General features: G+C 30.9%; 4 protein-coding genes across 6 annotated transcripts; 3 read left to right on the plus strand and 1 right to left on the minus strand.

Annotated features, from left to right (window-relative positions):
• The first annotated feature begins 4,538 nt into the window (after positions 1 to 4,538).
• LOC115715322 (E3 ubiquitin-protein ligase RKP) lies at positions 4,539 to 13,880 on the plus strand. Of its 2 annotated transcripts, none has more exons than XM_030644177.2 (11): positions 4,539 to 4,796; positions 5,282 to 6,939; positions 8,381 to 9,202; positions 9,757 to 9,917; positions 10,137 to 10,275; positions 10,803 to 10,886; positions 11,011 to 11,292; positions 11,403 to 11,534; positions 11,841 to 12,040; positions 12,506 to 12,710; positions 13,106 to 13,880. In XM_030644177.2, exons 2-11 carry the CDS (start codon positions 5,440 to 5,442, stop codon positions 13,406 to 13,408), a joined length of 3,828 nt encoding a protein of 1,275 aa, XP_030500037.2. In that variant the 5' UTR covers positions 4,539 to 4,796; positions 5,282 to 5,439; the 3' UTR covers positions 13,409 to 13,880. The 2 variants fall into 2 exon arrangements, with proteins under 2 accessions (XP_030500037.2, XP_030500038.2); XM_030644178.2 differs by having other exon boundaries at positions 4,550 to 4,891.
• Positions 13,881 to 22,108: 8,228 nt separating this feature from the next.
• LOC115715041 (uncharacterized) lies at positions 22,109 to 23,786 on the plus strand. Of its 2 annotated transcripts, none has more exons than XM_030643829.2 (5): positions 22,109 to 22,549; positions 22,722 to 22,772; positions 22,975 to 23,108; positions 23,205 to 23,296; positions 23,425 to 23,786. In XM_030643829.2, the coding sequence occupies exons 1-5, from the start codon at positions 22,259 to 22,261 to the stop codon at positions 23,610 to 23,612; spliced, it is 756 nt and encodes a 251-aa protein (XP_030499689.2). In that variant the 5' UTR covers positions 22,109 to 22,258; the 3' UTR covers positions 23,613 to 23,786. The 2 variants fall into 2 exon arrangements, with proteins under 2 accessions (XP_030499689.2, XP_030499690.2); XM_030643830.2 differs by having other exon boundaries at positions 23,436 to 23,786.
• A 6,869-nt stretch (positions 23,787 to 30,655) lies between these two features.
• On the minus strand, positions 30,656 to 31,221 carry LOC133036927 (uncharacterized). Its single transcript, XM_061113706.1, has 2 exons — positions 31,139 to 31,221; positions 30,656 to 31,001 (listed from the first exon to the last, which is right to left on the minus strand). The coding sequence occupies exons 1-2, from the start codon at positions 31,219 to 31,221 to the stop codon at positions 30,656 to 30,658; spliced, it is 429 nt and encodes a 142-aa protein (XP_060969689.1).
• A 37,956-nt stretch (positions 31,222 to 69,177) lies between these two features.
• Positions 69,178 to 70,364, plus strand: LOC115712342 (uncharacterized). Its single transcript, XM_030640616.2, has 2 exons — positions 69,178 to 69,805; positions 69,934 to 70,364. The coding sequence occupies exons 1-2, from the start codon at positions 69,539 to 69,541 to the stop codon at positions 70,039 to 70,041; spliced, it is 375 nt and encodes a 124-aa protein (XP_030496476.2). The 5' UTR covers positions 69,178 to 69,538; the 3' UTR covers positions 70,042 to 70,364.
• Positions 70,365 to 72,089: the final 1,725 nt, after the last annotated feature.

Below are 72,089 nucleotides of genomic sequence, written 5' to 3' on the forward strand. Positions count from 1 at the left end.
ACAACAAAATTTTATTCTGAACTATGACTAAATGTGCATGTAATGTAACAATGTGAGCTACGTTCAAATTTAATTTGTCATTAGGATCGGAACCAAATAATATTTTTAAAATTAAAACATGTATAAAGAAAATATACTATATCATGTGGTTCTTTATTACATGTCACACTAATTTTTATCATTTTTTTTGATCAAGAAGAAAAAAATTTCATTAATCACCAACGGAAGAAATCTGTACAAGAAAACAAGCAAGGGTCAAACCCCCAATCAAAATAAACTCTCTAGAAAGTTTCTCTCATGCCCCCTCAAACATCTATTTTTAACAACTTGTAATCTGTAAAATATAATTCTTTTTACATCATTTACAATATAGTTGACAAATTTAGAATGCCTATTAAAAATACAGTTTTTTCTATTAGTCCAAAGACTATACATTGTTGCGGCAAAAACAACATGAACTCTATACACTAAATTGGTATCCCATAACAAGAGCCAGCTCTTCCAACCTGTTGCAGAAGTCGGCCAAGCCTGATTACCAAGCCAAGAAAATATTTCCTTCACCACTCTGCTCGACAAAACACAATCAAAGAATAAATGGTTATGAGTCTTAGCTTCCATTTCACACACTGGGCACTCCAAAGAATTAAGAACAATATTAAATTGTATCATTTTGTTAAGCGTTAGAAGTTGAGAGTTAACCACTTGCTAAAGGATGAACTTGTGTTTAGGTAAGTTTAAAGAGCTCCAAACGGCTTTGTTGAAGAGGAATTGCTGCTGAGGTAATTGATTATTGTATAACTAATTAATTTTGAATTTGTTGCCTACCCTGCCTTTTGAATATCTTCTCTTGAAAACTTTTATCATTTTCAATACATACATTATAAATTTTTTTATTGACAAATATATGTTATTAAATTTTAGATGGCAAACTATCATGGTTCTTTATTTTGTTTTATACATGAATTAGTATAACTTTGCCTTCAAATCCTCCCTCCCAATGTAAAAAAATAAATATACATAAATTATATATATATATTTTTTAAGAACCTGTGAAAATTGAAACCAAACAAAACTATGTTACTCTTTGATCACATCCACGTACTTGTAACATCACTATCTTTTAGTACATCTATTGATCTATAAACTTGCCAAATTATGGTTCGCCTTATGTGTAAATCTTAAACCAAATGGTTAAAGAATAGAATAACATATGATCGCATTTATTAGTTGATTTGACCAAAAGACATTGAATTTTAATTTTGGCTCAAAATTAATCCAATGTGAAGAAGAAAAAGATATTTTTATACAAATGATATAAAATAAAAAGTAATGTATGCTTTTACAATTGAGGACATTACGTAGAATATGACATTTTTTCCTTAAATTTTATAGATATGGAAAAATTAGAGATTTACTTAACTTATGGTTTTTTTTACAATTTAAGTTAGTTGTATGGAAAAATATTTCCATATTTTTTAAGTTTTTATTAAATAAAGCCACATTTTCATTTTATTAACTTATGTTTAGAGATTTCTAATATTTTTCAAAACAAATCATTAATATATATATACATTTATATTATTTTTATATTATAATTATTTTATTTATTTTAACTCTACATAATCATTCTTTCTTAACTTAAATTTCTATTTTATTTTTTCTTTAAAAAATCTATTTATTAATATACGTAGAAGGTTTATTTTATTTTTAACTTAATTATTACAAAGTATTATTTTTATTTATTTGAATATAAATTAACATTTTGATATTATATTTTATAAAGGAATGCAATGATATTTTATTTAAATTCTCAAGTACCAAGTTACTTTAGAAAACAGGATAAAAGACAAAAAGACAAAAACAAAAAAACATGTTACTTTTGCATTAAAACCAGTCAAAATATAACACACTAAACCTAATTTAATATTTCAGGTTCCAGGTTACTTTAGCAAACATCAGGTTACTTTTGATTTGTCAATAGGTTACATGTGTAAGAAATATAACACATCAACCAAATTTAATATTTCAGGTATCGAATTATTTTAAAAAATATTGGGTTACTTTTTGATGTTGCGAATAGGTTACATATATGTAAAAAATGTAGCACATCAACAAAATTTCATATTTTAGGTATCAAATTACTCTAGAAAGCAAAATAAAAAACAAAAGATAAAAAATTATGTTACTAACAAAATTCAATATTCCAGGTACCAAGTTACTTTAGAAAATATCAGGTTACTTTTTGATGTTATTAATAGGTTACATGTGTAAAAAATATATAGAATAACAAGAAAATTTAATATTTCAAGTACCGAGTTACTTTCAAAAATATAATAAAAGACAAAAAGGAAAAAAAAAAATGTTATGTTTGCATTAAAATCAGTCAAAATGTAGCACACAACTAAATTCAATATTCTAGGTACCAGGTTACTTTAGAATCATCGAGTTACTTTTTGATGTTGTCAATAAGTTGCATGTGTAATGGTAGTGGAGTTAAAAAAATATTATGTTACTTTTTGATATTGCCAATAGACTACATGTGTAATGGTAGTGGTATTAAAAATATATCGGGTTACTTTGTGGTGTTGTCTCTAACATATGTTAATTTTTATGGCATATAAAAGTACTAGGTTACTATTTGTTATGCATGTAATTATTTAGGTTACTTTAATAATGTTAAAATAAGTAGGTTCATTTTATCATTATCTTTATTAATTGTTCCAGGTTACTTTTATAGTTACTTCTATAGTGTCCAAAAAGTATCAGGATAATTTTTTTTTTTTACTTTTTTTTACTACGCTTTTTTTTTTTGTTATTGCTTTTTTTAAGGTTCCAAATTAATTATATGGTGTTAAAAAGTATCACTTATATGACTATTAGGTTACTTTATTTTTTTATCTTTATATATTGAAAATTAACATTCTTTTTTTTTTTCCTTCATATTAATTAGGGTAAATAGCTAAATATATATATATGTTATTTCATTATGTGTGGCACTAGCAAACTTAAAATCCAAATTTAAAAAAAACAAAAAAAGTTAAGATCAATGACAAAACTTCATAAATATTTGTGTAGAATATTAAAAGTTATAAAAAAAAACTTTAGAAATTTGTTATTGGGTGTCAAACAAAAAATTAGACTATTACTCAATAAAAAATAATTTGATTGTTGCTAAAAATAAAAAAAAAAAATCTTGGCTTAAGCAAAACACTGGAAAAAATGAGGGTTCTAAAAAATGGGGGTTATCAACTTTCCAAATCATTAGTTGAGAGAGATTATATATACTAATTAGTTATTTCCATATTTTAAATTTTTTATTCATTTTTCCAGTTTTTATAAAATTTTTTTATTTCTCCATATATTTCTAAACCACTTACAAAAAAGCCATATTTATAAAATAAACCCTTTACAATTCATCGATAAAAAGTGTTTATTGATACATTATTTATCTATTTCAATATTTAAAATAATTTTTAATCTATTTTTTCATATATAATTTAAATAATTTATTATAGACGATCATAAAAAAAAATTATAGCAATTTTTTTTAAATGCCAAAATAGTTAGGAGTGCAGCGATAGATCTCTTTTAAAAGAATGCGATTATAACAATATTAATATATTAAATTTCATCATAACTTTGCAGTTAAACGTTTTTTGGCGAAAATAAGGGTAAATATCATTTTGGACCCTATGTTTTACAAAAGTTACCGACTGAACCCTGTATTTTGTTAAATGATAAAATAGACCATGTATTTTTCAAAATAGTAAAAATAAGACCATGCGCTTAATTTTTGACAATTTTTTTTTAATATAACCAACTTGAAAATAATTCCTTATACGAACAGATACAAAAAATATAAACAGTTTTATCATAGCACTTTTAGATCGGATTATAATTAAATTTTATTTTGACAAAAAATTAATTCAGCGTCCTCTTTGTACCATTTTAGAAAGTACAATATCTATTTTGTCATTTAACAAAACAAAAAATCTAATTAATAATTTTTGCAAAATACAAGTTTCAAAATAATATTTACCTCGAAAATAATAGTAAGATAAATGACTTAAGAAAAAAGTAATAAAAGGCAATTTCTCATATCTTATCAAATTTGGAGATTGGTGCATGGTTGACCAATGGAATGCTCTTTCCACCATTTTGGTGGAATGGCTATTCCATTTTAAAAAGGAAGGAATGACCATTCATTGTAACAAGAAAAAAAATTTAATTATTTTTTTATCAATTTTTTTTATGCATTTTAAATTTTATTCCATTTCATTCCTATTCTTATTCCCATTCCCATTCCCATTCCTATTCCTATTCCTATATTTTCATTCCTCCCAACCAAACGCCTCCTAAGTGTCTAAAGTTGAAACTTTGAGAAATCCATTCAAATTAGCCGAGGAATTAATAATAATTAAAAAGACAAAAAGAAAAGTGTGGCGTATTTTAGCAGGGGAATCCACGTCAGTAACAGGTAAATCCGATTGGAGAGTGACACGTGTCGGTCATAATCCGTTTTTAGGGTTGAGAGTCAGCGTGCGTGGGGTTGAAGCAGCTGCATCATCATTTGTTCCTGTGGTTCACTCGCTCCCTCCTTCCCTCTCTCTTCTCCTGTCCTTTCTGTCTCCTGAGACTCTGGGAGAGTTTGAAATTACGCATTTGCCCTTCCTTCCAATTCCTTCTCTATCGGTCGACGAAGTGGGGTTCAGAATTGTGATGTCAATTAATGGCGTTCTGCGAAACCCTAGCCGCCATTTGTAATTCCAGGAACAGGAAACCGCACCGAGAGACCCGTGAGTTCTTCATTCATTTATGTTTTTCTTTTTTAATTGCCTCGGCTTTCCTTTGAGCTTGCAGTATTAGAGTGCTGAAGATTTGTCGCTTTGAGGTGCTTTTTGATTTGTGTATTTCGCTTTCCATTTTTTAATTTCGTTCAATTTTATTATTGTTATTGTCAATATTTTTCGGGTGATCCGTGTTTGGTTCCTTGGAAAGTTGAGGAACAAGAATGGGACATAACAAATTTGAAAATTTCATATTAATTTTGCAGGGTGCTATACCATATATTTTAGTTATATGGTTGAGTTTCCCTCCCTTTATTACGAAAATTATTGGAAATTGTTCAGTTCAAGCTTTATCCCCGCTTTTATCTCCTTTTTCTTTCCCTCTCTCTCTCTCCAATACCGCTTTTTTTCTCAATGAAACTGAAGAGGCTTCTGGGGCTTGTTTCTGAAACTTATAGTTGTTTGTAATTTGTTTTGCAACTTTGAAATTTCAGGTTAGGATTATGGTAGTTTCTCAGAATTTTGGAGTTTTGTTCGAAATCAATAGCGTTGAGAGCAGGCTTGCAATTCTCTGGAAGCATATTGTAATTTAAGAATCTTGAGCTGGGTGATAGGGTTAGTATTTGGGGTTTAGTGTTTATCTCTTTCAGGAATGGCAGAAGACAGCCTCCGAATTGGTGGGCTTTCTTCTGGGTTGGCTGTGTTATTGAATGGTGAGGATAGTAAAGTGGGTTCATCAAAATCTTGGCTAGTTTCTAATTGTGATGATTTTGGCCATCAATCAGTTGAACGAACTCTTGAATACATATTTGGCATCCCTATCAAATCAATTGGTTCAATATCAGATCAAATCAACAGCAATCTAGTCCGTGATATTATAAAGAAGGAATGTTCTGATTTTTTTTCAGATTCAGGTGCTGTCCTCAGACATAGAGATGGAATTTGTGTTGTTGATAATGGTGGTGGACCCCACAAAATTGCTCTTGAAGAATCCAGTATTTGTGGTGATATCAGAATCATCAGACCACCTTTGCTTGTAGAGAGCTTAGCTATGTTCAGCAGTGTTAGGGCTAATGCTTGTCTATGGAAAGGGAAATGGATGTACGAAGTTATATTAGAAACCTCAGGTGTCCAGCAGTTAGGATGGGCAACTATTTCCTGCCCTTTCACTGACCATAATGGTGTAGGTGATGCTGTTGATTCTTATGCTTTTGATGGAAAAAGAGAAAAAAAATGGAGCAAAGAAGCTGAATCATATGGGCAGTCATGGTGTGCCGGTGATGTTATTGGGTGCTGCATAGATCTAGATCAGCATGAAATAACATTCTATAGAAATGGCATTTCTCTTGGTGTGGCTTTTCGTGGGATTCGTCAGATGGGACCAGGGTTTGGATATTATCCTGCAATTTCTCTTTCTCAAGGTGAAAGATGCGAATTAAATTTTGGTTCCCGCCCATTTAAGTACCCCGTTGAAGGATATCTCCCTTTAGAGCCACCTCCAACAGTCAATACTTGCGCTTTTCAGTTACTTTCTTGCTTATCAAGGCTGTTGGATATTGACTGTGTGGAGCGGGCTGGACATTCTTCTTTGGAGAAATTGAGGAGGCTGAAGAGGTTTGTTTCATTTGAAGATCTCTTTCTTCCTGTTACTCATGGGATATGTGAGGAACTCTTTGCCTTGCTTGAAGAAAATGGTCAGAGCATAGAATATATTGCTAGTGGTCCATTTCTGTCATTCATGATGGATGTGTTTGGAGTGCAAGCACCGCATGACTATTTAAGTCTTGATAGAATTCTTGATGTCTTCCTAGAATTTCATGGATCAACTCCATTGTTTGAACACATATTAAATGCCCTCTCCTGTGGGTGCAAAACAGCTAGATTGGTCCTGACAGATTGCCCTTGTTCGGGGTCATACCCCTATCTTGCATTGGCTTGTCACTTATTGAGGAGAGAACAGCTTATGGTTCTTTGGTGGAAATCAACAGATTTTGAATTTCTTTTTGAAGGTTTTCTTTCACGGAAGTGCCCAAACAAGCAAGACCTTGAGTCTATCATGCCATCTGTTTGGTGGCCTGGTTCATGTGAAGAAGTGTCATATGAAAGCAGCATGTTGTTGACGACTACAGCTTTATCTGAAGCCATTAGTAAGGTACATGCTCAGCTTTTTTTTTTTCTTCTTTTTAAGTGGCTCTGATAAACTGTTTTATAATAATCTTTATACTGAGATATTTATATAAATTTTTCTTCTATTATTCGCCATTGGATCAAAATAGTTTAATATTTCTAAAATTGATATTTATAGTTATTTTTTTGGTAATCATCAATGAAGTGCACCATATATATATAGGGTATTTTGGTATCTTCGCTACATAAAAAAGTTGCAACTCTAGTTTTCCATTTTTTATGTGAGGAAATATAATGTAGTTAACAGTGGACTTTTCACAAAATTTCAGAAACCTTTTACAAATTTTCTGAATTATTTAAATGATTCAAACAACTTATTGTACGGGTGTATAATTGCACGGGTTTTTGTATTGAAATATATATACACACGTGCAATAAGCTCTTTGAATCCTAATTTTGGCATCTTAAATTATCAATAGTTTTTCTAGCAAAAAAAGTTATCAATAGTTTTCTGAAAATTTATGAGAGCTCTCCTATAATTATATTATATACTGACATATAAAACAAATAGAAATACAATTTATCTATGCAATGAAATTACTAAAAGTACCTACATATACATATGGTGATTAAAAACCGTCACTATCCAACAAATTTTCATACATATATGCATATATATTATTTTTAACAGTATGTCCTAATTCTGAAAATGGATTAATAACTTAGCTTACTCTTTTGAATTTATGTTAAAGGATTGTTAGAGTACAAGATCTTAGCTATTCATTATCTAGAATTTGGGAGTATTGACGACATAGAAATGGGTGAAACACAAGGTTCTTTAATTGGTGAAGAATTATTCTGCCTTCATCTTATGTTGGTGGTCCAAGGGATATTCGTAAGTGGCATTGGTTCAAAGATTTGGAAAACCAGATTTATTTCGAACAAATACTTCTACATGCACATTTCTTACTTATTTCTAAAGTAGGTTCAAAGATTATATAGAATTTGGGCTTTACACTTGCATTCTTTTAAGCATAATGGAGTATGAATGAATTCTTAACTAGCTACTTGCTACAGTGCCACTTGTAAATCGATATTCTAAGTACTTAAATTATACACAAACAAAATAATGATTCGATAGGTTTCTTAAGTTTTCTGGTAAAATAATTTGATCTGTGCTTAGGACCTAATATCAAATGCCACTATTGTTGTGTTCTTGCAACTGCTTTAGGTTAAACTGCAAATCATTAGAGGGTCTCAATGTTAGTTTAGTAAATATTTTGTAGAAGAAACCTTTCTTTTAATAGAAATTTTCATTTTCAGTGTGTGACTGTGTGGGCAGAATAAGTTGGTAATATTCTCTTGATTGTATTTGTTAATGGCTTATCTGAATTAGAGATCCAGTTCTTGGAGTTTTGTATGCATACTAAACTGATGGCACGTTGTGTTGCTGCTGCTTCATACAGATTGAGGAGAAACATAGGGACCTTTGTCGCTTAGTGATACAGTTCATACCTCCTGTAATGCCTCCTCAGTTACCTGGTTCGGTGTTTAGGACATTTTTACAAAACCTCTTATTGAAGAACAGAGGGGCAGATCGCAATCTCCCACCTCCTGGAGTTTCTAGCAATTCTGTTCTGGTTTCTTTGTACACAGTTCTACTTCATTTTCTATCAGAAGGCTTTGGCATGGGGGACATCTGCAGCTGGCTGAAGAGGAGTGAAAATGGTTCTGATGTTGGTTTTCTTCATAGGGGTGGTGAGCGGAGTTTTCCAGTTGGCCTGTTCCTAAAAAATGATTCCCATCGAACAGACATTTCTAGGCTTGGTGGTTCTTTTAATCATTTATTGAAATTGCATCTTGTCAATGATGAAGATGATGAAGTAGTTCGGTGGGAAGAAGGCTGTATGGATGATGAAGAAACAAGAGTAACTCATTTAAGCAGGCAAAAACCATGTTGCTGCTCAAATTACGATGCTGATTTTGCTAGGAGCTTGAAGAACCCTATTAGATACATAAACAAAGGTTCTCGTTCTCACTGTGGCCCTATTTCAGAGAGATCTGCTCATGTTGCTGCAGAATGCAGTGCTGGAAGTTTAAACGATGAGATAGCAGACAAACCAAGCTCCAGTGATCAATCTGAATCTGAGTTTGGTTACCATTCTGTGCAGCAGTTGAGGTTTGTACCCAGGGAGAGTAACATGTCTTCAGCGACATTAAGAGAAGAAGAACTTCTTGATGTTTTGCTGTTGCTGTATCATATAGGTCTTGCACCCAACTTTAAGCAGGTGAGGAGCTGTAATGAAGTAGTATTTTCTTATTAGAAAGATTCAGTGCTGTTGACTATTTTTATTCTTCTTGCATGCAGGCTAACAGTTTTTTAAATGCTGAGTGTTCTGTTTGTTATGCTTTATATTTGTATTTTACTTCTATCTTTGCTTGATGTTGTTCTGCTATCCTTTGTGACGTGATCTTTTATTTTTTTCCCTCACAGTTAATAAATGTGTATTACATACATTTGACCTTATATTGTTAGCTGATAGGTAGGAGCTAATCTAAAACATTTGTGCTGGGTACAATCTGTATTAGTCATTATCTAGCTGTTCTCTGGCCCTTGTTTTATTTTATTTATTTATTTATTATTCTGATGTATAACTAGATTGTACGCCTCAGTCAGTATTCTTTACTTGCTTTCTCACCTTTCTTATTCAGCTCATAGGTAATACCCTTTTGTTTACTGTTTGGGACTCTTGATTATAATTTATGGGGGCTTCTTTCCTATTTCAGTCTGCAGGAATTGTATTTATAATATGCTTATGCACTTATGTATATCTTATTATAGGCTTCATATTACATGTCTCACCAATCACAATCAATATCCCTACTTGAAGAAGTGGATAAACAAATAAGAGAACGAGCATGTAGTGAACAACTTAAGCGTCTGAAAGAAGCTCGTAACAATTACCGGGAAGAAGTTATAGATTGCGTCAGACGTTGTGCATGGTAAGATGTTTGTCTTGAAGATATGTTACTCAAAATGTTTTACTTATATTTGTTTTATTCTTCGGAAAATCTTTAGTACATGTATATTTTTGTGCTTTTCCATAAATTCAGGGGTAGCACTTGCTCTTGTAATGCATGCCTTTCAGTTACCGCATCTCTTGTGGAGTATAGATTGAGTTTGTTCACAGTTGCTTATGTTGATCAATGTATGCCTTTCAGGTATCGCATCTCTCTGTTTTCTCGATGGAAGCAAAGAGGAATGTATGCAACATGCATCTGGACAGTCCAATTGCTTCTAATTCTTAGTAAAGTGGATTCACTGTTCTTATACATACCTGAATTTTATCTGGAATCTCTGGTAAATTTGATTCTTTGTAATCCTGTAAATCTTAGTTGGAGATGTCATATTACATATTTTATTTATAGATTTATAGATTATTCAATTTCTCCTTGCTATAAGAATTTTGATTTATTGTTTCATTCTATCTTTTGCCAGACAATAGTTGCATGCTTGACAGAAAATTTCTGGAAATGCTTTGAATATTTGTATTGATTAATGATTCTCCCTTTTAAGATAACAATTTTCTGCAAATTTAAGATATTTTTCCCTAGAGCTCTCTCTCTCTCTCATGTTTTCGGAAGTAATGCAAATTAATTACAGTTGGTTCGTTTACTTGCATAAAAAATTCAGTTTGTAAGGTTTTAGTAATTAGATGATGCCATATTTCTTCAGTCTAGTCTAAATGGTTGGTTCAGTTATGTTATTGTTTGTGAATATGTACTTAATTAGCATGTGGCAATGAACCATGAGTGATTTCGAGCCAATAAAGTGGTACATGATATATTTTGTTGTCCTCTTAATGACTGTCTACAATTTCTTTTTAGGTTGATTGTTTTCATGTGTTGCGTAAGAGTGATCCTCCATTTGTCCCATCATCAATTTTTATCAAGCAAGGGCTTGCCTCATTTGTAAGTATTGTCTATAATGAGATTCAAATTAATTGGCTGTCCTTTTTGTCCAGTAATTACTTTGTTACATTTTGATTTTATCAAGTGACGGAGATTCAAATTAATTGGCTGTCCTTTTTGTCAGGTTACTTTCGTAGTCACACACTTCAATGATCCTAGGATATCAAGTGCAGAACTAAGGGATCTTCTTCTTCAGTCTATCTCTGTATTGGTACAGTACAAGGAATATCTGGCAGTTTTTGAGAGCAACAAAGCAGCTACCCAAAGGATGCCGAAAGCATTGCTTTCTGCCTTTGACAACAGATCCTGGATCCCAGTAACAAACATTCTTCTGCGGTTGTGCAAGGGATCTGGCTTTTGTTCTTCAAAGCACGGAGAATCTTCGTTGTCATCTGTTATGTTTCAGGTAAATTTGGTCACTGTTGCTTCAGACCTTTATACTGTATTTTGCTGGTAATTTTCTGATTGTCAATCTTGTTGTTCTGTTTTGGTGGTTTGAACTTTTGATTCATAAAGAGGTTGTTGAGGGAAGCTTGCATAAATGATGAAGAGCTGTTTTCAGCATTTCTTAATCGCCTATTTAATATGCTCAGCTGGACAATGACTGAATTCTCAGTTTCAGTTCGAGAAATGCAAGAAAAATACCAGGTATCATTGTGATATTTTAGTGTTTTGAGTAGTATACCTTTTTTTTTTCTCTTGGTAATATTTATCTAACTAAGTGGTTTAAGGTATTTAATTGTTATTAAATGGGAAAGAAAATCTGCTCCTTGCTTTCCAAAATTTTATTATTATTGCAGCTTTTTGATGGAGGTTTCCTGTTTAAATTGTGTCGGATGATGAATTTTATTCTGTGTGGTATATGTTTTTTTAAATGCATATTTCTAAACCTGCTTTGTTATCTTTTTCTGCCATGAGATATTTCTGTGTAATTGCTGCCTATCATCTTTGCAGGTGTTAGACTTTCATCAAAAGAAATGCAGTTTCATATTTGACCTCTCGTGTAATCTTACAAGGGTTTTGGAATTCTGTTCCCATGAGATACCTCAAGCATTTCTGAGAGGAACTGACACGAACCTCCGGAGGTTAATAGAATTGATTGTCTTTATTCTAAACCACATAACTTGTGCAGCAGATGCTGAGTTTTTTGACTTGTACGTTCCATTCTAGCGATTCACTCTACTTTTATCTATTAAATTATGTTTTCTTTCTCTAGTTTATCTTTTGTTTTGTCTTAAAATTGCGTACATCCTAATATGAATCGGTAATTAGCCTTTGTGAGTCCAGCTGCATTTAAAGGTAGAGTCTAGAGATGGCTAGCTATTATGTCTAGTCCAATTTTTCTTTGGGATTATTAATTTCATTCGTTGTGGCATATATTCCCCTTTTCTTCCCTAAACCACCAAAACCAGGATAGTCTTTTTAATATTACTATTTGTCCTATTATTTTATTTTATTTTGAAGTTTCCACCTGTGGTTGAGTCATGGGGTTGGGCGGGTGGGTCTACGGTTCAAGTTTCATGTATATATTATTTATTATTAGTGTAACTTTAAAAAAGAAAGAATTTAGTGTCTACTATATTAGTTCTTTTACTTGCCTTTGCAACAAATTTTTGCAGGTCAGTTAGACGAAATGGTCAGTCTTTAGACAAAGTAAACAGAGGAATGATATTAGCACCTCTTGTTGGGATTATTTTAAACTTGTTGGATGCTAGTGAACATATGAAGTTTGCGGAAAACAACGATGTGGTGGCCATTTTCGCAAGTATGGATTGCCCTGCTAGAGTTCATTGTGGATTCCAGTTCCTATTGGATTACAACTGGGTTTGTTCCTTTCCATTTTAATTTATCTTATTGGGTTTCCTTTCCGCTTATGTTTCTAAGATGGGAATAATCTCTCTTTAAAATTCCTAATTTCGTGTAACTTTCAAGTCTTTGAGCAGACAACATATAAATTATGTTCTTATTATATCCTGCAATATAACATCAAGTTAGATTTTAGATTATTCCCTCTATATAGGTATTGCTCTTAAAAATGTGAACTGACACCACAATTTTGAAAATGCTCCTTCCTGAAATGCATGTATATTGTTATTATTTTTTTTTGACTGGATATTCAAGGTTCTTAAATTAGGTTCAACTTTGGAATTTCCACCAGAAGTATCACACCATGTTTACCAATATCTTCTAATCTATTTTGTTTACTTCATGCTTTCCAGGGTGGATCTTTTAGAGGGGATAGTTATCTTACAAAGCTTGAACAGCTAGAAGATTTCTTGGCTCTCCTTATTAGCCGTAGTGAGTCTGAAAAAGTTGGTGAGATGGGTTGTGAAGAAGAAACAGATGTGAATGACAGCATTTGCTGCATCTGTTATACCAGTGAAGCAGATGCTAGATTTGTGCCTTGTTCTCACATGTCTTGTTATGGATGCATAACAAGACATCTGTTGAATTGCCAAAGATGCTTCTTCTGCAATGCTACTGTTCTTGAAGTTGTCAGGATTGGCGAGAAAACATATTAAAAGAATGCTCTGAATTATCTTTACTCGGGTTCTTTTGATGATGGCTCGTTATCTTTCTCGAGCTGGTTCATGGCAGAAACATGTTTTCTTATGAAAGACTCTCCGATCTGACTGGTCAAAGCAAGTGTCGAGGTTGGCAGATGATGTGGAACACAAAAGAAAATCTAAAAGAATAGGGAAACCCAATAAAAAAGAAACGGGAAAGGAAAAAGGAGGGGGGAATGGGCGGACAAGAGAACATAAAATAAAATTTAATTGATATGGTTTGCTTATTAGAAATTATAATTTAATTATATGTATTTATAGTAATACTGTGTGTAAAGGAAAGGAGGTTGATAGGATAAAGGGGTCTGCAGTCTAGAATAGGACTGGTTGGGGTGGTTAGTTAAAGAATTTTGTAGAGGAAGCAAGGCACATTATTATTCTGTAAATATGAGATGTAAATGGAAAGGAAATTCCTTCAGTTTTTTTCTGTGACAATGTTGTCCTCTCTTTACGAGGACATTTATAAGCTCGCATATACATCCATACCCGAAAAACTATTTAGCAGTGATTTTTCAAGTCACCATCTACAACTACATCTTCAATACAAGTAATGAAATTGCTCAAAAACATGTTGGTATGATTTTTTTTGGCTTAACATTTTGATATGATTTATTAGGTAATTTAAGAATTTTGTTTTAACTATTCATATATTATGAATAAATAATAGTAATAATAATAATCATGTTAAAATAATAATAATAATAAGTATGTAGATGGTCAAATCACAGGTGGTGGTGGACTTCAACGATCAAGTCAATCACTAATTCGAAAAACTAATAGCGAAAAGCAAGAAGATATAGAAAATAAATATTTCTATCCTAGAGTGGTGGTAAAAGACTAATATTAGTATAAAAGTATTGCGCTAAGTGCTTGAGTGAATTTAGTGAGTGAAGTTGAGATCCTCCTTCAAGATTTCAGGTTCATTCCTTAGCTCTTGATGGTTTGTCTCTTCAACTTTGAAGAATGGATGTGGGAAGTGTTTTGCCCTTTTTTCAAGTAAAGTATAAATTCTTTTGGATCGATTGCAGATTAATCTCCATACTTTGTCTCTGACTTATCTTGTGGCATGTTTATACAAGGCTCATCTGGAATTAGGATTTGGTCAAAGTCCAAAGTATTTTGAATGAGTGTGATGTATTTATTAACTTGGTTTGATGGATTGTAATTTTTATATGTTATCTGTGTTTTTGAAAAGGTGACAAGCGACCTTTCCAAAGTATGATTTGTTCGGAATGGCCTGGATCACAATCCTTCCACACAATGGGCCTGGGCCCATTTGAAGCGGAGAAGCCTCGCCTCTGAAGACGAGGCTCCTTTGGATCTGGAAGGCTTCTAAATATCCAGAAGACGTAATAAGCAAAGACCTCCGAATGAGCACTAGGATGCAACTAAAGAGGAATTCCAAGAGGCGCCTCTAGAGGCCCTTTGAGGGGTGATGTGGCTTCCCTCTAACGCTTGGTCCCACCAAATTAGATCTTGTCTCCTATGTCAGAACATGGTAGCGCGTGCACCACCAAATGAAACACATCCTTTTTGTCCAACGACGCCTATCTAACATCATTGTCTACTGTGGTAGTGCTCGCGCATGACACTTGTCCCTAACTGCGCATGCCCCATTTTGTACAGACACCTTCACCCCACGAGCCAAACTTCTGCCATTGGGCCTTGAGTCATGTATTTTATGTATCTACCCCAATAGTGGGCCTAGTTTACACAGTACCCCTAGCAAGTCATGATTATGCCTAGATCCAGATCCTAGCATAGAAATATCTCATTACACCTTCGTGCACGGGACACAATTCACTTCAAATATTTTAGGGTTTCTTCTTCTCTATTCCAAATAAACCCAAGTGAGGAAAAATAAGAAGAAGCTATAATTCTTCAGCTTGTAAGACCCCATTGTAATACACCAAAGCCTTTCGGTTAATCATTGACTCGTGGACGAGGATTAATTAATACCCAAACCACGTGAAAATCTCCATCTCTATTACTTAATTACTTATTTAATTTCTTAAGCTCTTTTTTAGTTTAATTTTCAAAAATCTCGATAAATATTTTAGTATTTTCATTGAGAGTTGAAGAAAGATTTGAAGCTGCCTTGCATCTGCAAAAATGGTGGCTACTCGAAAGACCGTTGTCAAGAAACCCCCTCCTCTAGGCTAGTATGTCATCATGGACGATGCTATCTGATCCTTCCAGGGCATGCCTTGTGGAGCACTATGAGGGATGAAGAAGCGTCCAAAGCTGGCAGCCGAAGAGCTGAGACAACTTAACATTAGGAATAATTTGTTGAGAAAAACCCATAATACAAGGAAGAGGAGGAAGAAGACAACAGTGAAATTAGAGATGATTATTACTATGAGCAAGACCTCAAGGTGTTCCGAGTATTTGGCGAGCTAGCTGAATCTCAACGAAAGCTAGCAGAGCAAGAAGCTTTCTCTCATCAAATGGAGAAAATGATGGCACGACTGCAAGCTAAACTCGCGATATAGATGAGGACTCTGAGGAAGATTCTCTAGAATAGCCTATTGACATGGAAAAAAGAGAAAACTCTACTGATGTTGGAACCTCGGCTCCTATGAAGGACAAGGGGAAGGCAAAGGTAAGCGAGCCTTAACCTAAAATTGTCCCATTACCTCCTAAAAGTAATGTGAACATAACCAACCAGCCCTTGCGGACAAAGAAGGCCACCAATTCCTCCAGGCTTGGACGTTGTTTTGCTCTGCAAGGCAAAGTTATGTGTAACGATAAGCTTGGTACTCAGGTGCAAAGTTGTGTCTCTATGTCTTCTATTAGGACTGTGAATGTAGTGAACTTTGAGGCATTTTCCCGAGGATGTTGTTCGGAGTTGCCATTGAACTTGCTTTTCTTCCCATCACCTTATTTATTGCCGGTGTGTGACCTTTTTCCTCCTTGATTAGATATGTTGGGATTTTTTGAATTCTGGTCTAGCTGGATAGATGTATCGGCTGTAGTGGTGTGTTGTTTTGTCCAACGGTATCTACACGCCGCACTGCTTCTTCGAGCTTGATAAATCCATATGCTCAATCCAAGAATTTTGCCATTGATCCCACAATTAGTCTTATTATATCCTTCCACAACTCTCCTACAGGTTCGATACCTTCCAGTATTGCGGCCAACCTTCCTTCTTCGGTTAGCCCCTTTACCTTTGTTTCTTCAATCATGAACCTGCTGATGTAAGCTTTTAAAGGTTCTCCTAGTATTTGCTTCACTTGTACTAGGTCTTCTAAATGGGAGGGAAGCTGAAGAGAAGAGGAAAATTGTGCATGGAATTTAGATAAAAAAGAGATCCATGAACTGAACTATTGGATATTTATTTTACCAGGATCTTAGATCTACTCACAAGTATGTTGTTTAAACACCCTAAATATGAACTTTCTAAAACGATAAATTAAACACATATAAAGTTAAGAAAACCTTACATTGATGCAGCGGAATTAATGTCTCCTTCCACTCAGATCTCTAACCCTTGTATCCTTTCTGTAGCAGAGTATAATCAAGATCTGAGCCCGAATGTCCTTCTTCTTCAAGTTTGATCCTTCACAGTCTTCCAATCTATGATTGAGTTACTGCTTGCTGTGTGTGGGCACTTACTCTTTCACTAGGATTCGAAATTGATGAAGGAGAAAAGAGAGGGATGATTTCGGCCAGGTATAGAAAGTGGGGAAGGCTCAGTTTTTCTGAAGAGAGAAATTTCTGTCAGAAAGCTAATGAAAGCATGTTATGAAAACTTGTGATTTGACTGAGCCATCACTTTCTATTTATAGGCAACTACTAGGTTTAGGTTAGGAATTATTTGGCATTAAAATAATGAAAATATTAATTTGAAAAACCTCATTAAGTGGCCGGCCATGGTGTTGTAGTGGGCCCCACTTGATTTTGCAGTTTTATCAAATTTTATCTCTATTTTCTCAAAAACGCCAATTTTCCAATTCTAACCTTTTAAATGCCTAAACTAATTATTTAATAACTAAAATAGATTATTAAATAATATGTCATTTAATTTAATTATTAATTAGACAAATAAAGTCCATTAATAAATAAATAAACCCAGAAACTCTTTTCTTTACAATTTCACCCCTACTTAGTGAAAATTCATAAAATTAGACATAGTCTAACTTTAGAATTATAATTGATCAATCACGAATCAATTAATGAGTCTTACAAGCAGAATGTTCTCAACTAGAATGGGGACCATGGATCTATATGCTGAGCTTCCAATAAGTGAACCAAATTTACCAAGTAAATTCCTACTTATTAATTCTTCGTTGAATCCACTCTTAGAACTTAGAATTGCACTCTCAGACTTATATAGAGCATATTATATGTTCCACGATATCAATATGCTATCTCATTTAACCATTGTTATAATCTTATTGTGATTTAAAGATCCTCTATATAGATGATCTACATCGAGATGGGATTTCTTTACTGTTCTCACCCCTCAATGTATTTTGTCCCTTAAAACACTTAGCGACCTGTAAATGGTGTTTAATGATCTAATAATTAGTCAGTTAAACAAGAGCTCATCCATTTACTTCTATTTGCTAAGCTCGAAGGGAATCATCACTTTACTTCTATACACCAGTAGAAGCTATAGATTCTATATTTATGTTCAGTACTCCCACTCAATCATACTATCATGTTCCCAAAATATACGTATCACCCTGACCTAAAAGTAGGCTTAACTAATAAATCAAAGAACATGAATAGTACTCCTGAGTTGAGCCTAAGCATAGCAGGATTTAGATTCTTTTAATCTTAAGATCAACTACTGATATTGACTTGGAAATATATATATAACGGTAAGTTTGTAATATCTTAACTTAGTTGCAATATCGGTCCAGTCCAATGTATACTCCATACATTCAAAACTAGTATACTTTACTAATGTCCTGGAAAGAACATAACACTTACTCCAAGTGTAAGTACACATCATCGCTGATTATCACATTAGTGTAAATCCAATAACATTGATGAAACAGCAAGACTTTTGATTCATATGATCACAATCACATTCCACTGTGTTGACGATACTGTAATTGTGAATAAACATATGATCTGGATTTAACTGATTTTGTGTGTAAACATAATAAACATATTAAACCATTAGCATGTAGAATTCATGCAAACACCAATCACTTCAAATTTCTTATATTGATAACTAATCAGATTGTAAAGAGTTTTATTTAGGGCATAAAACCCAACATGAACGTCCCTGAAGCTATTTTGAAGTACCATTGTTGGGTGACCTATGCTAATGTAGCTGGGAAGATTCTGCACTATACATTACCTTTCACCCCTTGCAAGTCCATTTGTATCTCAAAGTATTTCAGGTGAGATAGATGATCTTCTTTTCCTGTATACGTCTTCCATGCTGGCATTTTGAACTTTGGGGGTAGGTTGAGAGCATTGAATTCTGGTGAGAACAATGATCCTCTTGCCCGATCAAGTTTAAGATATATGAGTTTTGGGCCGGTCAGGCCTTTTACGATGCTCTTAAGCCGATCTATTTGTGCTTGCACAAGTGAATGAACTTGGCCAGCCTGTTGACCGACCTGCGTCACATTAGGATCTCTTAGAATTGGACTTGAGACATAATTGTTCACTTTATTTGGCTAGATGATAGGAGGAACATTTTGTTAGTCCAGTCTTCTTCTGTGGTTCAAATTGTTTCTAAGGTCGTGTACGGTATCTAGTCGGTCAAACACTGATGTGCAAGGGGTCTTTGTATTTGACCAACTTGGTTGATAGGTTGGTCTAATACCTCCGCCTGAGTATGGTTGTTTAGCTGACTACCTCCTCCCAAGGGGAAGTCTGGTAAGATCTGCCCATCTATCGTTTGGTCCATAATTTAAACCTGTGACCTTGGATTGGACGATTGATCGATATAAGTCTGTATAGCATGACCAATTACATACTCTTACGACCCATTCTGAGATCACAAGGGGATGCTAGAATCAGTCATTGGTTGCTGACCATTGACTTGATAAGCCCTTCTGATTAGTACGGTAGCCTGCTTGGAACAATTGTCAATGGCTGCTTACTAGGCTCTCATGACTTGCATCTCTCGATCCCTCCACTCTATGAATTGGCGTCTTTATTCATCGAAGGCAAGATTGATAGTTGCTCGGATATCTTATTGGTCATGGTGCAAGATGTTATTGTGGCCTTGCATCAACCCTAATGCAACTTGCAAGTTCTGAAGCTCAGTATCATCTCTAACTAGCCTTTGAGTGTTTGTTGTGGATGGGATTTCGATGCGAGGAGTGGTCTATTTGGCTGCCGTACTTGTATTCTTGATTTCTTGTACACCTAGGGTGAACCCAGCCAGAGGGGTAGTCACTCCACCGCCTACTATTGGTGTTTGCGTATTAACTTCTCTTGGGGTAATCCCTGGTGGATCTTTTGTGTTTCCAAGTGTTTGCATGGTTGTATCTGCCACCATTAGATTGACTGGATTAGTTTAAACTCCCCCACGAGTTACAACCATTCTGTACCCTATCAAAACTTAAGACAAAAACTTGGGTATTTTTACTCTCAATGAAAGTACTAAAATATTGACCTTGCTTCTAGCCAATGATAGGGAGTCTTAATTAAAGTGATTAGATTAAATGAACAGTAGAAAGCAAAGAACAACAAGTAAAGAAAATACCAGGATTTCTAGAGGTTTAGCCCCATGATAGTGGTAATAGCCTACTCCCTTTTTTATTGTATTAACTTGTGAGATAAAGAATGAAGTATTCTTTGGCTCTCACAAAAGATCTCTGAGTAATTCTCTCTTAGATCACTATTTCTTTCTTGAGTGTTCTCTCTGATTAAATTCGTGTTCCTTAATAGTGAGATGAGATCACTATTTTATAGGGGTTGATTACATAGAATGGTTTTCCTTAATCTATATGAAATAAATAATTACAATGAAGGAATTGGGCAAATCTAAACTAAATTTCTTTATAATCTGAAGGTACGAATCAATCCCACAAAAGTATGAATTACTTCGTGTCATGCAAGTTTAAAGATATCATCGATCACTGCTGAAATTGCCAACTCACATCTCCAGGTTGGTGCACACGAGTTGATCACACGATCGAGCTGGTCGGATGTTTGTTGATGACTCTGTCCAAACATCCTGCTATATAAGTACAACTTGGACTTTCATATCAATCCTTGTGGGCTGCTCAGAGTAAAACCATCTGTCCAGATTTAAAAATGCAAGACATGAGTCATCCAGCTAGATGTCACGTCATAGTATAAAATATAGGATAACAATGGTTAAATTCAATTAAGATGGAACAATTGCTCGCTTGAAGACCCGTCTTGTTGCCAAGGGTTATGCTCAAACCTATGGCGTGGACTATTGTAATACTTTTTCTCCTAATGCTAAACTCACATTTGTTCGATTATTTATTTACATCGTAGCTACTCATCATTGGTCTTTGCATTAGTTTGATATTAAAAATATCTTTCTTTATGGTGATCGTGAGGAAGAAGTGTATATGGAGCAACCTCTTGGGTTTGTTGCTCAAGAGGGATTTAGGGCGAGTTTTTCATCCTAACAAATCCTTATATGGACTGAAACAAAGTCCTCGTACTTGGTTTGGTAAATTTAGTTAGACTATTGAGAAATTTGATCTGTTGAAAAGTAAGTCAGATCATTCTGTGTTCTATAAAAGATCATGTGCGGGTATCATTTTGTTAGTGGTGTATGTTAATGACATCGTTATTACTAGAAATGATAATGAAGACATCTCATTTCTTAAGTCTTTTATTCATACCCAGTTTCACACGAAGGATTTAGGGGTGCTCAAGTATATCTTAGGTTTAAAGTTACTTGGGTTAAATAAGGAATTTTTCTGTCTCAAAGGAAGTATAAACTTGATTTGTTAACTGAGACAGAAAAATTGGGAGCAAAACCTTATAATGCTCCAATAAATCCAACTGTGCATCTTACACATGATGGGGTACCATTTGAAGCTCTTAAGAAATATCACATATTGGTTAGAAAGTTGAATTATCTAATTGTGACTCATCCAGATATTGCATTCCTAGTTAGTGTAGTTATTCAGTTTATGTCTTCTCCAATAATTCATCATCGAGCAGCATTAGAGTAAATTTTATGTTACTTGAAAAGAGCACTAGAACAAGGTATAGTTTACAAGGATCATAGACATACCCAGATTGAGTGTTTCTCTGATGTAGATTGGACATGCTCCAAGATAGATAGACGATCCACTTCAGGATATTATATATTTGTTAGGGACAATCTGATCTCTTAGAAGAGTAAGAAATAAAATGTTATGTCTAGATCGTGCTGAATCAGAATATAGAGCTATGGAACAATCTGTGTGTGAGGTAATATGGATTTATCAACTTTTGACTGAATTCAGGTTTTAGACTTCAGTAAATTTTTCGGTGATGATAACTACTGCGATACATTTTTCGGTTACTTTTTCGATGACAATGAGAAATCCGACAACTTTCAAGTGGTGATGGATATTCCGATGACTTTTTTGGTGATAATTTTTCTTGCAAATCTTGTTAATTTTTTTTTGTTTTCATTTTTTTTTTAATTTGTTTTTATTAAATAACCATATTTTGTTTCATTTTGTACCATTTTTTTTTGTTAATTGTTCCCACATTTTGTAAATTTTACAATATCATAAGGCCCAGTCATCTCAGCCCACTTAATTTGGGCTTTTGAAACGACGAAATCACTTCACTCTCCAGCTCTATAGGTCGGAGGGAGATTGCGTAGAGTTCCCCCGACCGACCCCGAGATTACCGATGTTCTCTTCTCTGAAATTGCAGGTGCCGAAACCTGCAATCAACCTCGATTGCAACCACATCTTTGCCCGAAGCATCGGCTCCGACCGTGTTTCTTACGATCCCAGGCTGCCGGCCCGGCCCCGGAGGTATGTGTCTGTCAAATCGGAGTATGGCACCGCCGGGTCGTCGGTTCCTTCGCATTTTAATGCGACGGTAGGAACTTCGTCTTTGTCTTCTTCTTCGCTTCAGCTCTCTCAGTGGAACCTCACCCATCGCCATGTCGTTATGCTCAATGTAGTTGCTTGCGCGGTAATACCCCCACTCCGTTTTCGTTTCCAAGAGCTGTTTTTAAATTTTAAATGCTTATCAATTTAATTAGAAAAAAGGAAAATTTAATTCTGGAAACTGTGAAAGGAAAACCCAGATTGCATATGTTCATGGTGATGATGATGCTAATGCCGGTTTTGATTGATGATGGTAGGTGGCAATTTCTGCGACTTGGCTCTTCTGCTCAGCAATCCCCGCGCTTTTGGTTGGTAACAGAATCGTATTTTTGTTCATTTTGAATCATATATTTTCATTTCCACGAATAGGGAAATTAATGGTCTATTTGACTTTGTGGTTTTAGCATAGCCGAACAAGTCTTTTTCTGATGATCCTACTGTTTGTGTTCTATGATGGAATAAAGAGTACACTGTGTTTTGGTCACTTTTTGTTTACTGTGAATACTTTAGGCTTTCAAGAGAGCAGCTGAATCACTTGAGAAGCTCATGGATGTCATGAGAGAAGAGCTTCCAGACACAATGGCTGCTGTTAGACTATCCGGAATGGAGATTAGTGACCTTACAATGGAACTTAGTGATCTTGGGTTGGTTTTTAAAACACTTCATTTGTATGCTAATTGCTCATTTATCTTTAACTCGATGTTTCACTCACTGATTTGTATATAATTTTGGTTATTCAGCCAGGAAATCACACAGGGAGTTAGGAGTTCCACTCGAGCTGTCCGGGTGGCTGAGGAGAGGTTACGCGGCTTGACAAACATGACTTCAACAGGTTACTGAGTTTCTTTGTACCTTCTTCTTGTGCTTTTTTTCTTCCGTTTCTAAATTTATTTATTTATGCTGCTGTGAGTTAGTAATCGGTCTGGAGCAATGAATTTTACTTCATTTTTACTTGGTTAGCATCTTTGCAGGGGGTAACCAAATCAAAAACTGAGGCAGCTGGACCTCCACTTGCCATTACCGTGAGAGGTGTTAGGGAGGGCATTGTCAAGGGTCGAGCTCTCTGGCAGATGTTTTTCTCTATAGCCCGATTTTCTAGAGTGGCACTTAACTATTTAGCCAATCGGACAAAGCGGGTAGCTAGATGAAAAGGTCTGTATTAGCCTTATTGAGAGCTACATGATATCTTCAATATGTACATAACATCTGTTAATTTTTTTGTTTGTCATTGACGGTCTGGAATATGGTTTGTTGTTCCCCTTTCAGTTTAAAAATCTTGTAGATGTAGAATAATTAAGTTGAGGAGACACTGTATTTTTACAGATTGCACGAGTAACTTTTTATTATCCTTTTTTCAGCTTAGACATGTTTTGTATGCGTTAGGTGCTCGTGTAGTAAAATCTTAGGCTTGTTGAATGCTTGCTGTTTTTTTTGTTAGTGTTTTAAAAAGTAAAAGAAAAAATTGTTGGAGAACTCTGGACTTAGTGATGTATAAATTGTTGAATCGTTCAAGGTTTAAGTCTTAGATTCGGCTGTACAGTAATAAGGTTTCTTCATAAATGGCACTTGCAAATGCAGTTTTGCCATATTTTAATTTGTTGTAATGGTTGAAGTTTTATAGTTGAAGTACAACCTGAATTGGACTACAAAAGGGGGAAAGAATTAGAACTATTGATTTGAGTATAGGATGATGAGAATTGAAACATGTAGTAGGCAATGTCATGTGGTGTTTCTGAAGGTGCCATTCACAGTTTTAATGGAAGACGAATTAGTGAGACTTAGGGGTAGTGAATTTGTTGGCGGTTAGATTCCATCGTTCGTGATTTATCAGCATGTTGAATCGATAAGGGTAAATACCATTTTGGATCCTGTGTTTTGCAAAAGTTATCAATTAGACCCTCTGTTTTGTTAAATGACAAAATGGATCCTGTATTTTCTAAAATGGTACAAAATACAAATAGGACTCTGAATTGATTTTTTGTCAAAATAAAATTTAATTATAATCCGATCTAAAAGTGTTATGACAAAATTGTTTACATTTTCTGTATCTGTTCGTATTAGGAATTATTTTCAAGTTGATTATATTAAAAAAAAAGGTTGTCAAAAATTAAGTACAGGGTCCTATTTTTACTATTTTGGAAAATACATGGTTCATTTTGTCATTTAACAAAACACAGGGTCCAATTGGTAACTTTTGCAAAACACAGGGTTCAAAATGGTATTTACCCAATCGATAATCATGAAGTTTTCTAGTGTAGTTGCTAGTGTTGTTTAACTGTTTAATAAATACTTTTTTTATCACCATTTTTTTAAAAGTCGTTTTAGCTTTTCAAAAGCTGTGCCGAACAGGCCTTACATAAATAATTATTTTAAAAAATAATTAGAAAAGTTAATTGAAAATTGGGAAAGAGAATTCTCTTTTCTTTCTACATTCTTTGTTACATATTTTGTGTTTTTTTTTCCTTTTTTTGTTTCCATTTTTTTTCTCTTCTTCATGTCATCACCACACCAGCCTCCACCAACACCACAACAATTGACATCACTGTAAATATAAATCAAACTAACTTTAAACAAAATCAAATCGAAGAAACAAATACACTCATATATATATACACAAATATATGTACACAAACAACACCCTCACATCTGTTTCCCCACACAAAAAAACCCTCAGCTCAGATATGTTTTTCCCAACACAAACACACCTTTCGATCAGTTTCCCGAAGAGAAAGGGGAAAATTGTGACAGCAAGAGAGAGAGAGAGGAGACCGGGACTAAAAGAGAGAGGAACGAGATAGAAGAGAGAGAGAGATTGTTAGGAGAGATACATGTTTAGGAGATTGGAGAATCGCCTAAAAATCACTTAAAAACCACGAAAAATCAAACTTTGATGAGCGAACACGGGGTTAGGGGTTTCAGGACCGTCTTGAGTTCGATGGTGGCCTTTGTTGCATCGTCTTGTGGCCGGCGAAGCTCAACCGAGTTAACCGAGAGTTTGTGAGTGGAGAAACGCAACTTCAAGCTTGGGAGGCCTTTTTTTTTCCTTAGGTACCACCGATTGAGCCTAGGTACTGCCGATTAAGCTTGGATTCTTTGTCCTTAGGGTTCGGCAAAGGTATAACACCAACCGATCTACAATGAGATTATGGTTTCTTCTTTTGGAAAAAATACAAAGGGAGGCAACGGAAGGGAGAGGTTGGAGAGATGAGGATTTAGGTTTAGGGTTAATAAAATTAGGGTTTATTTAGGTTTTAATTTTTGTCTTTTATTTATTCATTAATTTCTTTTATGAAACTAACTTTTTTAAAATAATTTTTAAATACTTAAATGATTTGGATCAATATAAATTTGTCATATGTATGTAAATGTATACATTAATATATGGACAATCTAACATGACACTTAATAACAAAAAATTAATGGAAATACTATATTACTAACAGAATACGAGTTTGAGAGGTTTTAGTGTCAAAAAATTGATTTTAGAGATTAGTTGTAAGTATAGTAAAATTTTAGAGAGTTTGACCGTAATTTACTCTATTAGTATTTCATTATTATTTTGGTTGATAATCAACATTGTAAATGTCTATGTTGATCATTTGAAAATGCTTCGGAAGTTTTTGTTAGGTTTTTAAATACTTGTGTAAAATATAACTTTTTTTTTTTTATTTTTAAAATTGTTAGAATTATATCATGGCTACTAGAATTTTAAAATATAATTTATATTATATACAATTATAACTCAAAATAGTTAGTTTATGATACAATTATATCATGACTACTAGTAAGAATTTACAAAATTTTAAAATAATTTAGTAAAATAAAATATTTATTAAATCAATTAAATATTACACATTTTTTGATAAAAGAAAAATTAAATAAATCACACTTAATGCTTATTAAACTATTATTTCACTTAATGTTTATTTTTATTTATTTATGTTATTCTTTTTAGTTTCATAATTTAGTGTTATGTTGTTTTTATTTTATTTAATATTAGTATTTTTGTTATTGTTATTTTTTAATATATTAGTGTTTTAAATTAGTTATTACTAAAATTTACTTTGAGGACTAAGATGTAAAATTAATTTTTAAAATAAAATAAAATAAGAGATAGAGTGCCAAAAAAAAAAATTACACTTATTTGTACACACCAACTTGGTGCATAATTTAGTGTGTCATTAGAGTGAAATGATGTTAAAATTCACAGCAGTTTGGTAGAATGGTGCATCATTAAAAATACTCTGAGATCTTACTTTGAAGCCACCCCACCTATTTAGTCCCAATAGTCAAATCTTGTAACGGAGCCTCCAAACTTACATTTTAGTGTAATCAACTTTTTTCAGAGGCTTCGTTACAACTAGATCCTACTTTGAGGCCACCGCACCTATATTTTGGAACTTCCCATCAGTTCGATCTTAGAATGGGTTCTTCGAAAATGACCAATCACACTTAATAAAAGTTTAACATCTAGCTAATGTTGTTTTAATTTTTAAAACAATACAATTTAAATTTAAACTCACTACACATATCCCTATTATCTTTTGTTTTATCTTGAATGTGACTATATAACATAAAATATATTTTTTTAACATTGCAATTCAAATTTAAACCTATGCACATATCTAAAAAATATCTTTCTATTATCTTTTTTACCCAATTCATATATCTAAAAAAATACATTTTTATTGTTGTTTTCTTATTAAACATTAAAATTGAAAAAAATATTTATGTTTCTTAAAAAAAATCACTATTATGACGTTGTTACCTATTACAGTTACTAAAAAAAATATTTTTATTATTATTTAAAAAAACTAGAAAAATTGTATGATATTTTTAAAAATAAAAGTATTATAAAATTAAAAGTATTGCGGCTAAACTAAAAATAAAATTAACAACAAATTTTAAATATTATTGTTTTTTTTTATAATAAGCACTTAAATTAAATATTTTTAATTAAAAATAATATTATTTATCAATGAAATAAAAAAATAATTATACAACTAAGCATGTACATAATCAAAATAAAAACTAACAAGATAATTAAATATATGTACATTTTCACAAAGTATAGACCAACCCAACCTATTTTTTTTTTGTAGTAACGAGTTATGTTAGGGAAATTTACACCCTACACCGATTTTTCCCATTTTATTTCTTTTGTACTGTTACACGGTAATTGTAACTCTTTTACTGTTTTTTTTTTTGATTGTAAGTCTAATTAATTTAACTTAATAATATATATATGTGTGTTTATATATAAAAAAATAGGTTTGTAAAAGTTGATTGATGTCTTTTACATCACTTTTATGTTAAATTTTTTATTTTATTTTGTTACTTAAATTTAAAATTTAAGTCCAATCACTCACATGATTTCATTTTTAAAAATTTATATATTTATTTATATATATAACTATTTATATATGTTTAGTTGACTGATGGGACAACTTTATTTTTACTTCAATTTGAAATTGAAGACAACCCACCCACGTGATCCCCATTCCCAAACTTATATATGTATTTTGTTTCTCTCTCTATCTCTTTTTGTGGGTTGATGTCTATAGAAAAATTCTTGAGATTGGTGTCAAGATAAAGACCATCAACCAAGAACTTTGCATAAAACCCTTTTCTCCATTCTTCAATGTTTCAAAAACTTACAAAGCTCATTCTTTTCATTCATTTTTTTACTTGAGTTTTGAGAGAGAAAAGTAAAATATATATAGAGATAAATTTTTTGCGGATGTGCTGAGAGAAAAAACTTGAAACGATGATGAATGAGTGTGGAGGCTCTCTTGGTGAAGAGAGCATATCTCAGTGAGAATATCTCCAAGAAGAACAATACAGAGGAAGAAGAAAAACAGTAGACAACTCAAGTTTTCTAATAAAAAAAAATATCTTTTTTTTTTTATTTATTTTTTCTAGAACGACATAAATTTTACTGGGTTTTTGTTGTTTTTACTAATTATGTTTGTTTTTTTCTTTTTTGGGGTTGTAGTTAGCTCTGGTTTTGTGAGTGGTGGTATTGTATCTTTTGATCGCTCTTATGGCTTATTTTGTTATTGTTTTTTTATGCTTGTTTTTTATATTCTTTATTTTTTTGTGTTGTTTTAGTAGTGTTTTCTTATGTTTTTTTATAGGATTGAGAATTCAAGTACACCCGATCGGAATACTACCATTCCAGAGTTTTTTTATGCTTGTTTTTATGTTCTTTATTTTTGTTGTTGTTATTTTAGTAGTGTTTTCTTATGTTTTTTATAGCATTGAAAATCCAAGTACACCCGATCGGAATACTACCATTCCAGAGCTATAAACTCTGGTTATTACTTAGTTATTGAACATATTAAAAAACTTCTTATTGAAACCCAATTAAATATGTTTTCAAAAACTGTATTGGAAGTTATTTTTGATTGTGTAGTAGCTGTAAACTTTCTTCAGTGTTTCCTTGTCTTTGTATGCCTGACCTTTTTCAATTTCTGGTTGGTGTTTGTCTGTTATTAGCTTCGCGTTGTTGATGTCGATTTATGAATCTAGTTTTTTATTGTTGTTTTCAAGTTTTTCTACCATTTTTTTAGCAACCAGCTTCGCATAGTCAACTATGTCAAATTTGTCATTTTCAAATTCTCTTGTTTTTGACTCTCCTCCTTCTTCTAATTCACAATATTTCATTTACGTGACATGTTTTTTCATATTAAAACAACAGTAAAATAACACTACAAAACAGTAATTTGTTGTTGATTTAGTAATTTTTTCTCTTTTCCAGATTTTATAGTTTTTTCCTGGTGTTTCTATGATTCCGGTGTTGATTTGTCCGTCCCCAACCACGAAGGAGAGGTGCCATTTGTGTTTTGTTACTGTTTACAGTATAAAAGTAAATATATTTAGCCTGAGCAGTATAAAAAAAATAAAAATAGGCTTGGAGAGTAAAAATGTAAAGTTTGCCGTGTCCCATTATTTTTGAAAACATTTGGTAAAAAAACAGTATTTTTACCCAATTCATATATCTAAAAAAATATATTTTTATTGTTGTTTTCTTATTAAACATTAAAATTGAAAAAATATTTATGTTTCTTAAAAAAAAATCACTATTATGACACTGTTACCTATTATAGTTACTAAAAAAATATTTTTATTATTATTTAAAAAAACTAGAAAAACTGTATGATATTTTTAAAAAGAAAAGTATTATAAAATTAAAAGTATTGCGGTTAAACTAAAAATAAAATTAACAACAAATTTTAAATATTATTGTTTTTTCTTTTATAATAAGCACTTAAATTAAATATTTTTAACTAAAAATAATATTATTTATCAATGAAATACAAAAATTATTATACAACTAAGCATGTACATAATCAAAATAAAAACTAACAATATAATTAAATATATGTACATTGCATATAATATTAACTAGGGGTTCTCAAAGTATAGACCAACCCAACCCATTTTTTTTTTTTGTAGTAATGAGTTATGTTAAGAGTAAGTCATGGCTCAATGGACTGAAAAGTGATAAGTCATAAAATTATGAGTTGGACACACTTTAACTCTATATAACCCAACCCAACCTATTTTTTGAGAGACGTTTCAAATTTGAGACAACTTTCATACATAAAATATATTTTACATTCACAAAATATATACAGACATATTTTACGTTTTCGTAAATAAATTATATTGTAATAACCTTAGAAAGTGAATTAACCAAAACACATTTGTAGCACGTAGTTCATAGTTACTCTACTACTTCTACCACCAAGCCTAATGTAAGAATCAATCACTATTATTAACTTTGCTACCCACATAATGATATCACTACCACTTTAGCTTTTTTTTTTAAAGCATTATATTTACATACACACATATATTTATAGGTCTCATTTTTTTGTGTGTATGCACTAGGTTAAATAATTTTATTATTAAAGCCTAAAATATTTATCTCAACCTAATGAACACAACCCAACTCACCCCTTAATTTTTTTTTTTGATGAATCAAGTATGTCTATTGCTCAAAAGCAATTTATACAACCTAATATCATTCTCCAAGCAAGAGAATCTAAATATTTATAAAACTTTACAAGGTAACAAACTATTCTTTCTCACTTTTGGTTGCTTTTTTTGGCCATATACATGTAATTCTTTTTTTCACTATATTTTTCACTTTTATAATTACAATCTCTACATTTGTATTGAAATTTTACCAAAAAATATTGTTTCTTGTGCGCCATATTTCGTAAACAAGAGCTGCTATGACATCAACTAAGATTGACTTCTTTACCTTGCTTATTTTTGCCCTCCTTAACCACCTTATAATTCTTTCCAAGGTAGTAGCTGCCATTCCCCAATTCAGCCATGATTTCACCTTTTCCAAGCATTCTAAAGAGAAGGAACACTCAAAAAATAAGTGAGGCACAATCTCATCTTCAATGTTGCAAAGTAAACATTTTGAGTTCTCAAGATCCATATACTGCAACCTGTCTTTTGTTTTGATTCTATTAAGCATAGAAAGCCATAGGATGAAACTATGCTTGGGAATGTTTAACCTGCTCCAAACAATTGAATCCCAATCAACTTTATTAGTAATAGGCCGAATAGCCTTATATCCCTCTGCCACTTTGTACCTGTCATTCGGTACCTGGGCTACATCAAAACTGCTTATTGCTGTATCTTTTATGGCTACCAGCTTGCGCCAATATCAGCTGGCTGTTGGAGTGGCCCTATACGACCACCAATTTTCCTCCTTGATGTACATAATGCACCCATTTCACCTATAAGTTGTCTTCTTTTTTTGCAATGGCCCAAACATATTTGAACATGGCTGCTAGATTCCAATCTGAGATACTCCTGAAACTTAGTCCTCCAGCCGATTTAGGTAGACAAATAGAGCTCCAAGCAACTGCTTCTGAACTTGAGAGAGCATGGCTTCCATTCCACAAAAAACTTCTACATATAGATTCTATCTCATTCACAACTTTCTTTGGAAGAATCATGATTTGACACCAATAAGAATGGATAGCCATCAATACTGAATTGATGAGGACAACTCACCCCTTATATTATTATACTAATAGAGTTGGGTTGTACAATAAAAAAATTGAATAATTTATAGCTTATTCAAACTGCAATCATTAGGTTGACCCATTAAAATACTTTTAACCTAGCTAACTCAGCTCATGTGCACCCATAATATTAACCTAAGGAAATTTATACTAAATACTAACTTTTTTTTTTTTTTTCAAATTTTACATTTATACTTTGACAAGGAAATTTTTACATTTATACTTTTCCTACTTAATTTTTTTCCTTTTTATTTTTTTTTTTACTTATTAAAACTTTAAATAAGTTTTCACTACAATAAATTGCACTTTTGCTGGCGCATTTGGCCAAATGTGCCGGTAAAAATTGCCGGGGAAAGCTGCTTACCTTAAAATTGAAAAAATTCATCTTGCACTTTTACCAGCGTAATAATGTGTCGGTAAAAGTTCTTAATACTGGCGTAATTCATGAGTTGGGCTAGCAAAACAAGTGAAATGAACCGCCTCATGGCGCGAATATTTCCCAATGGTTCATTAACTTTTGTCGGTGCAATCATGCGCTGACAAAAAGTAAAAATATTTTGGGGGATTTTCACCGCCTAACTAAACTTTTGGGGGGAAAACTTTTGCCGGCGCATATTTGCGCTGGCAAAAGTGTGCCCGAGAAAAGAAATTTGTTTTTAGCGGGGAAATTTAACTTTTTCAAGGTAGGAAAATTTCTACGTGAGAGGTCGGTAGGTGTGAATACTTTTTCCGGCACAAATGCGCTCTAACAAAAGTGTTACAAAAAACACACCATTTCAATTTAGGTTAATTTTAAATGCTATGCCGACCCAACATTTACTTTTGTCAGCGTAACGAAATGTGCCATATATATATATAAAACAGGGGGGACGTCCCCCTTCACCATTTATTCTTCTTCTTCCTTCCTCTTCTTCTAAATTTTTTCCCAACAACCACCGCACCACCACCACGACACCACGCCACCACCACCACCGCACCACCACATCACTACCATCCACTACACCATTCTCTCACACACAAAAATATCTCTCCTTTTTTCTCTCTATTTTCATTGTCGGACCACCACCATCCACCACCGTCGACCACCACCGTACACTACCGCACCACCACCATCCACCACCTCTATGATTCCATGTATTTTTTTTTTTATAATATTAATATTTGTATTTTTTATATAAATGTGGGTATAATATTAGGTATATATGTGTACACATATGTATATATATAAATTAAATTTTATTTTTTAAAATTTTTAATCTATTTATATATGTGTATATGTGTAAATATGTGTATGAATATATATGTATTTGTGTAAATTATGTATATATATGTGTATGTGTAAAATTATATATATATGTGTGTAAAATTATATATATGTATGTAAAATATATATGTACTTGTAAAATTATGTATATGTATGTGTAAAATTATGTGTATGTTGATGTGTATGTGTATGTATATATATGTATATGTGTATGTATATTTGTATGTATAATATCGATTGCTTTTTTATTTATTTTTTATCTGATTTTTTTTTAAATTAGTATTTGTTTTACTGCCCCGTATCATTGCTACCTGCCACCGGACTTGTGTTGTTGTTGCTTTTGAAAGGTTAGTATTTTATTTCCATATTAGAAATTTTATATTTTATATCATTATTTAATATGTTTATGCATGTTATAGTAGAGTTTAAATATCTTAAATATTCATTCATAGTGAAGTATGTTCTGTGATTAACTTTGGATGTATGAATTTTTTTTTGGTGCATATACTCTTTTGGAATGTTTGTTTAAGTTTTTAGTAGGTTTTAAAAATTTTGAGTTTATGATTTTTAAGTTATTGTGCTGTCAAAATTTTGATGAAAATAATACAATAGAGAAAAAATGAAATTAAAATATTATCACACAAGAAAATTGTATTATTTATTAAATAGTAATGTATCATTAAGAATTAATAAATTGGGAAATTATTTAATTACTTTTAATGATTAATATGATATATTAATTTAATATTATATTATTTTGAATTATAAATTTTAATATAGGTTATTAATGGTTTAAATATAATAAAATTAATTATTAATTAATAATAAATTAAAATAAAATTTTAAAATTATAAATAAAATAAAAAACGAGATAAAAAATATATATTATTTTTAATTTAAATAATTAGGGCTATTAGAAATTTTAAAAATAAGTAATTTTTAATTTAAATAATAAATAAAATAAATTAAAAATTAATATCAACATCAATATGTAATATGTAATTTAAATAGTTAAAAATAGCATAGAAATTATAAATGAGCGTAAGATATTGTAAAATAGCATAAAAAAAAAATTTAATCTTACATTGATCTTTTTAGTTCTAAACCAAAGATAGGATAGAACAATTATATTTGTATTATCACATAGTGATAATTCTTTTTTATGTTTACGCATGCACGAAATACCAAAGATCCGTTTGGTGAGGCTGAGTCAGTAAGGATTCTTAAATACACTTCTCCAAATTATCTAGGACTTTTTGTCTGCATGGATAGTTTGAGCTTGTTTTATACTTATAATATGAGCTTATTTGATTGTTTCTTTAGTAGATATTTTGGTACGTCGTCTCCTTATGTGTTCTTGTAAGTTGGCAAACTTACTATAAGTTTACCTACTTATGAGAACTGTGCGGAGGTGCTGCCAAATTTTTTACAAAAATGAAATAATTTTAAGAGCGTAGATTGTACTAAATGTATAATATAAACCTAAATGGGATAGGTTCTTTACCCTTTTAGTAATGGAGTGAGAAGGTGGATTAGGACACTTGCACATTTTTTTGTTGTATTTTAAACTTTTTTGTTAATTACTTTGTAGAGGAAGATGCCTACTGACCGCAGATGGATGAAGGCGAACCGACACTCAGTCGAGTTTTGAAGTGGTGTTGACGAGTTTGTTGCGGTTGCAACGAATTACGTAAATCCTGCTAGATTATCTCGATGCCCTTGCATGCGGTGTTTGAATGTGAATTTTCACACACCTGAAACTATAAGGGTTCATTTATTTCTCAACTGGATCCAACCTTCGTACAACTCCTGATATTTCCACGGGGAGACTTTTTCTCAGCCCGCAATTAAACTTCCTAAAAACGACGAAGAGGAAATGGCAGATGTGTTGGCAGACATGTTAAGATGAGATCTTGGATTTGACGACTCTACTAGCACTAACGATTCTTTCAATGAACCCCGATCAATGACAACAACAAGTATGATGACTTGTTTAAGGAGATGGAGTCTGAGTTGCATCCTTGTTGTAAAAAATTGGCCCTCAATGTGCTTGTAAAACTTATGCACTGTAAGGTTTTGAATAGGTGGAGTAACTACTCTTTTGATATGTTGTTGTCTATCTTGATTGAATTATTTCTGGAGGAGGTAAAATTACCAAAGTCGCACTATGAGTCAAAGATACAATTGCGCAATCTAGGTTTGGGTTACGACTCAATAGATATGTGCAAGTACAATTGTGTCATTTTTTGGAAGGAGAATGAGAACAAAGAGTTTTTCCCTATATGTGTGGCGAATCAAGTTGGGTGAAAAAAAGTAAGGGAAAAAAAGTTCCTCACAAAGTTATGCAGTACTTCCCACTCCACCGAGACTAAACAATTATATTACTCAAGACACACCGCTGAGGACATGCGGTGGCATTACTCACAGAGATCGAAAGAAGACAGTGTGCTTAGGCATCCTGCAGATGCTGAAGAATGGAAGCAGTTTGACCGACTTCATTTGTCTTTCGTCGTCGAACCTAGAAATGTCAGGCTCAAATTGGCCACTAATGGGTTTAATTCATTTGGGAACATGAGCAACTCTTGTAGCATGATGTGGCTAGTTATTTGTGTCCCATATAATTTGCCACCTTGGAAGTGCATGAGTTCTAAATCGTTGTTGTTGACCTTATTGATTCTAAGTCCATCATCTCCTAAAAAAGACATGGATGTGTTTATGAGACCGTTAATTGATGGACTGAAATAGTTGTGGGAGACGGGTGTTGAAGCCCGAGATGCCTACAACAAAATTGTATTTTCAATGCATGCGGCAGTGTTGTGGACAATAAATGATTTTTCTGCTTATGCTCTAATGTCTGGTTGGAGCACGAAATGGTACATGGTGTGTCCCACTTGCAATGAACACACTCCTTCCATTGTCCTAAACAGTAAGATTGGATACATTGGCCACAAACATTTTCTCGAAATGAATGATCCAAGAAGGAGAAGCAAAAAATGTGTGTGACGGCTTAGTAGGTACTCTTCTAAGTATCGATGGGAAGTCAAAGGATACTGAGAAGGCGAGAATGAATTTGCAAGACTTGCAAATATGACGTGAGTTGTGGTTGTATGAAGACCGAAATGGGAAGTGGAAAAAACCTCTAGCTAGTAACACACTTAGTGTTCAAGAACTCACTGAATTTTTAGAATTTATAAAGTTTGTACAATTTCCGAACGGTTTTGCAGCAAACTTAGATAAAAATGTAAACTTGGATACCGACAAGATTTTTGGGCTCAAATCCCATAATTGTCATGTGTTGTTACAACGTTTATTGTCAGTAGGTATCCGTAAGTACTTGAAAAAAAAAATTCGGGACACAATCATTGAGTTGTATGTGTATTTCAAACAATTATGTTCAAGAACACTTAATGTTTCTAATTTAGAAAAATGTAAACAAATGTTCTAACTATTTTGTGCAAGTTAGAAACTATTTTCCCACCAGTTTTCTTTAATATAATGGTTCACGTAGTTTTGCATCTTCCTAAAGAAGCCATACTAGGTGGACCAATACAGTACATGTGGATGTATCCCATCGAGCGGTCAATGTCTATGTACAAGCAATATGTCAGGAATCGTGCCCGTCTGGAAGACTCTATTGCTGAATCTTTTGTGGTTAATGAGGCATTAACTTTTTTGCTGACAAAGTTTGTGTTCCTACGAGATAATCCTGCGTTCATAGACTATGGTGAGTACGAGATGTCAAAGGGTTTACGTGACTAATGGTCCAATTGTAAGAAAAAATGGATCAAAAATACTAAGGAGCTTGGACAGGAGAGAATAGACATGTTACCCCCTGATGGAGTAACTCAGGAGGTGTGGAGTGATTGCATTGCTTACTGGAACACAAACAAACAAAAGGTACTTAATAAAATTATTAATTTTAGTAATACTTTACGTTATATAGTAAATAATAAATAATTAATTGTAAGAAAAAATATTAATTTCAGGCAAGAACAGTAAAAAATAAAAAAAGTCGGGGTAAGATGAAACTTCAAGAAGGCTAGGGATCAAAGCCTATTGTCTTACATGTTGTCACTGGGGTAACTTTGTATAATACATTGTCATTGATAAGTCTTATTTTATTTTATTTTTTTTTGTAAAATTACAATAATAACACCCTTTTCCTTAAATATAGGCTAATCCCGAGACATGAGAACTTTCAACTGGTGTAAAAACTTTTCAGAAGTTCTACCATAAAGATAACAATTAGCGCAACGAATACGTGCAACAAGCTTATGTAAGTTTACCTTAATATTGATTTCTAAAAATTTCTTTCGTATTTAAACTAATTATTTATTTGATTTATTTGTTTTAGGAGTAAATAGTTAAATTGGCTGCAAGTCAACCAGCGCCCACTAAGGATCAGCCTGATAAGACTTTTGTAGATCCCACATGCCTGAGACTTGCCTGTTATGACGCAAGTATTCGAGGAGCGATCTTGACAACTAAGAGGCTTTGGCCATCTCCCGAGATTGAACACAGTTGGGGCCAAAAGAGCACATGCCATGAATTCTTCTGCCCCACCAACTGTTGCTATGGAACAGTACGAGGTCTTATAGAAGAAAGTGGAGGAAGCAGAGCAGACTGTTGGAAATTATTTTACCAAGATCTTAGATCTACTCACAAGTATGTTTATTAACACCCTAAATATGAACTTTCTAAAACGATGAAATAAACACATATAAAGTTTAGGAAACCTTACATTGGGTGCAACAGAATTAAATGACTCCTTCCGTTCAGATATCTAGCCCTTGATTCCTTTCTGTAGCAGAGCATTATCAATATCTGAACCTGGATCTCTTTCTCTGAATCTTTGATGCTGAAACTCCTTTTGCTGAATGTCTTTCTTCACGATCTTCCTCACTATGATTGAGGTATCACTTGCTGTGTGTGGGCACTACTCATACACTAAGGATTTCGAAATTCAAGAGGAAGAGAGAGAGAGTGGGTTCGGCCAAAGATAGGGAGAGAGAAGGCTCAGGTTTTTCTCTGAAGGAAAAATAGAAAATTTAAGTGTAATTTTCCTGAAGCCTTCACTATCTATTTATAGCATTCCATTAGGGTTAGGTTTGAATTATTTGGCATTAAAATAATGAAAATATCAGAGGGAAAACCCTATGAAAGTGGCCGGCCCTATACTAGTGGATTTGGGCCTCACTTTTTGCAATTTTGCAGTTTTATCTTTTCTGCATCTGATTTTCTCAAAAACGCCAATTTTCAAATTCAACCATTTAAATGCCAATTCTAACTATTTAATAAATATAAATAATTATTAAATAATATTGTCATTTATCATATTTATTAATTGAACCATACAAAGTATCATAATTAACAAATATGCCCCTAAAACTCTTTCTTTACAATTTCGCCCTTACTTAGTGAAAAATTCACAAATAGACATAGTCTAATTTGAGAATTATAATTGATTAATCAAAACCAATTACATGAGTCTTACAAGCAATATTATCTCAACTAGTGGGGGGACCATGGGTCTATATAACCGAGCTTCCAATAAGTAGATCAAGAATTTAGCACTAAAATTCACTAACTTATTAATTCTTCGTTGAATCCACGCATAGATCTTAGAATTGCACTCTTAGTATATAGAATGCTCTATATGTTCCACCATATAGACACATCATTAGTTATCCATTGTTATAATCCTAATGTGATCAATGATCCTCTATATGAATGATCTACACTGTAAAGGGATTAGATTACCGTTACACCCTACAATGTATTTTATCCTTAAAACACTTGACCCCGTATAAATGATATTTCAGCTTATGTGAAATGAGTACTCCACCATTTATGTTCGTTTGGTCAAGCTCGAAGGAGATCATCCTTTGCTTACTATTTTCCATATAGAAGCTATAGATTCCATGTTTATGATAGCGCTCCCACTCAATTGCACTACCGTGTTCCCAAAATGTATGTATCACCCTGACCTAAAAGTAGGCTTAACTAACAAATCAAAGAACACGAATAGCCTTTCAAGATTGAGCATAATCATATCAGGATTAAGATCATTTGATCTAGGATCAACTAGGCGATATTGACTTGAATAGATATTACGGTAAATTTAATAAATCTAAGTCAAAGTTCAATATCGGTCCCTTCCGATGCATACTCCATGCATCCAACCTGAGCTTTACTTTAACCAATGCTCTGGAAAGAACATAGCACTTCTCCAAATGCAAGTAAACTCTGTTGTAGATTATCATATCAGTAAAACCCTATGTCTGATAAATCTAGGAAACTTTATTCACATAGTCATGTTTACTTTCCAATGTGTTGACGGCACAATAAACAGGATCAAGTATGTGAAAAGGGTTTTAGATGAATTCATACATTATGTACATATAATCATGAAATAAATCATGTGAACCATGCAACATTAAATGTTATTTCTGATCTATATTAATAAGTAAATCTGATTATATTGAAATGAGTTTTATTTAGGGCATAAAACCCAACAAACTCCCACTTGCACTAATATAAAACAAAAAGTGCGTTTCAAATAATCTCAACACCTTGATATACAAATCAAGTGTAGTAGTAGTAAACTCCTCGTAATAGGATCTGAAAGGTTGAATTAACCACAACCTTTTCTCCACCATTACTCTTCCTTAATCACAAAATCATTAATAATGTGAAATTCCTCTCTATATGTCTACTCTCTTGGGATACTGGATTCTATATCTTTGGCAACTACTTTTGGTTAATCAGGAAATTAACACTAGTAGTTTAAGGCAATTTGGAATGGTGCCAAAGATGTATAGAACTTTCCTTAGACTGAATAAGTACCTTTCCTGCAGCTTTAACATTCAGTCCCTATCTGGTAGACCTAGAGAATTCAGATAGGTTTTTACACTTCTCCAAAAGCACTATTCCACCCCCAGAGTAACCACCATCTTATCAGAAAGATTTACTAGCACAAAGGCAAATTTCGAAATCTGATATGGTGTAGTCTAAGAGTTTTAAACACACCTTTATAGACTAACATATAGTTCCTCTTCTTTATCTTAAGATTTACTTGATTGTCTTCCAATGTTCTTCTCCTGGATTAATCTAATACCTACTCATTACTCCCACTCAACAGCAGGTGTCTGGTCTAAGGCATACAAAAGCATATCTAAGACCTCTCACTGTTGATTTAAGAAATTCTTTCATGGCTTTATCTTTTCTGGAATAGTTGAGACTTTTCCTTAGATAAATAAAATCTATACCTAAGAAGTTGTGAAGCTTCTATAGATTGCCATTAGAAAGAAAATGCTTCAGCATCTTACTAAAATAAGTTGCTTGCATTAGAGTAAGTAATTACCAGGTATACCACAAGTCATAGGTTTAGATAAACTCAAACCTATAATACTAGGAACATGAAGTTTTGTTAAGTCCATTGAATGGACTTATAAACAAAAATTTCCTTTTATGTCCTTGTAATAGAAAACTTTAGGTTACTCCATGTGAATGGATTTAACCATAGTTCTATTGGCTTTCTTCTTAGTTTCTTATCTTGACAATCCATTACTTGTTTAAACTTACAATGGATTTTAATCACTAGTGTCTCCCAAGTCATAAGAAGGTGAGTTCCTAGAAACTCTCCCACTACGACAAGGTACCGTGAATTATGTCTAAGAAAATGGTATTAACCTCTTTGGTTGTGACAAGACAACAGAGGCAGTGGGATCATCATATGTAAGATGATAGAACACTTTTGGAATCAAGAATTAAATATCTCCTTTATTTGCTACTTGTTTTTCAGACTTAGTCATTTTCTTAGAAAAGTAGTATTTGTTTGATCAAACACTTTCTCATCTATTGACAATGGGATGGTCCACCCCTAATCACTTAGAATAGCTAACAAACCATGGTTAACAGTTCTAGCTTTTCTTAAGATTTTGATTAGGTCATCCATGAATCTAGTAATGATTTACATTAAGTATACAACCATTACATCATTCTGAAATTGTATTACCATAGAAGGAATTAGGCAACGACTAGTAACTAATCATCAACATGCAACTCGAAATTTCTGGGGAGGTAAGTTTGGATATAATTCAAAAATCAATTTAATGATCTTTGAACTGCATATCTACTAACTATTTCTCCACCCCTATCAGTTCGCAAGATCTTTAACCACTTACCTTAATGGTTTTAACCATTGCTAGAAATTAATGAAATTTTTTAAACATTTCAAATTTCTTGCTAAAAGGTATAATCTAGAGTTATCGTTTTAAGAATACAACAAAAAACTCATATCCACCCCTGAATGTACATCCATCTGCGAATGAGATGAACTTACTTTCACTGGATATAGGCATATTAACTCTTTGCAGAGATTGATCTTGTCAAATCCACTATGAACAAGATAGAAATGCCATAGATTAAAAAAAATGTGGTAGTGTCTTTTGATGACTTAGATTTAGTTACATCAAAGAATTCTTAGAATAGTGCAAGTGGATCCTGGTCACAGAATACCTAACTCATATTCCATACAGTTTGATTCCATTAATAGAAGATGGATATTGAACACTTGGAAAGTGTAACTGTATTGCTTCTGGAATTAGAAATATAAGAAAATTTCTGTTTGGAATCTAAAATTAAAGTCAAAGACTTAAATTCAACCAAATATAATGAGTAATTCTTTCTTGGACCACCACTACTATTTAAACTCTAAGTCAGATTTGCCCATACAAGTAGGAGATTTCTAAGATTGAGGATTTATATCAATTGGGAATAGAATTTCGGGATTATAATCATATGCGTCATTTAAATTCTTAAGAGAAAATATAGACTGACATGAAATGATTTATAGACCATTCATCCAATGATATGTTATTAAGCTAATTCGAAATGAATAAGCTAAGAGGAATTAGGATAATTTCGTTTAAAATAAGAATCCAACGATGCTTCGATTAGCGAAAGTCAAAGTAATCTTATTTATACAATCTTCTTGTTTCATATCGTAAAAATACTAGTCTAAGGTGTCATCAATTGATGAACAGCTAGATGTCGCATATACAATATTTATCTTTCGAGATCTAACACTATTATGAATGTCTAATGGTGAAAATCCACTAGGGATTTATCTCATTAGATAAACAAGCCAAGTTAGACCAACAATGAAGATTCGAAATTAAACTACAACTTAATAACAGAAAATAACATGGTTCAATATAAATTCATACACAATTCAGAAATTATAAACATATAGCAAGTAGGAATGACAAGTGAAAATACTAAAACTTACAATCCTAAATAATTTCCAAGGTTTTCAACAACCGATATCGTTGTCCCGTTTAGGCGAGAGTCAAAGCTACCGTTCATTGAATAGAGTTGTCAGCTCGTCTAAAATGTTAAACATTCTAGCAACCTTTTATTCGATCAAGATTGGAATTCAGCGTTGTCCCGTTTAGGCGAGAGTCAAGGCAATTCTATCTTATGAGCTTCCACCATTGTTTCATAATTTGCAAGTCAAGTATGGTCGCCACCATTAGGGTGATCCATACCATACAAAACACTTACAAACTACTTATCATGCGAGGTTAAACGGTGCGAAATTGCTAATGAACGTTCCTCCATTAGGGAGGATTACTCACTAAAACAAACGCGGTGTAAAACCCACAATGGAGATCGAATGTCTTAATAATAAAACTCATTATTTAAAGAGAGTTGTATTTTCTTTGATTCTCTTTATTTATTCTATTTATTTTAAATATATATTTATTTAATTAAAATTTCCAATTTAGAATGAAAAATTCTAAATATAAATTTTAATTTAATATTTATAAATTTTACTTAGATGGTTATGAAAATAACATGAATTATTTCCATCTTAGTAATAATTTCCAATAAATATTTAGATAAATATTCAATTTAAGTTGTTACAAAATTAATTTAAATTAATTTACAGCTCAAATTTTATTTTCTATAAATATATATATTGCATTTCGAAAAATTAAAGTATTTAAGAATATAATTTTCGAAAAATGCATGTTAAAATAAAAAATAAATCCTCGAAAAATTATTCTAATTTAATGTTGGCCCAAAATTAATTAATAAAATTAATTTACAACAAAAAATATAATTTTCCTATTTAATTAAATATATATAAGAAAAATTTCAAATATTTAAGTATGATGATGAAAATCAACTTAAATATTAATTTTCTATTTAATTAAATACACTAGAAAAATACTTCAAGCAAAAATATCACCTATCTAGATTTTCCTTTGACTAATTAATTCAATTTCTAATAATATACTTTAATTCAATTTATTTTAAATTAATCAATAAATGAAAAAATCATTGATTTAAGTTGATCCAAGAATTAATTAAAATAAATAATTAATTTACAACTTAATCTATTTTTCAAATAAAATTTGAAATTCCAGCATTTAAGAAATGCAATTTCAAAATTTGATTAATAAAATAAAGAAAAAAATATTTTGAAAATTATTTAAATTTAGTTGAAAAAATAAATTTCAACTAAAAATAATTTTCTATTTAATTAAATGTCATGAAAAAGAAATATTTAAGTATGATGATAAAAATCAACTTAGATATTTAATTTTCAAATTAATTAAATGTATTAAATTCAAGAAATAAATAATTAAGTGTAGAGAAGGCTTAATTATTAATCTCTAGTTTAATACTAGGAAAAATATACTTAAAATAAATTGTACCAAAATTAATTAATAAATAATTAATTTCACAATGTATAATATTTCCTATTTAATATTAGAAATAATAAGTAGTCTAGAAATAACTATCTAGAAAATATCTTATTTGACTAAGTATCTTTTCCACAAAATTTGAAAAAATATCTAATTTAAGTTGTATCAGAAAAAAAATCTAGAACTTAAATATTTTCAAATTTAAATTTAATTAAATATCAAAAATTAAGTTGTAACCACTTAATTTAAAAATATTCCATTTTAAGTTAATATTTGAAAATATATTAACTTAAAAAATATCTAAAATATTCCATTTTAAGTTAATATTCGAAAATATATTAACTTAAAAAAATATTTAAAGAATCTTAATAACCAATGCCTAAAATTCCTCAACTTAATTTTGAAATTTGAAATTCAAAAGATATTCAGATTTAAGTTGGTTAGTTGTAGATAACTAAATTTCAACTTAAATAGGAATATTTAATGAAAAATTAAAATTAAGCTCCAGAAAGAATCTAGATGGTTATAATTCTATATTTAATTAAATACAAGAAAATACATATAGTTTAGCTTAGAATAAAAAATTCTTTAAACTATAATTTTCTTAAATTAATTTCAAAATAAATGAAATTAATTATGTTGCTAATCAATTTTATTAGGTTAAAGTAGTTTAATTAACCTAGTACAGTTATTCAAATCAGGCAAATGGGCCTTCACAATTGGGGTGGTTCATGTGAGGGGGTGCTGGGTTCAGTATGTCGTACCCACTTCTATGGCTCCCAACTCTCACACAAGGCCCAAAAGAGAGGAATTTAACCTTAATAAGAACAACTGTTATTAATTGAATAGGCCCAAAAACTAAATGGGCCTAAATAAATTCTATCAAAAACTATGATAATTTATTTTAGCAACAACAACCTATATGCATCTATAATAAAATTAAACACATAGGCTCACACAGACACACTTTGGATGGGTCCTATCATGTTTCTAGGTCATACACAGATGAAAGAAGATTGTAAATATACCTGTTACAAATTATTATCTTGACCAAGGGAGCCATCAGATCATTAGATCTGGCAAAAAGTAACCATGGCTATTTGCAATCAAGTAATAATAGGTTTTGAAAACTTACATACAAGCTAAAACACATACTCCTGCAACAAGGTTAGCTGGATAGTTGGATGTAGGATTTATTTAATTTTAAATTAAATTATTAATTTCGAAATAATTAATTAAATAAAAAATAATTTTCGAAAATTTAAAAAAAAAATTGAAAAATTAGAAATTTTAAAAAAATTTAAATTTAAAATTAAACCTACAATTTTGAAAAATTAGGTTTCAACCAACCTAAATATCATTTCAAAATTTGCTAACTACTTTTAAATTTTAAATGTTATTTTATAAATAAAAATTAAATAAAAAATTAGAAAAGATAAATGAATATCTTTTTCAAATTTTAAATGTAATTTAAATAAATAAAATAACAAAATTTAAAAAATTAGCAAAATATCTTATATCATTTAAAAATTACATGATTATAATTATCTTATTTTAAATTTAAAATAAGATCAGATATAATCAAATTTTAAAATAAGATAGATTTTTAAGCAAGAAGATAGATACTAATTCTATTCAAATTCAAATTACACTAATATCTTGAATTAAATTTAAAAAATATTAAATTGATTTAAAATGATAATTAGAATTGAATTAGGATTAGTAATAGTATATATATAGAACTACACAAAAAATCGGAAGTTAATTCCATGAAAAAGCATGAAAAATCGAAGAAAAACGAAAAAATTGTGAGCTGTACGGACAGTTTTCGCGATCGCAAGAAAATTTCAGCACAGCTCTAATTTTTTAAAATCTTCGAAAATTCATAACTAATTCAAATAAAATCGAAATTGAGTTTTGTAAAAGGCTAACTTGCTTAATTTTTCTATACTATCCAATAAAAATAATGCCAGAAACAGAATCACAATTATTTTTCACAAAATTTTACAAACATCAATCAATCATCAGATAACACTCAATACAACATGATACCATCCAAAAACAAACAAACAATCGTTTTAAATTCCAAATTTCTTGCAAGTAAATCAATTACCATGGCTCTGAGGCCAGTTGTTGGATATTATTTTACCAAGATCTTAGATCTACTCACAAGTATGTTTATTAACACCCTAAATATGAACTTTCTAAAACGATGAAATAAACACATATAAAGTTTAGGAAACCTTACATTGGGTGCAGCAGAATTAAATGACTCCTTCCGTTCAGATATCTAGCCCTTGATTCCTTTCTGTAGCAGAGCATTATCAATATCTGAACCTGGATCTCTTTCTCTGAATCTTTGATGCTGAAACTCCTTTTGCTGAATGTCTTTCTTCACGATCTTCCTCACTATGATTGAGGTATCACTTGCTGTGTGTGGGCACTACTCATACACTAAGGATTTCGAAATTCAAGAGGAAGAGAGAGAGAGAGTGGGTTCGGCCAAAGATAGGGAGAGAGAAGGCTCAGGTTTTTCTCTGAAGGAAAAATAGAAAATTTAAGTGTAATTTTCCTGAAGCCTTCACTATCTATTTATAGCATTCCACTAGGGTTAGGTTTGAATTATTTGGCATTAAAATAATGAAAATATCAGAGGGAAAACCCTATAAAAGTGTCCGGCCCTATACTAGTGGATTTGGGCCTCACTTTTTGCAATTTTGCAGTTTTATCTTTTCTGCATCTGATTTTCTCAAAAACGCCAATTTTCAAATTCAACCATTTAAATGCCAATTCTAACTATTTAATAAATATAAATAATTATTAAATAATATTGTCATTTATCATATTTATTAATTGAACCATACAAAGTATCATAATTAACAAATATGCCCCTAAAACTCTTTCTTTACAATTTCGCCCTTACTTAGTGAAAAATTCACAAATAGACATAGTCTAATTTGAGAATTATAATTGATTAATCAAAACCAATTACATGAGTCTTACAAGCAATATTATCTCAACTAGTGGGGGGACCATGGGTCTATATAACCGAGCTTCCAATAAGTAGATCAAGAATTTAGCACTAAAATTCACTAACTTATTAATTCTTCGTTGAATCCACGCATAGAACTTAGAATTGCACTCTCAGTATATAGAATGCTCTATATGTTCCACCATATAGACACATCATTAGTTATCCATTGTTATAATCCTAATGTGATCAATGATCCTCTATATGAATGATCTACACTGTAAAGGGATTAGATTACCGTTACACCCTACAATGTATTTTATCCTTAAAACACTTGACCCCGTATAAATGATATTTCAGCTTATGTGAAATGAGTACTCCACCATTTATGTTCGTTTGGTCAAGCTCGAAGGAGATCATCCTTTGCTTACTATTCGCCAGATAGAAGCTATAGATTCCATGTTTATGATAGTGCTCCCACTCAATTGCACTACCGTGTTCCCAAAATGTACGTATCACCCTGACCTAAAAGTAGGCTTAACTAACAAATCAAAGAACACGAATAGCCTTTCAAGATTGAGCCTAATCATATCAGGATTAAGATCATTTGATCTAGGATCAACTAGGCGATATTGACTTGAATAGATATTACGGTAAATTTAATAAATCTAAGTCAAAGTTCAATATCGGTCCCTTCCGATGCATACTCCATGCATCCAACCTGAGCTTTACTTTAACCAATGCTCTGGAAAGAACATAGCACTTCTCCAAATGCAAGTAAACTCTGTTGTAGATTATCATATCAGTAAAACCCTATGTCTGATAAATCTAGGAAACTTTATTCACATAGTCATGTTTACTTTCCAATGTGTTGACGGCACAATAAACAGGATCAAGTATGTGAAAAGGGTTTCAGATGAATTCATACATTATGTACATATAATCATGAAATAAATCATGTGAACCATGCAACATTAAATGTTATTTCTGATCTATATTAATAAGTAAATCTGATTATATTGAAATGAGTTTTATTTAGGGCATAAAACCCAACACAGACAACTCAGTATACGAGGCAATAATAGAAACACAATAATTCTACCTCAAACGATTCCAAGATCAGTTTGAGTATCTCTATTGGGCTGTGCTGTTAGAATTATTTAACCAGGATCTAGATTTACTACCATGTATGTTGTTTAACACATCCTAATATGAATTCTCTAAAACAATGAAATAAACACATATGAAGTTTAAGAAACCTTACATTGATTACAGTGGAATATAATGACTCTTTCTGTTCAGATCTCTAGCCATTGATTCCTTTTTGTAGCAGAGCATTATCAAGATCTAAACCTGGATCTCTTTCTCTCCTTCTTGTTGATTGGACTCTTCACAGTCTTACACACTATGATTGAGATACCACTTGATGTGTGTGGGCACTACTCTATCACTCAAGGTATGAAAATATGAAGAGAATAAGAAGAGAATATGGTTCGGCTATGCTATAGGAAAGGAGGCTCAAAATTTTACTGAAGGAATGAGATGTATCATCATATTTTTCTTGGAGGCCATCACTACCTATTTATAGGAATCCACTAGGGTTAGGTTAGAATTATTTGGCATTAAAATAATGAAAAAAATAAATGGTAAATTCCATACATAGTGGCCGACCATAGAGAGGATAATGGACTCCACTTTGCAATTTTGCCATTTTGTCATTTTTCCATCTCATTTTCTCAAAAACCCCAATTTTCTATTTTAAATATTTAAATGCCAATTTTGATTATTTAATAACTAAAAATTAGTTATTAAATAATATTGTCATTTAATATATTTATTAATTAGACTTATCAAAGTCTCTTAATTAACAAATTAACCCTAGAAGCTCTTTCTTCACTTAAGCCCTTGCTTAGTGAAAATTCATAAACTAGACATAGTCTAATTTTAGAATTATAATTGATTAATAATCAATTAGCTGAGTCTTACAAGCATTTTGTCTCAACTAGTATGGGGACCATGGGCCTGTATAACCGAGCTTCCAATAAGCAGACCTAGAATTTACCAAGTAAATCCACTAACTTATTAATTCCTCATTGCATCTACTCATAGAACTCGGAATTGCACTCTCAGTCATATAGAACGCTCTATATGTTCCACGATATAGATACACTATTAATTATCTATTGTTAGTATCCCAATAATCAATGATCCTCTATAGATGATCTACATTGCATAAGGATAAAATTACCGTTACACCCTTTCAATGTATTTTATCCTTAAAATACTTAGCCACCTATAAATGATATTATAGTGAACTAATATGATCACTAAAATGAGCGCTTTATCATTTATCTCTATTTAGCAAGCTCGAAGGAAATCATCGTTTCACTTCTATGTCGGATAGAAGCTATAGATTCCATATCTATGATTAGCGCTCCCACTCAATTGTACTACCATGTTCCCAAAATATACGTATCACCCTGACCAAAAAGTAGGCTTAACTAACAAATCAAAAAACATGAATAACACTCTTGAGATAGAACCTAACCATGTCAGGATTAAGATCATTTGATCTAGGATCAACTAGGTGATATTGAATTGAATAGATATTACGGTAAATTTATCATATCTAATCAAATTACAATATCAGTCATTTCCAATGTATACTCCATACATCCGATACTGGTAAACTTTGCCCATGTCCTGGAAAGGACATAATACTTATCCAAGGTGTAAGTATACCTATCGCTGATTATCATGCCAGTCTAAATCTAGTGAACTGACAAATCAGAGAATTAAACTTTTGAATATATAATCATGATTATATTCTACTGTGCTGACAACACTATAATCACGAAGAAATACATACGTTCTGGACTTAATAGAATTTATACATTAAATACAATCATGAAATAAATCATGTGAACCATGCAACATAAAATGTGATTTCTGATCTTTATTAGTAAATTTGATTATATTGAAATGGGTTTTATTTAGGGCACAAAACCCAACATGTGCTGGGTTTCAACTTGCCTTCGATGGATCTTCCACCATTTCCCACTGCTCCTAGTGCTGGATCGTCATTGCATCCTCCCAAGACTTAGAACAACAACGATGATGATATTACTCGTCTTTAGAATATTACATATTTTATATCACAGTTAGAACTTTACGTTTTTTCCAAACATCCTTTAATATTTTGTTTATTTACTATTTGTTTTACAACTTTTTATTACTTACTAATTTTAGTACAAAACTAACATTTTTGTATATTAGTTCGATAAAAAGAATTCCAATTATCAATGTAAATATTGTTTTTTTTAATTATGCTTTTATAAAATATAATTTTATATATATAATTAATTTATTAATTAAAAAATTATTTTACCAGCACATTTTGTGCCTTTTCCCTACATTGACGTGAAAGGTTTTGCCAGCGCATGTATTGCGTTGGCAAAACATTTTGCGCCAATGTGGGGAAAAGGCACGAACTTTTTGCTGGCGCATAAATGCGTCGGTAAAAGTTTTTTAAGATGGCTTAGGGCAGATAAGGGTATTCATTTATCCCGACATAGAAGTTGTCCTGGTGCTAATAAGTGCTGGCACAAGCTAGTTTTGCTGAAGAAATTCACCTTTGCGCTGAGAAAAGCTCTTTTACCGACCAAGTATCATTGACTTCTTTTGATGGGATAATTATGTGCCGGTAAAGGTTTGCCGACGCAAAAGTACAATTTCTTGTAGTATTTTTTTTTTCTCTTCTTTATATTTTTTTAATCACTTTTTTTCCTCTTTCTTCTTCTCGTCTCTCTCTCTCTCTTATTATTTTTTTATCAAACTATTTCTTTTTATTTTTGAATATCTTTATATATAAAAAAATGGTTATCTAATTACTTTTGTTAGTTTAACAGAATATACTTTAAAAAATAAAAAAATATTCTGTTAAATTTAACGGTATTAATATGGTTAGTTTTATAAATAATATAAATATATATAAATATTAATATTATTTATTTTAGATTAATTTAAATATGTATAAATATTAATATATTATCTGTAATATTTTTTTTTATTATTTTTAATATTAGGAGTATGTTCAATTTTAATAATCTTAAACTTTATATTTATTTTATTCAAAATTTTAAAACTTTAATTATTCTTTTTTAAAAAAATTAAAAAATTAATAATTGTTTTTTTTTTTAATTTTTAAAATTTTAATATATACATAATAAAAATAAAAACTAAAAGTATAATTGAGTATACAATGCACATAATAATAATCTAGTATATATATATATATATATATATATAAAGTATATAAATTCATATCTCGTTTTTTAACACTCTTTCTTTCTCTTACAAAAAAAATTAAGAACACTCCTCTTGTATTTTTCTATCTTTTACATGATTAATAAAAGTAGTATATTTTCTTAGATATTTTGTAGTTTATTCAGAGTTAATTTATGAATGATTTGCATATTTTAGCAAGATTGATGCCTTGTTATTTTTCTGTTGAGGTATAGTTGTCTATTTGTTATTTTATAGTTGTTTTTATGCTGTTGTTTAGGTGTTCTATAGTTGTTTTATAGTTATTTTTCTGTTATTTTTATGTGTTTTTCTGAACAATTGTTATTTAGTTTATGTGTATTTTTTATCATGTATATTTTCAGTTTATTTTAGATAATATTTTTGTTGTATATATGTGTATTTATTTTGTTATTTTTATGTTATGTTTTAGTTATTTTTTAGCTTATAGTTATTTTTTAACTATCACTAACTCAAAAAGGAAAAGAGAAAAAATTTGAAAGAATAAAGTTGTAACAACAAATTCTATATATATAAAAAATAATATAATAGTACAAAAAGATAAATCAAATTGTCAAAACTAAATAAAAAAAATCGTAATACAAAAACATATTGAGGAGTTGATATTATTTTGTTTATTACAATTCGGTCAATATTTTTTTTTTTATTTTTCTGTTGCTTTGTAGTTATATTTTTGTTGTTTTATAACCATATTTTTATATTGTTTGTTAACTTGTTATAAAATTGTTTTTTATTTGTTTATGAGTTATTTTATTTTATTTTACTGAAACACAGTATTTTTTGTAATTTTGAAATTTTAAATATTGTATTTTTGTAAAGTTAATACAGTAAAAATGTAAAAATTTCCGTATTATAGTGTTTTTGTAAACTTTTTCTCATTTTATAGTATTTTTTGTAAATTTTTAGTAATTTTTTTTTATATATAAATATATATAAATTTAGAAGACAAGCATGTCATTGTCTATCCATTACTTACATATTAATTTATTTTGGTTCAAGTATGATCACCCTAAAAACAAAAAAGGAAAATAGAAAGTACTATGATATCATTATCATGTAACATTGTCAATTGAATGCTATTTATCAACGAGCATTATTTATGTATGGAAAATGTTATAAATTTATCATGACGGATACGTGTGTGGCCGTGTGGGGCTAAAAGAATTATAGTTAAAAAATACAAATTAATTTTATATTTTGTATAATAAATACACATCAAAATAATAAAGTAGCCCCAAAAATATATTTATAAAAAGGATGAGGTTTCAATGGTTACATTTTTATTGTAACCATCATGGTTATATCTTTTTTAGCCATTGGATCACTATTAAATGGTTGTGACTAATTTAGAAATTAAATAAAAATAAATAAAAAATGACCTGTAACCTGATATTAACCTGTTAATTTATTTCCTTTTAAAATTTTAATTAGGATTAATTATATTTTAAAATTAAATTAAGTATAATTATTAATTAATTTTTTGCAATTTATTATTAAATAAGGATCTTTTAGCAATTTATTTTTTTTACACTTAAATTATTTAAATTTTATAACAAAACTCTTTATAATTTAAAATTATACACATATAATTTCATAATTAAAATTTTATTATACTTATAATTTTTATTTAGAATTATTACACTTAATTATTTAATTTTTTTATTTAAATATTTAAAAAGTGAAAAATAAAATAGATTACGGTGAAAAAGAAGAGATGGACTTAATGGCAGAAGGTTTGAAACTGTGATAGATTATGGTGAGAAAGAAGAGAGGAAAAGTTGGATTCCACAAATGTGATAGATTACGTTCATTTTCCTTCACCTTCTTCCTTTAATGATTTTCCTTCCCTTACTTGAACAAAACTCTCAGAAATCCATAGCTAACACAGTCTTCCTTTCGGAAGTGAATAATCTTCTGGAAAAGTTCTAAAATACAATAAGCAAGATTTGAGGTGGAAAGGCAAATCAACATAACTGAGAGAGAGAATTTAAAAAATTCCTACGAGTTAAGGATTGTTTTGAACTCAAAATCAATATCATTAAGAACTTTTTTCCGTTCAGATTGGACCTTCTTTTTTCTAGATAGTAAACCAGCTATGGCCCGTATTGCAAGTGGCAAGCCTAGACATTTTTTGAGAATTTCATAAGATAATTTTACTAACTCTTCAGAGCAACAGCCACTAAACTCATGTCTAAATGCCTTTTTAGAAAATAGCTCAAGAGCCATTTTATTGTAAAAAAATAATTATTTAAAAATTTATTATAAGCTTGAGGCTCAGCACTAGCTTGAGGCCTCATCATCTAATTGTAAAAAAAAGAAAATTAATTATTTAAAAATTTATTATAAGCTTGAGGCTCAGCACTAGCTTGAGGCCTCATCATCTAATTGTAAAAAAAAAAAAGTTAATTATTTAAAAATTTATTATAAGGACAGAATTTTAATTTATATAAAAATAAGTTTAATTTTTGTAAAAAAAATTGTAAATATTATAATTAAATGACTTAACTGTTAAAATAATTATAGTATGGATTTATATATAAATAAAAAAATATTTAAAAATTTTAATTGCTAAAAAAGGTCTTGTTAATTATTTATTTAATTACTTAAAAAATAGTTAATTATAATTAATTAATTCTAAAAAGGGAATTTTTACCTATTCGTAATTTGCTACTACAGGTAAAAAAAAATATAACCATATGGTTGTAATAAAAATGTAATCATTGGATAGTCACCCTTATAAAAATTAAATTTTTAAAAATAAAATAACTATATTTAAAAATAATTATAATATTCCTCAGAACTAGAATCAAGTGATTGTAACGTTCTACTAATTTAGACACGTTACTGTATTTTCTTAATTACTGCGCTAGCATTTGCTAATAAAAAAATTTATCGTACAATTGTGTATAATAAAAACTTTATAATAATAAAATACTTTCATAAATATACATTGTAAAAGCAAACTGTTGATAAAATCCCGGATCCCGAAATTTATTTTTCAAACATGCACATAATGCAACATAATAAAAGTATCGCTCAACGACTAACAAAACTAAGCTCATGTTCTTATGAAGATCCGAACCCTTTAGGTTTCACCATCCAAATTTGTACAATCTTCATTGAGCTCCAAATTCACTATGATTCAGTTTTAGTCTGGCATTTACCTACACATAAAAACATAAATGTGAGTCGATAAACTCCATAAGAAAAACATAAAATATAAATATATATCTGACTTGTATAATTAGGTGCCCATACACTTAATTACCATGAGTCTATAACCTGCGTCCAATGTGTATAACTAAGTATCGAACGTTCTTGATTATAATACGATTGACCATAATACCACATGCACTCAGTACTCTAGGCGTACTAATAGTGTTGGTAGCACCAATTTGTACTCCCTAAAAGCACAACTAACCATAATATCACATGCACTGAGTACTCTATTCGTACTCCAATGTGTATAACTAAGTATCGAACGTTCTTGACTATAGTATAATTGACCATAATACCACATGAACTCAGGACTCTAGGCGTACTAGTGTTGGTAGCACCAGTTTGTACTCCCTGAAAGCACAACTAACTATAATATCACATCCACTCAGTACTCTAGGCGTACTAGTATTGGTAGCATTAAGTCACACTTCTTGAAAATTGCCAAACATATATCTGTTGATATCTTGGTGTAACTTTATGCACACCAATACCACTCTAACTGATATGTTATCTAATTAAGAAATATAAAATATGTACACTAAACATGTGCATATGTGAATCTGTTATATTAATCTTACCTCAATTTCGTAATCAAGTGCACCAATCAACCTGAGTGGAAAAACTGCTCGAAGATCGGAGGCCTTAAGTCAAATAACGTAAAATTGGTAATATCTCGCTAAACACTTTCGGGGACTTAAACTCAAAATCTAAAGTTTCCCTATCCATAAATAGCATATGACAATATCTTAAATATCGAGAAAATGTTAAAATCAGGATACTCGAAAATCACCCCAAACAAGTAACCATTTATCAAGGTTCTGCCAAAAGAAACGGTGAATTGTTTCTATGCAAAGTTCACAAACTCAATCTTTTCTATCTTATTTCTACCCCAAACTTGCTAAAACATTCCAAAAAACCTAAAATTATGTTTTAAACATATTCAAACACTTAAATGCATCAAAAACCTCCTGAAATAAAATCCACCATTGGAGACCAAACTTCGAGTTTTCAAAACTAAAAACTTGGTTCCAACAACAACAGCTGCTACTACACTCCTATCACAATAATATTCTCCTTTAAAAATAGCCAACAAACAATTCCAAACCCAGACAAACTTTACAAAACCTATCAAACTCAAAAACCATATAAAAATCAACTTTTTTTCTTTCCAATTCAAAGTGGAGAGAATAGCTTAGGGCTTACCTTAAACTTCTTTCAATTCCACCCTGAATTCCTAGCTGAGATGATGAATGTTGGTTTGAATAGGTCTTCTGCTTTGGTTTAGGTTAGGCCAAGAGAGAGAAAGTTAGGAGAGAGAAAGAGTAAGTTTATTTTGAGTTTATTTTATTTTTCTCTCTTAGTCCTTCTAATAATTCAGCATAAAAATCCTTTGTATTATATCAAAATTCACTAAACTTTAACTAATACTTAGGTGAAAACTTCCAAAAATGCCCTTAATTTAGCTTTAAAGTTATCTCTTAAACTAAGGGTAAAATGATCATAACCAAACACCTTGTATAACATTAATATTCTAATTGTCTATAAATCTTGCCTTGCTAAATCTTAGATACTAAACCGTATCAAAGTGACACTAGTCGCCAAATCGTTGAATTTCTACTATTAACAGGCATGAAACATAAAAATACCAAAATTCGTATATAACACGTATGACACACCTAGAACTCAATAAAATCTCTATAATTGATAAATTATATCACTAATGCATATTTCTGACATCATAAGCAGATGATTAATAAACCTTCTTGTCCAATGATATATGTTAAACAATTTCTTAATGAAAAAGCTATGAGAAAAAACTAAAGAGAATAATTTCAATTAAAATAAGAATCCAACGATGTTCCGTTTAGGCGAGAGTCAAAGTTATTCTTATTTTATAAACTTCTTCATTGTTTATGTTTGTCTAATGGGTGACAATCTTTTGGGGATTGTCCTATTAAAAATAACAAACCAAGTTAGACCAACAATAAAGATTTGAAATTTATACTACATGGTTGATAACAGAAAACAATACATGTTCAATATAAATTCATACACATATTCAGAAATTATTAAACATTTGGCAAGTAATAAAGACATGTAAAAATACAAAACAAACATATCTTAAATACTTTCTAAGATTTCTAACTAGATGCTATAAGTGTCCCGTTTAGGCGAGAGTCAAATATACATCAGTTGAATAGAGGTGTCGACTCATCTAAAATGGACACTATTTTAGCAACCTTTTATTCAATTGAAATGAGAATCCGATGTTGTCCCGTTTAGGCGAGAGTCAAGGTCATTCTATTTCATGAGTTTTTACCATTATTTCATCTTTGTAAGCCCTACTCTTAACGATCACTATTAGGGTGATCGTCACTAATAATAAAAAATTTACAATAATACTTATCTTTTGAGATTTTACGGTGTTAAATTGCTAATAAATGAACATCTATTAGGGACGAATCTCATTTAAACAAGAATCATGTAGATACAACAATGGAGATCGAATACCCTTAAAACTAAAGCTCATTATTTTAAAGAATTGTATTTTCATTTGATATATATTTTAATCTATTTATTTTAATATTCATATACTCATTTAACTAAAATTACTAATTTAGATAAATCTAAATCTAAATCTAAATATAAATTTTAATTTAATATTTATAAAATTATATACTTAGCTCGATTTGAAAACAAATACAACTTATTTTCCATCCTTAGTATTAATTTACAATAAATATGATAAAAATTACTTAACTTGAGTTGGTCCAAAAATTAAATAAAACTAATTTTCAATTCAAATTTAATTTTCTATAAATATTTATCTATATAATCATGATTTGAAATCCAATGTATTTAAAATATATTTTTAAATTTTACTTTAAAAAAAAAATAAAATAAATCTTGGAAAAATAATTCTAATTCATGTAGGTTTAAAATTAATTAAGAAATTAATTTTCAACATGAATATGATTTTTCTATTTAATTAAATTTCATGAATTTTTTTTTAATATTTAAGGATCTTGAATAAATCAACTTAAATAATAATTTTCTATTTAATTAAATATATCTAGAAATATACAAAAAATCTACTTAGAAAATAACTATCTAGATATTTCAAAAAACTAACTAGTAAGTTTATAATTAAAATATAATATATTTTACTCTATTTATTTTAACAAATCATTAATGAAAAATTACTTGATTTAAGCTGATCTAAAATTAATTAATAAATTATTTTTCAATTTTAATCTAATTTTTCAAAATTAAAATTTTTAAAATATCTATATTTAAAATAAATGTATCTCGAAATTTCAATTAAATTTACTAAAATAAAATAAAATATATTATGATAATTATTCTAATTTAAGTTGATCTGAAATTAAAGTTTCTAACTTAAATATAATTTTTTATTTAATTAAATTTATTAAAATAGAAACAAATAATTAAGTATCTTGAATAAATAAACTTAATTATTAATTTTAATTTAACTTTTGAGAAAAATATTTTAATTTAAGTTGGTCTAAAATTAATTAATAAATAAATTTTTAACTTAAATATAGTTCATTATTTAATTTAATCTCTCAAAATAGAAATAAATAATTAAGTATCTTGAATAAAATCAACTTAGTTATTAATTCTAGTTAATATCTAAGAAAAATATTCTAATTTAAGTTGGTCCAAAATTATTTTTTAGCTTAAATATATTTTCTACTTAATTAAATATTAGAAAATATTAATTAGTTACTAGAAATTACTGTCTAAAATTTATTTCATTAAACTAAGTGTATTTTTCTAAATCAATTTTAAAATAATCTAATGAAAAAATTATTTTCATTTATTTTAAAATTAATTATGTTGCTAATCAATTTTAATTAGGTTAAACTAATATAATTAGCCTTATGTTGCTATCAATTTTAATTAGGTTAAACTAATATAATTAGCCTTATACAATTATTTAAATAAGACAAATGAGCCTTCACATTTGGGATGGTTCTTGTGAGGGAAGACTGTGTTAACTATGCCGCGCCCACTACTATTGACCCTCTAATTCTCACACAAGGCCCAAAAGAGAGGAATTTTACCTTTAATTAAATAGTTATTATTAATTGAATAAGCCTAATACTTATTGGGCCTAAATAAAACTATCAAAATGATATTTTATTTTTAGCAACTTAGTCTATTTATATATCCAAAAATAAATAGGCTTCCTATATGCATCTAAGCCTAATAACAAACATATAAGCTCATATATACAAATTAATTTTGGATGGGTCCTATTCAGTTACTAAGTTTATCACAAATGAAAGAAATTACAAAATTATCTATTACATATTATTTATTTGATCTATTAACAATTGAACTATGATTAAAATTAGATTATTGGATTTATCTACAAGTTAATCATAGTAATTTAAATCAAATAAATAATAAGTTTGTTAATAAATTTTGAATCAAACATTTAAACAAACAAACAAACAATGTAACAATATCTAGAAAGTTGGTTAAAATATTTCTATTTTAAAATAGAATATTTAAAAAATATCTTAACTTGAATTCAAATTAGGTTGTTTGAAGATATTTAAATCTAACGAATTCTTAAGATATCTTAAATTTAAATTTAAATATCCAACTAATTTTCAAAATCTAGTTTAATTTAATTTAATTTAAATTAAATAAATAACTAATAAGATGATATAACATAATATCTTATTTTGAAAATTGAGGTATTTCTAATATTATATTTCAAATCTTATAATCTAATAAATTAAATCTAACAAAATAAACAAATTTAAAAATAGAATATTTTTATGTTAGGATATTATTAATTTTATTTAAAAAATAAATAAAATAAAATATCCTTAAATTTAAAAATTTTATGGTTAGAAAACCCTTGAATATCTATTCAAACAAAAGTAACCAATTATTCAAAAATTGCATGTCATTTTAACAAAAAATATAAATTTTTATTAAGATAAATATCTTAATAAGATAAAATATCACATAATTAATATTTATCTAATCTTATAATTTAAATTAATAAAATATATTTTTAAAAATAACAAATTTTTAAACAACTGATATGATTAGCAATTTTAAAATTTATCTAGAATGTCTTTATATATATGATTAGCAATTTCAAATTTTATTAATAAAATATGTACATATAATTAAAATTAATAAACCAAAATAAAATAATCAAATTTAAAAAATAACCATAATGGCAAGTTTGTTGAGAAATAAATTTTTCAAATTTGAAGCCTACTAATATCCAAAACTAATTTAAATTAATTAAAAAATTATTTTTAATCTGATAATTAGATTTCTATTTGAAAAATAAGATTCTACATAAAATTTACAAAAATTTAAATTTTATTTAATTGAAAAATGATTTTTAAAAGTTGAAAATAGGCCAAAATGGTGCAACACAGGGGGAGTATGAATGCATACTCCCCCGCGCGCGGAAGGGGGAAGAATGTCGAGCAAATAGGCTGCAATGCAGTCTACTTGACCAAGGTACCTCAGTCACGGGCTCCTTCAGACAACTTGTGTTTGAGAATTCTCAGTCAATCCTGTCTGAAACCGTGTTGTTGCCGAGTAACTCCCTTCATCAGCGCGCACGTGGTGTCAACCCTAGGCTAGATATTTTCAAACTTCAAAACATCATAACTAATTTAATTTAAATCCAAATTGGGTTATGTTAAAGCCTAAATTAATTAATTTCTCATCTACTTTCTAGAAAAAAATACTTCCAGTACGAAAATAAAAATATTTTTTGTCAAAAATTTGTAATTAACAAACAATCATCAATTAAGCACATAAACCAACATGAACACATTCAAATCATCAAAATCATCGTTTTAAATCCATATTTCATGAAAGTATTTCATTACCATGGCTTTGAGGCCAGTTTTTGAAACTTATTTTATCAGAATCTAGATTTACTAACATGTATGTTTGACTCTAATCTATAATCTAACATCCTAAATATGAATTTCCTAAAATAATAAAATAAACACACAAGAAATAAAAAAAATCCTTACATTGATGGCAGCGTAATAATAATGACTCTTTCCAATCAGATCTCTAGCCCTTGATTCTTGTCTGTAACAGAGCATTATCAAGATCTGAACTTGGATCTTCTCTCCTTCAGTTTGGTTAGACACACTCTTCCTCACTATGCTAGGTATTACTTTGGCATGAGTGTCACCATGCACCACGAAATTCTATGAAAAAAAATCAAGTGCTATTCAAAAATAATAATAGAAATTAAGAAGTTTGCTTTTGATTCAGTTTGTTAGACAAGAGAGAGTCTAGAGTCTTCTCTTAAATCAAAACCCTTAATGTTCTATTTATAGGGATTCATTAGGTTTAGGGTTAGAGCTAAATGGGCTGATTAGAAATGTAACGCCCTGACCCTCAGGGGCGCCACGTGTGTGTGTTTAAAAAAAAACTTATTATCACTAATCTATAAATTTTGGAAAAGTGTGGTTTAATTTAAATCTTAATATAAATTCAAAATAAAAACTTTCATTTTAAATACTATCGTAATATAGGGATCCCTTGTTTATAAAATAAAATACACTTTTACAATAGATTACATTTCCAAACATAGAAAGGAATTCGATCCTGCTTCCCAGAAGCCAAGACCCCACGGCTGATATGTACATTGCTGAGAGACCTCTGACTCATGGCCGAACACAGCTTCTAACTTCCTTACCTGCACCACGAAGCACCCGTGACCGTGAGTCACAATGACTCAGCAAGAAAAGCTACTAAATAGACATTATGGAAAGTGCAGGCAGATTTCATAATAATATTATATACATACCAGTAGGTCTTACATATGTCAATCCACATATACAGAAATAACATAAACTCTTATGTAAGCACACTTAATACATAATAAAGAATATTTATAGCTATTCATAATCAACCATCTCAGTGGTTCATAAGGTACCCTAATTACACATCATTATAAACACTCACTTTCAGTACTTCATAAATCACTCTAATTCATATAATACAGTAACCACATCATCTCAGTGCTTCATAAAGCACTCAAACACATAATCTTAGTGCTTCATAAAGCACTCAATTCTTACATCCCTACAACATGTATTTTTTTACCCCCGTCAGTTACAGAGACTAATTTCATAAGTAATATAACGTTCATTCAATTATACCATAACACAATATATTTAGTTATAACTCATTACATAATAACACACTTGATCGTTCCACAACTTCATAACCACATAATTTAGGTACTTCATAGAGTACCCCTACCACTCGTTAACCACTAGCTGTATATGTCACTATCGTTGTCCGATACAACAAACGATAAGTAAGAAACCTATCCGGGGTTTCAGGAGTAATTACTCATAACGGTAATAACCGTTTCTTTTACTCGATCGTAATCGAACCACAACGATAATAATCGTTTCATAATACTTCCCTCGATCATAATCGAGTCAAACGATAATAATCGTTTCATAATATTTGCCCTCGATCATAATCGAGTCAAACGATAATAATCGTTTCATAATACTTCCCTCGATCATAATCGAGTCAAACGATAATAATCGTTTCATAATATTTCCCCCTCGATCATAATCGAGTCAAACGATAATAATCGTTTCCTATTACTTCCCTCGATCATAATCGAGTCACATCCAGTACATATCGTTAACCTCGATTAGGAGTAAGTCACAACAATGTTTAACAAGATTTCGATCTTAATCGAATCTGTAACAATCAAAACATTAACCTTATACAGTATTTAATACTTTTCTCACCTCAGTCCAGAGATTAAGCGTGCATGCCAGCCTAAGTGAATAAACAAAGCTTGACGATCCCGGGTCCTATGTCACGACAATAACATTCAATAAATACCTTAATCCATAAATTCGGGAATAACCCTACTTTCCATAACCAGTGAAGATTAACTTCTATTAGCTCCAAAATAGGTTTTACAACTTCCAAACAACCTATACCACACACGGAAATTACCCCGAGCTCTAAAATCGGCCATAACAAAAAAAACTGAAAATTTTCCCCTGTAAGCAAACCGGTCGACCGGTTCTGCTACACCAGAACCAACCGGTCGACCGGTTCTGGCAGGAATGCAACCAAGTGTTTTCTCCTCCAAACTCGAACCAAAACTAAACCAAACCTGTCCAACTACTCCAGATCAATGTAATATCATAAACACAACATAACCAAAGCACTAAAACGTATCAATTCAATCTCCAATTCATTTTTCCATATTAGAACCAAGTCTAAGCTCTTAAATCAACAAAATTCTAACTTCAAAATCAAACAGCCATGAATATCAATCAACTCAAACTTCAACACATTCAAAATTAGGTTTAAAACACAATCCCTAACCAGTTTAATCCCACAGCCATAAAATCTCAAAAACCCTAACTCAAAATAATCTTAAAACTTGAAAATTCTTAGTTCACATGGCAAGGACTTACCTTAATCTTCCTAGGTTGAACTTGAATGAAAGAAACCTGCTAAAACCACAGAGAATTGAAGAAAAACTCTTGATTTTGCTCAGCTCCTAGGTTGCTCGAAGGGAAGGAGAGGGAGAAGCAAGTATATGTGTGATTTTTTTCTTTTTTTTTTTCTTTTTATTTTATTTTATCCTCATTCACTATATCTACATAATATAACCCCAATCAGCCTAGAAACCATTAAAACAAAATAAATAAAACTTGGAAAAAGACCATTTTACCCTCAACCAAAATCTCTTAAGCTTAACTTATAACCTAAGGGCATTTTGGTCATTTTCTAACTATTCCACAAAACCGATAACTTAAAATTTTAAACTAGTCTGGTATATTTCCAATTTAATTCATCTCTTATTGTCGTGACATTTCTGACCTCCCCGTCAAATTTCACAATTGCCAGACCCGAAAAAAAATACTTTATTCAAATTATGGTATCTACGATACCCGCATATTCTAATACAATCTCCGTAATTAATAAATTACGCTTTATTTATTCTTATCTCCCTAGTCAACCCATAATTAGTTTAAGTAGGATTATAATCCTACTCTAATTCCCTCATAATCACATATTTAATAAAATATGTCCAATTAAAATATCAATATATTTTTCCGGGATATTACAAGAAAGATCCACTGGTTTAGAATTCACCTCATGGCTGAACCCCTTAATGAAGCCCATGAGTTAGAATTTTACCATTATTTTGTTTCCTTAATGAAACAAACTTGTCTTTCTTCAATAATGCTATTTTTTTGCTCTAGTTATTTAAATACTAATTCTATCTATTTAATAATTATAAAATAAAATTACTATTTAAATATATTTATTAATTAGACCTTCTAAGGTCTCTTAATTAATAAAGAAACCTTGAATTCTCTTTTCTTCTCGATTAAGTCATTCCTTGGTGAAAATTCACAAACAAGACATAGTCTTATTTAAGATTCTAATTGATTAATTAAAACTAATTAATTGAGACTATAAAATAATATTATCCCATTTAGTGTGGGGACCATGGCTCTATGTAATCAAGCTTCCAATAAGTAGATCCGATATTTACCAAGTAAATTTTCTAACTTATTAATTCCTCCTGACTCCACTATAGATTTGAAATTGAACTCTTAATTACATAGAACGCTCTATCACCAAAAATAGATGCAATTTGAGTCACCCATTGTTTCAATCTGAATTGTTAAAGATCCTTCATAGATGATCTACATCGAGTAGTGATAAATGTACCGTTATACTCTTCAATGTACTCTATCCTTAAAATACTTAGCTAGTTGTAAATGACATTTCAGTAAGCTAATATAATTACTGAAATGAGGCCTCAACCATTTATCGCGTTAAGCCAAGCTCGAAGGAAATTATCGTTTCACTTCTAATAGTTATAGAAGCTATAGATTCCAGATCTATAATTAGCGCTCCCACACAATTGTACTACCATATTCCCAAGATGTAAGTATTGGGTCGATCCAATTAGTCAGCTTTAACGAACAAGTCAAAGAACACAAATAATACATTCAAGTCAGAACCTAACCATCTCAGGATTAAGATCTATTGACCTAAGATCAACTAAGTGATATTGACTTAGAAAGATATAACGATAAGTTTATGATATCTTACCCAATGTCAATATCGGTCCAGTCTAATGTATACTCCATACATTCGATACTAACATACTTTGCCAATGCCCTGGAAAGGACATACCACTTATCCAAGGTGTAAGTAAACTTTATCGCTGAATATCATGTCAGTGTAAATCTAGTGTACTAACAAATCATGAGACTTAAACTTTAAAATATATAATCATGATTATTTTCCACTGTGTAGACAACACTATAATTATGAATAACTATATGTTCTAAATTTAATAGAATTTATACATTAAACATATAATCATGAAAGAAATCATGTGAACCATGCAACATAAAATGATTTTTGATCTTTTATTAATTAGTAAACTTGATTATATAGAAATAAATTTATTTAGGGCATAAAATCCTAACAAAATTTGACTTTAAAATATGCTTGTGCTAATCTGAAATAATCGGACCCTGTTTAATAATACTAGATATCATTGCCATTCTACTCTCCAAATTGGTGCTCAGTAATTCATAATAATAATTAAGAAAGGCTTTACTCACTTCCTCTAGCTGATTATTCCAGTTACCCGCCATATCCATAATTGAATGAATTTTGTTAGTAGTTCTTCGAGCTCGAATTAAGGCATGAAAGATAGCAGTGCTTTCATCTCCATCTTTGAGCCATTTCACTTTAACTTTTTGATGGAGAAAAGAAAGCAAAGCTTTATGAATGATTTGGTAATTCTTATGAGCTTAAAGTTCTTTTTCAATTAGTTCACTGCATAATGGAGAATTCTGCAGTTCTTTTTGGCAATCTATTATCTCTTGAAAATCACCGTCATCTTGCTGTTGAATACCATAAAACTGAACCTTATTGATATCTTTAAGAACAAGCTTCAGTCTCTTTAGCTTCTGCACAAGACGATACATTGTAGTCCCTCCAATAGGAAGCTCCCAACTTAGCTTTATCTTCTCTTAAAAAATATGGAGCCTTATTCCACATTCAAAAATACTTGAATAGATTCTTCCCACTCTAATATCAAGATGCACAATTAGGATCCTCGGACTACGATCAAAACTCCCTTCCGATAAGAAAATCATTTCAGGTGCACTAAAATTTTGAAGCCACAACTTGTTTTTCTTGATCCTATCAATCTTAGAATAGATCCTCCCCTCTTTTCTTGTTTGTTATTCCAAGTAAAGAAATTACCCAAAAATTTGATGTCGTCAACTTTACAAAATTCCACACAACTTTAAAAATGCTTTATTCTGTGAGACTTCACCCTTTTACCTATCCTTTCATCCACACTTAAATCTTCATCAAAATTCCCCAACATGAACCAAGGAGTTTTAATTCCATGAGCCAAGTCCATCAGCTCTTGCCATAACCTTTTCCTATCTTCTTCATCGTTCATACCATAAACAAAACAAACTTAGAAAGTCTCCTTACCGACCTTAACCTCTAAATGAATTAGTTGATTAGAACAAAATTTGATATCTACATGAAACAATATTGGATTTCAACTAACTATTATCTTTCCTCCTAGATGCCAAGCATTATTTGCCACAAAAAACCAACCCTGAAACATATTTAAGTATAAAGCTCCTAACTTAGGAGCTTTTACTCTCGTCTCGAGAAGAACAACCAAACCCATTTTATATTTTAGAGATTAAATGCTTAACCTCTTATTGCTTACTAAGTTTATTGATCCCCTGGATGTTCCAACTCATGATTCTATCCATTTGAGGTAGGAGAATCTCCCCTCCTTGATTTATAGCCTGATTCTCCTCTAGCCGAGAGTCATCTTCATCTAGCAAGTCTTGAAACAGCGAGCATTCTCCACCTTTTGTAAAAGCTTGAAAGTTTTTTGTGATCACAAATGATTGTGTAACTTCTAAAGGATTTTTCCCTATTTTCTTCACTTCCTGAAACCCTTCTTATTCCACCTTAATCTCACGCTTTCCTTGTTCCATCTCCCCTTTTTATGTCTTTTTCACCCAAATCTACTTTGGCTTAACTCGTAGATTTTCCTTCTTTCTGCAAACTGCTGCAGTATGTCCCAAATTTTTACATTCCTTACACACCACCAAGATTGATTCATACTTCACAATAACCTCAATCTTTTGATCAATTTCATTATGGAAAGAGATATTCTCAGGGAAATCCTGAAACATTTTGACTTTGACCAAGATTCTAGGAAAATTAAGCCTTTCTCTATTCTTAGTAATAGAATCCACCATAATTGATGTTCCCTATCGCCCAACTATCTTAAACAGAGATCTTTCTCCTCCATATTTCAAGTAGCAATCTTCCCAGCTTGAATCTGAGTCTTGGATCTGTTCGTTGCTCCTAAAAAACTCCTGAAGTTCAAACAAACCTCTTGCTCTAGAAACAATTGTCGAAAAGTAGATCTCGGAGATACAACTTCTGCCACATCCTCAATTGTTCGAGCAACCTTCACCCCGTCTATTTCATCTTCTTCATCATCAAAATTAGAGATAGATAGAGTATCACTCCTAGCACCTCAGCCACTGATTCAGTTTTGAGCACTACATTTGAAGAAATAGGTCCCCTCTTCTTAGCCGATACCCTCCTTTTTCCTTGCATCTTAGATCCAATTGCCTTATTCCCCAGAGAAAAAGCTTTGCATGGTCGACCCCGACCCACCGTGGCACCAAAAAAATCTAAAGTCAGAACCCTGGCAAAGTGTTTCCCCAAAACTAATACAAACTTATTTACTATACTAATAATTTTCCTTAGAAGCTTTATTATTGCTAACATTGAAAGTTACATCATTGGTGCACAATTTCACCATTCCCATACAAGAGTGCCCCTTGCCCCAAAATACATTAGACTTGGTAAGTATAAGTTTACCAGACTCATAAATGGCCTTAATGTCGAGTTTAAAAGTAAGCCTCCACTATTCAAGTTCCTATTCAAGTCAGGCATAGAAAGCACATTCACCAATCTAACTTTATTTCCAAAGGTGAAAATTACATTAATAGTACCATTTCCTAATACCTTTGATTTTACTTCATTGCCCATTTGTGTCTCGGGTACCATCTGACTCTTCAAAGGTCTTGAACAATGACTTATCATATGTGACATGAACACTGACACATTTATCATACAACCATCCCAGTACTTTTTCTTCCACAGAATTCACCTCACTAAGAGTAGTAATGATATACTCCTCGATAGCATTCACTTTGGGTTCTTTCAAGTATTTTCTATGTTTACAATCTTTAGCATAGTGTCCACTTTTGCCACACACAAAATATGGATATTTTCCATCTTTGAATTGGCTAGGATTAGACTTTGGACCCAAAGTGTTACTATTTTTGTTTTACCTTGTTCTTATTAGGAACTTTAGAGGTTGCATTTGTTTTGCAAGTCTCTCTCCGTTAGACCCCTCCACAACCTTATCCCTACACATCAATTCATCCTCAATTCGAATATATTTTTGGATTTCCTCCAAAGAATAATCCTCCTTTTTATGAAGGATTCTCTTCCTATAATTCTTCCAAGATGGTGGCAATTTGTCCACTATTGTACCAACTTAGAATGCCTTGGGAAACTCAATTTTGAGCATTTTTAATTTGTTATAAAAATCACTTGAAGCTCATGAATTTTGGGGTAGAAGAGGGTTTGCCATCAAGAAATTTTAAACCCAAAATATTAAGAAATTAAAAATATCTTAGTACCTTCTTCAGCCTTAATTTTTTTTTCAAGGTGATCCCAAATCTCTTTTTGTCAGTGTATAAATCATATAGCTCGTTAGAGAGGCTTCTATTTATAGTGTTAGGACACCACATGACACCACATTTGATATGACACATCCAATGATTGTTACTAGTCAGATTAGGGCCTTAAATAACACTCTGAACATAAGTTAGAGAGATTAAAGATGGAAACATTCTCATTGAAGAGAGGTGTTTTTTTATTTTTTATTTTATTATTTTTTTTTTTTGAAAAACTGGTTCTAGGTGACATGTCGCGTATATTTTTTTACTAATGTTTTATTTTTTATTATTTTTTTTGAAAAATTACTAATGTTTTATTTAAAATTAGTATTTTATTTTATTTTTTTAAAGAAAAAAATAAGAAGAAAATGACAATGAGATTAGATCACCTAATCTTGCCAATACTTGATTGGAATAATGCACATCTGAGATTTTAGTGTTTGGCTTATTGGAAGTAAAGCATCTTATGAGTTGAAATTTTTGTGAGTGGCTTAAAAGAATCTCAGTTGCAAATATTAATACATGGTACATGTGTTACTGCTTTTCGTTTAAGATTATCATTTTTATTTTATGAGACTTCCACTAACCATTAAACGGTGGCCTCCATTTTTTCCAGACTTGGGTAAGTGAATTAACTAGTATATTAATTAGCTAATGCGTACACGTGTCTTACTCAAAAGTAACTACTTTTTCATGCAAAATTAATAATAATTAATTATTAAGGGATGGTATACCCAATATATTATATGATAATTCAATAACACTATTTACATATTTTATTTTATTTTAAATTGAATTATTTTTAGACTACCCAATTCTACAGCAAACAATAAAATAAAATAAATAGAAAAATACATGTACTACTTAAATCCATTTTCAAAGTAAAAAATAAATTTCGTATTTGTTATATTGTATAAGGTTAGTTTGATAAATATGTAATATAGAAAATTGTTAAATAATCATAAACATTAATTTTGGTGGACACCTTATAAGGGTTAACCACTTAATATGTTATATTATTAATAATAAAATTAAGCATTACTTGGCAAGTATAATTTAGGAGTTTTTTATTTTTTAATTTTATTTTTACACTTTAAAGTAATATATAAATTCATATAGCTACCAGTTAGTAACTAATAAAATATCAATTGTAATCAAAATCTACGTAACAATGACATAAAAATTAGAACAGCCCAAACTGTAAATTTTTTAAAAAATAATTATGAAGTAATTTCCGAATAATTTAATAGTAATTATACAATATATTAATCCTCTGTTTCAAAAAAAGGAAAAAATGTTAATCCCAAACCTAATACTATTAATTTTCACTGAGGCTTGTATATATCAAAACTTCAAACAGAACTAATAAAAGTAAAAGTATAGGCTATAGCAAAAGTCGAAAAATAGTGAAATAGGGTCAAAAGAAAAGAAAGATGAGAGTGTGTATTTGTATTTAATTGAAGATTTGTTTTTGATATTATATATATAAAAATAGAAAATTGCATTAAATATGTATGTACGTACACAGCGGCAGATGTCTTCTGGTAGTAGAGACATTCTGATACACAAAAATTAAGTGTAAGAAACGAAATAAATACCTCTCACTTACCACCCCAGACAAAGACCCACCCACCATAATAGACCCAAGAAGAAGAAGAAAGAAAGAAAAGAAAAGAAAGATGAAAGATAATTCAGAAAAGAAGGATAATCAAGATGAGCAAGAAGAAGCAGATTTACAAAATATAAGAGCTACAGAAGAAAGCAATTGCACAAGTTTCTTCATGAGTAGTAGTCCCTGCTGTAATTTCTTATGCTATGCAGTTAAGGCTTTCTTTAAGTGCTTGGGCTATGAATATGACCCACACGACGTCAACTATTCCCCTCTTCCCACTACGCAAACTTCAGATCAACCTTCTTCTAAGGATCCATCTCAAACAAAAACCCCTGTAAAATCTCCCTCCCCTCTCCCTCTTTATTATTGTTATTATTTATTTATTTATTTATTTATTTATTATATTTGAAATGTGTATGGTCAATTAAGTTTCTAATATATATTTATATTAATAATATATAGGAGGAGGATCAGGAGGAAACGGGCACAACTAGAATAGTACTTTCGAGAAGGACTCCACCACCACGAAGACAAGGACCCACTCGCGGTAGAGGAGGTCAGAACAACTGATCAACTAAACAAAGAGATATATTTGATCGAGAGCACCATCAGAATCCTCTATATATATAGATATAGCCTTCTTTTTCACTATTTCAGGTTCAACTAAAGAGTTTATATTCACTACTAATTAGACTTCTTTAACATGTGTGTTATATGTATATCATCTTATGTACAATTAGAGTAATGCATGTTTTTTTTCTCTTTTAATTTGTATGAGTAAATGTTTTTGTTTGTGTGTGTATATGTACATAAATTGTGATATATATATTGATAAGTCTTTTTTAGTTACTTTATCTAAAAAAAACATGCATGGTGATGTCTTTTCTTTTCTTTTTCTTGCTTAAGTTAAGTCATCTAATCAATTGGTTTAATTTGAGTTTACATTAAAAACAGTTTATTTTTCTTATTATTTTTTTTTATTTTTACAGAATTTTACATAAAAATTTCTATTGCAACTAGCGGAGCAATTTTAATCGCAACAAAAAATTATATAACAACCCACATAGAAATTACTGTAGAAATCACTTTGGAAAACCAAACTATAAATTTTAAAAAATAATATATAAAGTAATTTCCCTTAAAAAAATCATGTATTAATAAATAATTGATGGTTTGGTAACCATCCACACTTTTGATCCTTGTTGCAAAATATTTGTTATGTTTTATTCACTTCTGCATGATTTGTTAGTATTTTTTTTTACCTTCAAGTAATATTAAGGAAGTAAATTAATTACATATATATTATGGGAAATTTAATTTTTTATGCTTATATATTCTTAAAATTTCTCTTCTAAACTCATAATATTTGATATTTGTGGGATATGACACATTTAATGATATCCCTAAAATACTCCCCATTTACATTACCTCCCTCTCTTTTTCTTCTCTCTTTATTTCACTACACTGTCGACCATCGGGCCCATCGAACCCATCGGACCCATCGGACCATATCAAATTTTATTTTTTTACACATGCAATCGGGCTCCATCGGGCCCATGACCATCGGGCCATATCAAATTCTAAGTTTTTACACATGCATCGGGCCCTATCAAGCCCACCATCGGGCCCACTATCGGGCCTTTGTCTTCCTCAATTTTTTTGTGTTACCATCGGACTGACATCAGGCCTACATCGGGCTGCATCAGGCCCGACGAAATCAAACCCCAAACCTAAATTTTGCCCAAATCACATCCGACGAAAAAAAAGAGGGTTGGTGAGGGTGAGATGGTGAGAGAACAACCGAGAGAGATAGAGGAAGAGAGAGAGTTGAGGTTTGAAAATGAGAAGGGTATTTTTGGGTTATTGTAAAGTGGTCATATTTTTTAAATTTTAAAATGTATTAGATTAGAAATTTTCTTTTAAGGTATTTTATGCATATTTTTTCAAATTTCCCTATATTATTTACGGCAGTCATTGTCACATGCCTCTCAAATTCCAAAAATAAGAAATATCGATCCTAATTATTCGATATTCCACTTATTTATTTATTTATTATTGAAATTCCGTATTTTAATATTCCCAGTTTGATTATTTAATTAAATGATTAATTAAATGCGGAATAATAAAACTGGTACTGAAAACAGTTTTCTGTAGTTACAGAATGCAACTCCGTAACTCCAGAGAAACCCAGAAAAACAAACAGTGCATAAAAGTAAAAACACACAAGATTTTTGTACGTGGTTTCAACAATCCTTTCAGATTGTTACTAGTCCACGGGGCCACGCCCAGAGATAAGATTCATTAGATCGGTATCAAAAATACAAAGTAATTGACTTATGCATAAATAGACTCCCTCTTATTGTATGCCGCAAGCTTGATGTATTCCACCTACTAACCGAATCTTGATAAAACTCCAAGTGCTCGAACTCCCTTCGATCACCTTGAAGAGTGCTTGAATCCTCCCGATTCAAGGCTTAAAGGCTATCTCCCGAAAGCCTATACAACCATCTCCCGAAGGTTGTGTGCTTGTATCCTCCCGATGCAAGACTTCAAAAGCAATCTCCCGAAAGCTTGTAAATACCCTTCTCCCGAAGGTGCACTGATGTTCTTCTTCGTTG

Source organism: Cannabis sativa, chromosome 4 (genome assembly GCF_029168945.1).
Source record: "Cannabis sativa cultivar Pink pepper isolate KNU-18-1 chromosome 4, ASM2916894v1, whole genome shotgun sequence".
Classification (NCBI taxonomy): Eukaryota; Viridiplantae; Streptophyta; class Magnoliopsida; order Rosales; family Cannabaceae; genus Cannabis; species Cannabis sativa.

Coding starts and splice junctions, on each gene's coding strand:
- LOC115715322 (XM_030644177.2), top strand. CDS start 5,440: ATGGCAGAAGACAGCCTCCGAATTGGTGGGCTTTCTTCTGGGTTGGCT. Junction 10,887..11,010: donor AGCAAGGGCTTGCCTCATTT/GTAAGTATTGTC, acceptor CCTTTTTGTCAG/GTTACTTTCGTAGTCACACA. Junction 12,711..13,105: donor TCCTATTGGATTACAACTGG/GTTTGTTCCTTT, acceptor CATGCTTTCCAG/GGTGGATCTTTTAGAGGGGA.
- LOC115715041 (XM_030643829.2), top strand. CDS start 22,259: ATGTTCTCTTCTCTGAAATTGCAGGTGCCGAAACCTGCAATCAACCTC. Junction 22,550..22,721: donor TCAATGTAGTTGCTTGCGCG/GTAATACCCCCA, acceptor TGATGATGGTAG/GTGGCAATTTCTGCGACTTG. Junction 22,773..22,974: donor CAGCAATCCCCGCGCTTTTG/GTTGGTAACAGA, acceptor TGAATACTTTAG/GCTTTCAAGAGAGCAGCTGA.
- LOC133036927 (XM_061113706.1), bottom strand. CDS start 31,221: ATGGGTGCATTATGTACATCAAGGAGGAAAATTGGTGGTCGTATAGGG. Junction 31,002..31,138: donor GCTGATATTGGCGCAAGCTG/GTAGCCATAAAA, acceptor TGTTTGGAGCAG/GTTAAACATTCCCAAGCATA.
- LOC115712342 (XM_030640616.2), top strand. CDS start 69,539: ATGAAAGATAATTCAGAAAAGAAGGATAATCAAGATGAGCAAGAAGAA. Junction 69,806..69,933: donor CATCTCAAACAAAAACCCCT/GTAAAATCTCCC, acceptor AATAATATATAG/GAGGAGGATCAGGAGGAAAC.